The sequence below is a fragment of the Macrotis lagotis genome, chromosome 8 (genome assembly GCF_037893015.1).
Source record: "Macrotis lagotis isolate mMagLag1 chromosome 8, bilby.v1.9.chrom.fasta, whole genome shotgun sequence".
In the NCBI taxonomy this organism is placed as follows: Eukaryota; Metazoa; Chordata; class Mammalia; order Peramelemorphia; family Peramelidae; genus Macrotis; species Macrotis lagotis.
In genome coordinates, this window is record NC_133665.1 from 56,463,642 (window position 1) to 56,535,730 (window position 72,089).

The 72,089-nt window shown below is 36.6% G+C and overlaps 1 pseudogene; it reads right to left on the bottom strand.

The window, feature by feature from the left end:
* Positions 1 to 23,515: 23,515 nt before the first annotated feature.
* Positions 23,516 to 24,964, bottom strand: LOC141494816 (tubulin alpha-1C chain-like; annotated as a pseudogene).
* Positions 24,965 to 72,089: the final 47,125 nt, after the last annotated feature.

Genomic DNA, 72,089 nt, shown 5'->3' on the forward strand with positions numbered 1-72,089 from the left:
TACCCTTGAAATCAAGCATCCCTGAAGATCTATTATCATTCAAATGCAGAAACTTTACAATGTTTCTAAATGTTCATTATTCCAAAGAAGGAGGATACTTCCTTTGTCCAAAGGGTGGAAGTGCTTTTCTAATTAGAGGGGAGGGATCACTCTATTCCCAGGCTCTCATTAGCCTGAGACAATGCTGGCAGAGGCTGACTGGGAAGCAAACTTTGATTCTAAATGTTTTCAGTCCTCAAGTTTTTCTCTGTTGCTGCCATGATTTCCCACTTCCTTTGCCTTTTAATTTTTTCCCCTTTAGACTGCAACCTCTTATTCACTCATTTCATAATGGCATTTTCTTCTCTTCTGCTTTGTTTAGTTTGGGCCATTCAAACAAATTAAATGGAAGAGAAGAGACATTCATAATCTCTCTCTGGCAACAGCAGAGAACAAACCCAAGGAAACAAGCTTTGATAACAGCCTCAAAACACTGACTACTTTCCCTTCCTTCATCTGGTTAGGCTCTGGGTAAGCAGGAACTCTGGCTTAAAACATTCCTAGTCTCTGATGTTTCACAGAAGATACTGCTGAAAGGGGCTTGGTTGGTTGTCCCTGTAGGCAGTCCAGAATCCTGAGAGAGAATGCTCTTGTGAATGATGAAAATTGTTAGCCTTTGATGGACCCTTGTGATCTGCAAAAAAAAAAAAAACCCGCAAAGGTTACAAGCCTACATTTGCACCTGTTGTGAAGGGGGGACTAGAACAACTGGCTAGATTCATGGATAAGAAATACAAATGCTCAACAAACATGACAAGGTGGGAAGAGGGATTGAGTGCCACTTGTTCAATGATTTGGGGCTACTACTATTTGTCCAATGAATCTTCTTCAGTCTTTCTCAGGATGTGTTTTGGTATAGATGGAGAGTTTTCCTTTTTCCTTTGACACTAAGATGTATATCTCCATTCATTCTTTATTATAAGCTCTCAGTTTCTCCCCCTTGCCTGCAAAGGAAAAGATGTGACAGAGCTTCCCAAGAGCTTGAATCAAACATTTAGCAGCTTCTTGATACATCCTATAAACTTCATTCACAAAAAGAAACAATTGATCTGGTTATCAATGATCTAGGAGCCTATGGAGTACCTCTGATTCCCAAAGAATCACAAGGAGATGGATTGAGTTCACTTTGCTGAAACAATATTTGAACCCAAGTTTCTCAATCCCAAGAGCAGTACTCTATCTCCCATACAAAACTGCCTCTTTATCATCTCTGAACTCATCTCTGATTTCCTTTTCATCTTGTCCCCTTCAATTCCCTTGTACAGTATTGTTATACCACTACATTATATTCTTAGCAAGTTTTGTGATTCTTCCTATCTCACACTCTGTGATCCCTCTTATCTTCTACCAACTTCAGTGATTCCATGCTCTGTTCTCTCAGTCATGGTATTCTTGTTCTATGTGTACACTCTACTCTTGTCTCCACTCGAGAACAAATTATGAAATTACCAAAATTTCTTTTGAATCTCCAAACTCTCCACTCTGCTTTCTTTTTTATTCTTCCCATTCCTTTTCCTCAGTCTCAGACCTTTCTGTTGACCTGGGTTGTTCCTATAATTGAATATGTGATATTTTTGTTGAAAGCACTGGCTTAAAGTTAAACGACTTGGGTTCAATTCTTGATTGTTGCATTTTGCTGGCCATGTTATTTGTCAGATTACTGGATATTTTTGGATTTTAGCTTTCTCAGTTGTAAAAATTAAGGGATTATATTTGATGATCATTAATGTCCTTTCTTATTCTCCAACTCTATGGATCTATAACTACCTGCCCAGGAGGAAGGAATGTTGCAATTTAATAGAGAACAGAATTAGAAGAATTAGCAAGGGTTTATTACAGTTCTAATGTTAGAATTTCAGGCACTATAATAGTCTAGTTTGGGATGGAGTGAGACACTTGAAGGTCTTTTATCTGCTGGTCAACTCACACCATGTTTAGGATTGGTTATGTTGCTTATATGTAATCTTAGGGGCTAACAACCTTCCCAATCAGTTTGTCTTCATGGGAGGCAATGTATCCTGATGAACAGAGTCCTGAATTATCCAATAAATTTTATTCCAATCCTATCTCTGACAATAAGTCTCTGTGTGATCCTGGGAACATTTACATTTATCCTCTTTTAGCCTTAGTTATCCCATTAAAATGAGTGTTGAATTAAATGATCATTAAAGGTTCCTTCTAATTCTAAATTAAATGATTCAGCTATTTTTCTTACAGTACTCATTTTCTTTATCTGTGAAATAAGATGGACAGCAACAATTAGATAATCTCTCTTAAAGCCCCTTTCTAGCTCTTAAAGCTCCCTAACTCTGGGATTCTTCCTCCATCCAAATTAGACAAGAAACTCCTCATAGCTCCTCATATCTTATGGGAATGCAATAATGAATTAAACATAATAATCATTCCCAGCTTGGTATGAACCACCTCCTGGATGCCCAGCATCTATTAGGTGGAAAATAATGTTTTCCTTAAAAGATTGTCTCCATAGGGGCCTGCTATCTCTCAAGTCTTTTGAGAGGTGACATTTCATTAAAAGGTCATCAGATATAAAATACAACAAAATCAAAATGTCTAAAATACTCAGAGCAGTATTATCAGTTAGCATGCTATAGTACATATAACACTGAACTGGAGATCAGGTTAACCTAGGTTCACTGAAGCAAATTGCTTTGTGCCTCAGTTTCCTTATCTGTAAAAAGATCACTCACTTGATGAACTCTGAGGTACCATCCAGTTCTAAATCTATGCTTATCGGCGACTTGGTGTAATTAAGGTCAAGAGATTTAAAAAATGCAGATTCAATCAAGGAAGGATTATAGGCAGGTGAACCAGACTGCTTTGAGTGAGAGATGAGAGAGAGAGAGAGAGAGAGAGAGAGAGAGAGAGAGAGAGAGAGAGAGAGAGAGATTGAGAGTGCATCAGGGCTGCAAAGGGTAAGAGAGATCACCTGATCAAACTGCTTATTCAGGCTTCCTAATTTTCTGGAGGGTTTTCCATTATAACCCACTATTGAGCAATGAATTTTATGAAAGAATAGGAAGGAAATACAAATTGAAGTATGGGAGAGCAAAACAGAAGTCAGCTTCCTTTTCTGGACTTCAGTTATCTCCTCAGTAAAACTAGAACTTGAACTAGATGACCTCTATTGTCCCTATTGTGCTCAAAGATTTGCAAAGCCCTTTATTTTATTAAAGACTTTATTTATTTTGAGTTTTACAATTTTTCCCCAAATCTTAATTCCCTACCCCCACCCCCACAGAAAGCAATTTGTAAATCTTCACATTGTTTCCATGTTGTACATTGATCCAAATTGAGTGTTATGAGAGAGAAATCATATCCTTAAAGAGAAGAGAAGTCTAAGAGGTAACAAGATCAGACAATAGGCTATCTGTTTTTTCCCCCAAATCAATGGGAATAGTCCTTGGTCTTTGTTCAAACTCTACTACCTGGAGACAGATGGTATTCTCCATTGCAGACACCCTTAAATTGTTCCTGATTGTTGCACTGATGGAAGGAGTGAGTCCATCAAGGGTGATTATCACTCCCCCATGTTGCTATTAGGGTGTACAGTGTTTTTCTGGTTCTGCTCATCTCACTCAGTATCAGTTCATGCAAATCCCTCCAGGCTTCCCTGAATTCCCATCCCTCCTGGTTTCTAATAGAACAATGGTGTTCCATGACATACATATCCCATAGTTTGCTAAGCCATTCCCCAACTGAAAGACATTTCCTTGATTTCCAATTCTTTGTCACCACAAACAGGGCTGCTATGAATATTTTTGTACAAGTGATGTTTTTACTCTTTTTCATCATCTCATCAGGGTATAGACCCAGTAGTGGTATTGCTAGAACAAAGGATATGCACATTTTTGTTGCCCTTTGGGCTTAGTTCCAAATTTCTCTCCAGAAAGGTTGGATGAGTTCACAGCTCCACCAACAGTGTTATAGTGTCCCAGATTTCCCACAACCCTCCCAACAATGTTCTTTATCCTTTCTAGTCATATTGGCCAGTCTGAGAGGTGTGAGGTGGTACCTCAGAGAAGCTTTAATTTGCATTTCTCTAATAAGTAATTATTTAGAGCAATTTTTCTTATAACTATGTATTGCTTTGCTCTCCTCCTCTGTAAATTGTCTTTGTATATCCTTTGACCATTTGTCAATTGGGGAATGGATTTTTTTAAAAAAATATATATGATTCAGTTCTCTGTATATTTTAGAAATGAGTCCTTTGTCAGAAACATTAGTTGTAAAGATTGTTTCCCAGTTTACATTTCTTTTGATCTTGGTTACAGTGGTTTTATCTGTGCAAAAGCTTTTAAATTTAATGTAATTGAAATCATCTAGTTTGTTTTTAGTGATGCTCTCCATCTGTTCCTTAGTCATAAACTGCTCCCCTTTCTATAGATCTGACAGGTAAACTAGTCCTTGATCTTCTAATTTGCTTATGGTATTTTTTTATATCTAAATCCTGTAACCATTTGGATCTTATCTTGATATAGGGTATGAGGTGTTGGTCTAATCTAAATTTATTCCATACTAATTTCCAATTTTCCCAGGAGTTTTTATCAGAGAGAGAGTTTTTTATCCCAACAGCTGGACTCTTTGGGTTTATCAAACAGCAGATTAATATAATCATTTCCTGCTATTGCATCTAGTCTATTCTGCTGGTCCACCACTCTATTTCTTAACCATTACCAGATAGTTTTGATGATGGATGCAGCAAGGCACTTCATAAATATCTCATCTGATAATGACTCTAAATACCTTAATACTCTAAGAGTATTTTTTTAAATGAGAAAAACTTGAGGTTAAAGACTTGCCCAGGATCACACAGCTAGCATATATGTAGAAAAGATTCACACTTCAAGTTTTGCACTCAATGGACTGCATCCCTAGGTTTTAGTAGATGGAGAACAAGACGTGATGTATCTAAACAGGATTTGTAGCTGCTGAGAGGGATTGTTAGCATCCAGGAAGAGAAACCCACTCTAGCTCTGTGATCTGGGTAGGGTGGAAGTATTCCCCAATCAGTCAGTCATTAAGTTAATAAACATTTTATTACTAAGTACCAGACATTGTGCTAGATGCAGCAGAAATAATGAAAGGTAAAAGATAGTCCCTGTTCCTAAGAAGTTTCCAATCTAATGGAGAAGACACCTTGCAACTAACTATATTCAAACAAAACATAAATAGGATTAATTGGAGATAATCCAAGTCTCCACTATTTACTAAGCTATGTGATCTTGAACAAGTTATTCCTCATTTCAGATCCTCAGTTTCCCACTCTATAATACAGGATCAATGATGCTTGAACTCACAAAAGCAAGGTTATGAGGAAAGTGATTTGTAAACCTTAAAATACAATAGAAACCTGTTATTATTCATATCTAACTCTCAGGAGTGTTGTGAAGAAAACCCTTTGTAAAAAAATTAAACATCACATAAATATGAGCTGCAGTTATCTTTATTATTCCTTTGCAATCTTCAATTTTTTCCACTGAATGAAGTTCTAAGGGGAGTGTTGGCTAGAACTTGGAAACCTGAGCTAGGGAGACAGAAGATCCTGTTCTAATAGAACCTAGCTAGACCCACAAATGCTAATGATTCCAACCTCAAAAGAAACTGGGTAAGAGCAACTGCTACTTTCTTTAAAGATGAAGAATCAAAAACTAACAGCTTGCGTGAGACAAGAGCAGCTGCCCAGCAGGGTTGCCTAGCCAGCCCTAAGCAAATTGATATCCTAATTTTTTCTTCCAAAGTTGATCAACAAGCTTTTATTAACTACCAGCTTGTGCCAGAAATTGTGCTAGCCCTGGTGATATAAAGATAAAAATTAAACAATCTCTGCCTTCAAGGAGCTCACAGAACATTAGAGGAGGCAAAATAAATTTCAAATATTTGTACTGTATATTTTCCCAGGTGATCCTCAGGATCTCTGACCACAAGTATCCTAATGGACTTACTGGAAATACTGAAGTATTAATACAATTAAGTATTCAAGTATTAAATACTTAATTATTAATAATCTTAAATATTCAAGTAATAAGCACTTAAGAATTAATGCTATTAAGTTTTCAAGTATTAAGTACTTGAGTATTAATACTATTAAGTATTAATACTAATGCTAAGCAGTAAAGGCTAAGTGGGTTATCCACATAGCTAAGTTGTTGAGCGCCGTCCTTTGCTAGTTATTGGGTCCATACCACTACTTCTGTACTAATTCCCAGTTCTCTGTTCCCTTGATTCATAAGAATATCACTCCATGTAAGAAGGCAGGAACATATAAAAATTATTTGGAAATTAATTGTTTCTGCCCATTTGGGTGATTTGTCTTAGCAACCTCAATAGGAAATTATTCTACCTAAAGTGATTGGCCACACCTATTGATTTACTAAACATCTGAGCTGGTACATTTGATTTATTGAGTAGAAAGATCAACCTTCCTGTATCTTGATTTATTCATCTGGAAAAGGGAGGAATCAACAGTGTTCCTCATTATGTCATTGGATTAATGCAAATAAAATTAAATAAATGACATGGAAGTTTTTTGACAAGGATAGAAGGATACCAAAAAAACTCAAATAAATTTGGGTACAATAGATAAAAGATGTTATACAGTGATCTTTAAGAGGCAGCCTGTAATGGCTAGATACATAAAGTCATTTTCTTTGATTATTCCTTTGGCAATAGACATATGTATTCTAAAAATTAGCCTATCTTTCATTTTCTCCATGCAGACTACCTAGACTCATACCTCAACTCCTACTTGGAAATGACCTCTCTCCTCATCAAATCTCACATAGGAATATGGTCCTTTCTTTGGACAACTTCTATTCAGTTTTTGTTAGGATTATTCATTGCTTGAGCTTAACTTTACTCTGCTTTCCTCCAATTGTACATTAGATTGTAAACTCTAGAGGACAGAAATAGGTTGTTAATGATCCATGGAACTCTGATGATCAACAGAAGACCAGGTGCACATAGGTATAAGTGTTGATTGTATTGGATTATTCATTTCTCATTCTTCAATGTATAATTAATGTTGGCTTAAAGTAAATCAAGCTCCTTAGAGGAATCAAACACAATGCTTGGGCATGTGATAGGGGAAAGTAAAGACTTGATGTATGGTTGATTGATGAGTGAACATAACTGAGTCAGGGATTTTCTGGGTAGGTTTTCTAGAAGCAGTCTAGAAGCTCCTAAGCAGGTTTTTCTTCTCATCAGGACAAAAGTGAGAGAGACTGAGTCAGGATCTAGATTGTGAACTTAGAACTTTGTCTGAGAAGCACTCTGCTGTTGCAAATCTTTCTCTATGAGTCCCTATGAGGGTTCAGGCATCTCAAAATCATTCATACTAAAAGTCTGGAGTCTGCTCCACAGAGACACAGATGGGGCTCTTAATTGTTGTTCCTCTCTACACGTGAGGAGAAATTAAGAAAGGAAGAGGACATTTTTAATGTTCTTGGAGGAAAGCATTCATTTAACCTTGTTCTTCTCTTTGTTTCTTTGCTTCATGGAAAAGCAATAGCTCCAAATAAAAAAATCAGGGATAAAGGAGCCTGTCATGGTCAAGGATCACCCCAGATTTAGTGACCTCTCTCTTATTATTATTTACTATGTAAATCTCCAGGACTCAGGTTTCCTCATCTTTGAAATGAATTATGCTAGGAGAGCTCTAAGGTTCTCTCTAGCACCAATATTCTATGGTTCTATAACCTCTAAGACATGAGGTCTTCCTTTCCTGTGAATATGGCAAGTAGAGGGGGGAACCTTAGTCCTGAGTCCATTAAAATTCAGTTCAGTTCAAAAAACATTCTTGAAATAATTTGATTTGGAGAACACTCTGCTGGGTGTATCATGGAAAGTTCCACTGAAACTGAACTTCAAAGAATGGGCAAAAACACAATAAAAGTAGGAAGGATTTTTCATACAAAGGAAATCTGGATCAGAGATGAGAAAGTAATATATGAGAATAGACTAGTTTGTGTGACCTTGAATAAATTACTTAGATTCTTTGGAATCTGCTTGGAGAAATTTTCTAATCTTCTTATCATGAATAGGTAGATGGCCAGCTAGGTAGCAAAATAGAGCACTAAACCTGGAGTCAGGAAGATCTGAGTTCAAATCTAATCTTAGACATAATGATTCTAGGCACTTGGTGATTCAAGGAAAATCATTTAATTTCTTTCATCCATGGTTTCCTCATCTGTAAGATAGGAATAATGACCTAGGGAGGTCAGGATTAAATAAGATTATATATGTTGGTGCTATATGAATGCTAGCCAATATTATTATCATAGCTGAACTTAAAATTCCTGCCCTTCCTCTTTTTGTAAGTGTGGAGCAGGTTGGAGTGGAAAGAAAGGTTGTGAAAATAAAATAGCTTGTTCTCATATAGAGAATGAAGTGAATAGAGTACCTGACCTGGATTCAGGAAGATCTGAGTTCAAATTCAGACTCTTATTTGCTGTGTGACCCTGGGCAAGCCATTTTCCTGTTTACCACACTTTCCTCATCTGTAAAAGAAAGGGCAAGCCTTGCAGCATCTTTGCTAAAAAAATCCAAATGCGATCTTGAAGAGTTAGATAGAATTGAAATGAGTGAACAAGCTGTGTGACCACAGACAGATCATAAGATTCTGTTTGCCTCAGTTGCATCAACTATAAAATGGGGTTAATAATAACATCTATCTCACAGAGTTGTTGTGAAGATCAAATGAAAGAATATTTGCATAAGTGCTTAGCACAGTGCCTCACACACATATACACATATATTCATGCTTATTCCCTCTGTCCTCCCTCTTATATAATCTACGGAAATTTAAAAGCATTTTTAATGCCTGGTCTAATTTGGCATTTAGCAAATACTAATACTATATTCCCAATTTCATATGTATGTATTCAACAAGTCTTTGCCTTAAGACTCTTATCACTCCATTCCATTCTCCACTGAACTGTCAAACTGATCTTCCTTAAGGAGAGAACTTATTATGTCCCTCCCCAATCCCATTCAATAAAGTCCAGGGTTCCCTAACATCTCCAAGATCTAATCCTATGTTTAGCATTTAAAGTCCTTTACCATCTGGCTTCTCCTATCTTTCCATTCTTTTTAGACCTTCCATATATTTATATACAGTAACACTAAGCTCCATCTTGCCCTTTGCATAAAAGATACATCCTCTCCCTTCTCCAGACATTTTTTATGGGTGTCCCCCCATATCTGGAATTCTCTCCCTCTACTTTATCACCTCCTGATTTCCTTCAAACCCAGCTAAAATCTCATCTTTTGCAAGAAGTTTTCTTTGATCCCCCTTAATCTTCATGCTTTCCCCTCGGAGATTTTCTCCAACTTATCCAGTATGTATTTTGTTTCTAGATAGATGTTGGCATGTTGTCTCTACCATTTGACTGGGAACTTCTCTAGAATTATATCCCCAATGCTAAACATAATGGCTAGCACATTGTAGGTACATCATAAATGCTGGTTGACTGAAAAAAAACCAATATGTTGATGTATTTATCTGTGATTTTACTTTTATGTATACCCAATATAAAATATAGCTTGCAATGTCTTCAGGACCTAATTTATGAGTTGCCCAAACCTCAATAGCCATCACCTGACAGTCACTTCTCTGAAGATGGTCCCCTCCATACTTTACTATGCTGGTTCTCAGACAACAGATGCACAAGCTGTCACCAGGCCTGCTCTTAGAGACTTTACAACCTGGTAGAAGCAACTGTCAGGGCAGCCTGTTTTCCAGTCAAAAACCCAGGGTCACCTCTATACTATAATGAGATGTTAGATAAGACCTTACATTAAACTCAGTAAACCCCAATTTCCCCCCTCTAGTGTGACTACTTTATTTTGAATAGTAAAAATTGTTGCTTCAAGTTCTGATCTGTTGTCTGTGATTTTAAAATCATTTTTAAAATACATTATCTTATTGAATCCTCATAATATTCCCTACCAAATAATAAGTGCAAATATCTTTATTCCATTTTACAGAGTGGAAACAGATATCCAGAAAGGTTAAATAATTTCATCAAAGTCATACAGCTAGTATGTGATGGATCAAGAATAATGACCAACAGTATTATTAATATTAATTGGAAATCAATATTATTATAAAATTACTATTAAATTATTATAAAATAATTTTCATTAAAAATGGAAATTTATGCAGTGTTTTGAAGTTTGCCAAGCACTTTACATACATTATCTTATTTAGGTCTTACAATAACCCTGTGAGGTAAATGGGTACTATTATCCCTATTTACATATGAGGAAACTAATGCTAGAATTTCTAGACAGGATTTGAAGCCAGATATGCTTTGTTCCAGTTCTAATAGTTCATCCACGCACCCAAAGATAAACTAAAGCATAGCTCCTGGCTTTGAGGAATTCATAGTCTAGTGAGGGAGGTATAAGAAAGGAAAACCATAGCTAGCTTAACAACCATAATGAAAACTGATCTGGAATTTCCTTTTCTATTATTATTATTATCATTATCATCATTGAATAGTAATGATTTTGTTTCCAATTTGGGATAAAATAGAAATAACTGAAGTCAATAACTCAAGGTTCAATTAAATCTGAAAACATAAATTACCCAAGAAAGAAATTTTTTGTCAAGAATTATTGGAAAGAAATATGGCAGAAATTGGATTTAGACCAACATCTTATATTGCATTTTCTAAGAAACACAAAATGAATACTGACTTGAATATTAAAAACCATAACAGAAAAAATTAGATGATCACTGTATCAAATACTTTTCATAGATATGCTAGGTAGGTTAAAGTATTAATTATTAAGCAAATAAATGAGATAGGTCACTATAATATATAAATAATCCTAGTTAAATAAAATTTAAAAGTTTTCCCATTGATGCAACTAGGATAAGAAAATAAATGGTGACAAAATCTTTTTAACAAATATTTCTTAAAAGATTCTGATACAGATATATTTGTATATATATATATGTGTGTGTGTGTGTGTGTGTGTGTGTGTGTGTGTGTGTGTGTGTGTGTGTATGCTGTATTTTATGTATATATAACTATATACATGTGTTTGTGGAGAAAGGAGATGGGTGGAGAGAGATAACAAAAATCTTTCCCCAGTAGATAGGTGATCAAAAGATATAAGCAAACAATACTCAAAAGAAAAATTTCACACAACTTGCATGTAAAAGAATGCTTGAAATCATTAGTGATTAGAAGAATGAAAACCAAAGCAACTCTTAGGTTTTATCTCATACATAGCACTCTAGCAAAATTGACAAAAAAGAGAGTAATTAATTTTGGAAGGATTTTGTCAATTTGTGAAAAGATGGATGTACTATTTCATTGTTCATGTATCCATAAATTACTTTTAAAAGTCTGGAAAGTAATTCAGAATTATGGTGAGAAAGGGGTTAAAGTGTTCATATTCTTTGATCCAGTGATTTAATTGTTTGGCATATAGCCAAGGGAAGTCAGTGCCAAAACAGAAAGTTCCATATGAACCAAAATATTTATAGTAACACTTTTTGTAGTAGCAAAGAAAGAAAACAATATAGCTACCCATGACTGAGGAATGGCTAAAGAAATTATGTGCATGAATTAAGAGAATATTTCTATATACTAGAAATGAATATGAATACAGAGAAGCATGGGGAGAAATATGAACTGATGGTAAGTACAGTAATCAAAATCAAGAAAAAATATATCCAGTGACTGCAACAATGTAAATGGAGAGAACAACACAATAAATTAATCAAAACAGAATTTGATAAAATGATAATAAACAAGTTTGTATCAGAAGAATAGTTAAGAGTAGGCATTTCCCTACTTTACATGATGAATTGGGGGCTATCAGTATGGAATAAAGCATATAATGATAGATTTTTTCCAATATTTTGGTTAGTTTTTCTGAACTCCCTTCTGCCGCCCCCCATCTTTTTTATTATTAGATATTAGGTGTAAGTGTTTAACCTTTTTCATATTATGAAATCCTTCACTGATCTGATAAAACCTATGCACACCTCAGAATAATTTTTTAAAATTCATTATTTAAATGCTCAACTTTAGTTAAATGTTAGTGAAAATAAAGATGTTTGAAATCTATCAATGGAATCCTTGGAAATTCAGGGAAACCAGGTTAAAAACTCCTGTTATAAAGAATAGTTCTCCATTTAGAAAGAGATATATGTACATACAGTCATAAATTGGGAAAAAGAGATACTTTGAAAATAAAATATTAACAGAATTTATTTTAAAAATAATGAGAGGGGAATACATTAAAGATATGGGAGTCAGTATAAGTAAAAACATAGACAAAAATGGGGAACTATGAATAGTCTGTTGTTTAGTTGTTTTCAATCATGTTTAACTCTTCATGAATCCATTTCTTGGCCAAGATACTGCTTTGCCATTTCCTTCTCCATCTCATTTTATAGTTGAAGAAATTGAGGTTAAAAAGTGAAGTGGTTTATTTGCCCAGGATCACATAGCTAGTTAGAGTCTGAGGCTGAATTTGAATTGAATCTTCCTCATTGTACATTTAATTGCCCTGTGAATTTTCTAGTTGGATTTTAATCAATTGACCTCCGGGTCACTTTTCCTTCTTGTTTAAGGATTTCATTATCTAAATCATAGTCTTCATCTCAACTCCAATCCTTGGGGCTCCATAATTGGGGCCCTTAATATCCACATTGATATTCTCTCAAACATCCTGTCTTTCTAAGTTCATCAGCCTCCTTGGTTCCCCAGATTATGATCTTCACCACAGGGAATCATCCTATCTTAGATCTCACCATCATCTACCACTATGCTTTATCCATGATCTTGAACTCAGAAATTTTTCACTCTAATCCAAATTTTCTGTTTTTCACTGTCTACTTCTTCATTTCCTCCTAAAACCTAATCTTTCTCTTCTCTATAATTTCTTTTCCAGCACCTCCACTCTATTCTCACTGTCCTCTCTTCTTCCCTCTTGACCCTATAATTAATCAATTTTACTGTGTACTATTTTCTACCTTCCAGTTGCTAACATGGCTCATATCTTGTTAAACCCTGACAATAGATTACTAGTGACTCTGTTCCTCATCCCCATGTTGCTAAATAACAATGGAGGAGTCATGTAACTATGCCATTTGTTCCACTAGAAATTCATGTTATCTTAAATGAATTCTCACTACTCCATAACAGTTTTTAAATCATTCCTTTATTAATTTTCTAATATACTCCCCACAAAAATTATTATAGAACTTCTATTCTCTCCCTGTGCTCCTGATCTGTAAGTAAAGTTTCTAAATGCAGTTAATACAGCAGCAATACAAATAAAATCAATACTAAAAAAGGTCCTGAGAAGAAATTGCAAAATAGGTAGGTGAGGAATTAGGAAAAAGGTAGCAGAAAAACTCTGAAAAAAAAATAGAATTCTGAAGGAGAAAAAAACCAATCAACACTATCAAATGTTATAGAGAGGTCAAGACTTAGGAGAGTTGAAAAAAAAGGTGTCCAAATTGGGAAAAATCATGGGATTAGAAATTAGAATTCAAATAAAAAAAACTACACTTGAAACATAAAGGGTCCCACAGAATTAAAATGAGGGACTGGAGCATAATACATTAGGCTTCAGATGAATTCCTAAAAGTATGAGCAGCATTCATTTTAGATAGCATTAAAACACTGAACTAGAAAATAAAATCTAATGAAATAAAAACAATATATAATTTGAATACTTCAGATAACGTAGAAATGAAATACTTGAGGAAAAGCTAATTTAATTAGAGGACAAAATGGCAGAAGTATCTTCTTTTTATTTTTATTGGTTTTTGCAAGGCAATGTGGTTAAGTGTCTTGACTAAGATTCACAGCTAAGTAATTATTAAGTATTTGAGGTCACATTTGAACTCAGGTCCTCCTGATTCCAGGGTCAGTGCTCTATCCATTGCACCACCTAGCTGCCTCACAAAACTATCTTAGATGGAAAACCTCAAAATGTTCCTTTCCAACCTATATGAAACTAACAAGAGAGACTATAAAGGATTTAAGGAACTGAATAGAATTTTAGAAAAGTGAGATATAATATACCTGGTAATTAATTAATAGAAAAAATAATGTCTTAGTTATACATGGCAAAAACTAACAATGTACTAGGATATGCAAATTTTATGAGCAAATGTAGGAAAAATATTTAAATCATCTTTTTTGATACTGTTTAGAGTTTAGTCAGACATCAAAGATGCCAAGGTCATCCACTTTATCCTGAGTCATCACCAGTCATCCTGACTTCTGTCTTGCCACTGGACTTCAGTGATCTAGAAGACAAAGTGAGGTTTTGTTCAATTCATTCACAACTCAAGACATAATCATATGCTGTCACTGGTCCTCTTCAAAAAATAATCAAATAATCAAAATTATAATTAGCAAAGGTTCTAAGAAGAAAGAATTTAGACATAGACTAAGTAATTTCAAATTAATGGTAAAAAAACAAAACATTAAAAATTTTTCATTAAAGAAAATAAGACAGCATACCTAAAATTTTGGAATGTAGCTAAATTGGGGAATTGTGTGAATCTAAATAATTTCATTAATAAAAAGAGATAAGTAAACTAATTGGGTATGTAAATATAAAATAACATTAAAAACAACAAATCAATGATTAATTAGGAAAATGGAGGGGAAGATTTCTCTAGGGTAGGAAGGCAGCTGGTGGGAAGGAGAAGTCTAACTTGTAGAATATGCTAAGTTTACATACCCTGCTTGACTGACATAATAAATTTCCACGTGGCTATGTAAAATTCCTGTTTTTAATTGAAAAACGAGTCTGAGGAATAATGATCTTATTACCTAAACAGAACAAAGCTGAGAAAATATACAACAGACCAGGATTTTTATTGACTAAATTACTAACAATGAGATTTCACCAATAAATTAAAATTTTATACCCTATGACTTGAATTTATTATACCATAAATACTGGTCTGCTTAAACATAAAGAAATCTACAAATGTAATAGAACATGTTAATAATAATGCTATCATATATTATTGCATCAACAAATATGGGAAAGGGGGGTGGCTAGGTGGCACAGTGAATAGAGCACTGGCCCTGGAGTCAGGAGTACCTGAGTTCAAATCCAGCCTCAGACACTTAATAATTACCTAGCTGTGTGGCCTTGGGCAAGCCACTTAACCCCATTGCCCTGCAAAAACCTAAAAAATAAAAAAATAAAATAAATAAAATAAATAAATTTGGAAAAGGCCTTTTCAAAATGTAGCACCTCTTTATGTCTTAAATATTCACAAACACACTTATAATTAGATCATTCCTTACCATGGATGATGATGATGATGATGATGATGATGATAATAATAATAATAATAATAATAATAATAATAATCTGAAAGCTCTCACCTATAATGGAGAAATACCACAGGTATTTCCTATAAGAACAGAGGTAAATCAAAGATAGCTATTGCAATCACCATTATTTGGTATAATTCTAGAAATGTCAGCAATATGAAAAGAAAGAGAAATTGAAAGAGTAAGACTAGTCAAAGAGAAAATAAGATTCACTTTTTAGCAGATGAGAGGATGTACTTAGAGAATCTTAGAAACACCTATTTATTTCAATAGCATAAAAGGATATGAAATAAACTCACAAAATCATCAGAATTTAAATGAACAACAAAATAGTTGTATAAAATTGGAAGGATACCATTCAATTAAACTATGGAATGTTTAAGCCCATTCCTAGAGTCCAACTACCAAGCTTTTCCCAGAAATTATATTAGTAAAATAGCAAAACATCTTTTAGAGAAATAAATACAAATCCAAATAATTGAAGTGATATTAGCTAATCATTATTAAGTCATTCCAATATAATAAAAATAATATTATACAAGAAATTTACATATTTGGTATCATAAACCCAAACTACCAAAAGGTTACTTTATAGAGTTAGAAAAATAATAATAATAATCCATTCAAAGGAACAATAGGTCAAAATATTTAGATAAAATAGACACTTATGATTTTAAAAATTGAAAAGTTTCTTTAAAAATCATTATAGTTAGAAGGGAAAGAATTGATAAATGTACAAGAAAAAGACATTCCTCAAAAAGTAAAAGGTCAAAAGGCCCTATTGGGTAAAATGCTTTAAAACACTAATGAAAGAAATATAAATAAAAATAACCCGAGATTCCATCTTTTACCTACCATTTGCTCAATTATATATTTTTAAAAGAAAAATGCAATTTGTATACTGTTGATTGAGCTATAAATCTGCATAGCCATTCTAGAAAACTATTGGAAACTATAGTCTCAAAATCACTAAATTACATATATATATATATATATATATATATATATATATATATATATATATATACATATATGCAAACAGTTTAAAAAAACAGAGAGGGAAAGAACCTATATGTACAAAGAATTAAATGTAAAGAGGAGTCCTCATAAATTAGGAAATAACTGAAATTATGGTATATAAGCATAACAGAATAATAATATACCATGAAAATTATGAAAGATAAAATTCATAGATCCTTAGAAAGATTTGTATAAACTGAAATAAAGCAAAGTTATCAGAATATAAAACAAAGTACAGTGTGACAACAAAATTGCCAAGACTATGTTGCAAAGACTTACAAAGAAAGATCAGTGTATAACCAATCCTGATAAAGGGGCAATAATGTTACATGCTAGTCACCTCTTGCCAGAGAAATGATTGTCAAGAGTTGCAGAATGAAGCCCATGTTTCAGACATTATTAATATGGAAGAAATGGGTTTTGCTTGTCGCTACTGATCTGGTACCACAAAGGGTTTTCATTTGAGAAGTGGAAAGTTTGAGGATATTTCAGCTGGTATAATGTTCATGATGAACAAAAATTAAAAAGAAAAAGAAAAGGAATAAAACAGCACTATTTGAAAACAAAAAAAAAATACCTACAGAAAAGGATTCAGAAAGGGATATAGATAAGCAGGACAATGTTGATACTTCTACTTTACATTTAAAGATATTAAAAACAACTTTTATGTAACAGATTCAAAAAAATCTATTTTGGTAATGTTATTTAGGGTTCTCAATATTTAGTACCCCCTGATTCTTTTCCTAAAAAATGTATCCATGATACATAAACACACATGACCCTTCTACAGCTTAAAAGGCTTTGTCTTCTTTTTTAAAAAAATCTGAATCATATTTTCCAATGTAATTACTTTTATATCACTATCTCCTATGACCACCTTTGCAGTGAAATCAATGATTAATAAAATAGATGTTAACTTGTATTGGAAGATGTTATTGAATGTCATTTAGATTTTCTGTACCTTTATAATTGTATAAAATTGATGGTATGTTGAGCTGAAATTATTTTCTTGGTGGTCTTTTTTTGTTTCTGTTTTTCAGAAGCTCTGTAAAGCAAGATGATCAAGTGCCCTGTGAAAGACTGGTTCTTGTTGTCTTTGGATGCAAAATAGAACTAGCTCTACTAACTTCTCCCCCCCCCCCCCCCCCCCCCGGAGAAGAACTGAGTCATTTCACTGTAATTTCCTTGAAGCTTCTGGTTTCATTTAGAGTGAGAATGTCAATATTGATGTTATGCTATTCCTCTAGTATCATGACTTGTTAGTCATTGGACAAGGATTTTACATTTTTAGTACCAACAGATAATACATGTTTATAGAAGGATTAAAAGACCATGTGATTTTTTTTCATGCATTCTGTTGCATCACTGTAGACACATAAGGAAGGGATGAGAGCAATTTAGTTTTGTTCTTTGTTTCATACTTTACCATGACCAGAATATCCGTCACCTAGTGATGAACCTGCCTGTACTTGGTTATGCTACCCTTCAGGAAGCAGGAACAGTCTGTTGCCAGAACCAGATTTGAAGATCTTTTAGTATGATAAAACTAGCCAGTGCTTTTGTTCCATTGACATATCCATTGAGAACTCAAGTTCACCTCCATGTCACAATGAGGTGTCAGAGCATGACTTTTGTGCACAATAATATATGGCAATAAAACTTAAGTTGAATATAATGAATAGAATATAATGGATAGATAAATTTATGCTATCTTATTAAGGATTTTTAAAATTACTTTTTTATGCTGACCTTAAACACTAAAAAGGAACATTTTCACATACACAGCAGTATACAAATAAAGGATTGTATATGAGTCTGTAAACACCCTCTTCATACCATTTATTTTTTAAAAGATATAACACAGTCTATATATACGTTATTTTCAAAACTACCTTACTTGTCTGTGTTTCCTCTTGTTCTTCTACTGTACTTTGAAAAAGATGTTTCAATAGTCCTTTTTTTGGCTTCACTATTGCTATACTCTCCATCCCCCATCCATACTCTATCTACACCATTCCACCAATTTAAAAAAGAGAGGAAAAAGGAGGTGAGGGGAAATCATGTGACAAACAAGTATAGTCAAGCATAGTGAAACCCACAAAAATGATGTCTCTTTCTGCACTTTGGACCCGACACCTTTCTCTCAAGAACTGGGTATCATATTTCATCAAAGGTCACTTTAGATATAACTAGTCATTGCACTGACCCTTATGTTCTGATTTCCTTCCATATCCTCTGTAGTTTCCCCCACCCCCGTGATAGTTCTCTCCCTGATACTGTCATTATCCTCTCTCTTAACTCAATCCCTTTTTCTGTTTGTTTCTCTGTTAAATATGCTATATTCCTATCCCAAACTGCAAGTTATATTCCATTTACCCTTGTCTATGTTAGATGAATTAGATTCATCTCAATTCTGCTCTCCTACCCTTTCTTCCATGTCTTCTTATTTATTCCATTTATGAGAAGTAGGAAGATCTATCTTCCCTTTCTCTTTTTTTGATGCTAACTTGTTCCCTTTGCCCTCTCTTTTCTTTCTTCTCTTAAACTCCTCCAAACAGAAACAATCTACATCATGTCCTCCAGTTTTCTTGTTTAACTTGCTTAAGACTGTTTAGAGACATCAAGCAAACTTTCAAAGGCACATGTGCCATCTCCTCCTGATAGAATGGTGACAAATTATCATCATACTTCTAATTGCTAAAAAAATTTACATTTCTAGTTCTCTTATCAATTCTTGTGTATAGATTTCAGAGTTCAGGGTTCAAAATTCTCTTCCTCAGAAATACTTGTTAAAGTTCAAACACAAAACCTCTTGTTCTTTTAATAGAATGAGAGACACTCCAACAAAGAAACTCAGACCCATTCAGACACAGACATGCACTGGTAGAAAGCACTAGTGCTACAAAGTAGAACTCATATGGTGTAGTTATTAGTTCTCTTGTCATTATCCCACTGTCTCGGACACCTTCCTCTGGGCTGCTTTCAGTTTATCGGTCTTTCCTAAAATGAGACACCTAGAAATAAATACAATACTTTAGAGTATAGTCTAATTAGCATAGTAGGCAAGGAGGGAAAGCAAAGGGCAGAAGGATTGTCTTTCACCTTCCTCATTCTGGAAGTTATATTTCTTTTAACTATGCATCAGTTTAGAATGAACCAAGAAACTGGATTCTGATCTGGCCTCTGAAAGATAGAGGTTCAGATATTTTCTCTGACATATCCTGACTCTGAGACCTTGGGTAAGTCACCTTGACCTCTCAGTATCCTACACTTTACAGGACTAGACTACACCATCCTCCCCTCCGTCAAGCTCATTCTAATTTCAAATTCATCCTTAATATATCACATGACCAACAGTTTAGCTTATTGGTCTGTTACTGAAAAAAAATCTATTCTTTTCCCCTTTGTGAAAATTAAGACATTTGCCCATCTCTATCCTATAGCACCATTTTCTATTCCCTAGATCTTTCAAGGATGACTGCCAGTAACTCAGCAATCACATTGGCCAGGTTTTATTTTTTGTTTGGCTTTCAGTCCCCTAGGAATATAATCTGTATGAGTCAATGGTGTTGGACTCATTGATGGCATCTGGCAATTCTCTCTCTAAAAAATCTGACTTGAACTTGTTCTTAAAGTTCGCATAACTCTGCTTACACTAATAAAGAAATTTCTTTAACTCTCAACTCCCCTCTACTGAAGTAGTCATCCTGCCTCTGCCAGAAGGCTGGACATCTTACTCTGACCTCCATAGGAAACCTATTCCTCTTTGAGACAATGTTGCTTGTTGGTAGGTCTGTCACCAGTCTACATGTTCCGCTAGGATTCTCACCATGTCCAGAGAAATCCAAGTACGTTCCTAGCACATTGGGCTGTGTTAAACATCTAGGAGGGCCCCGATAGGAATTACTTGGCCTGTGCAGTCATGGATTACTTCTGCACTGCATTATTGCAGGGACCATGTGCCCTAATAAGTGCTTCTCTCAAATTTTTTATTTTTCTTGTCATCACTCTACCTCTCTAGCCTTAGCTGTTCAACCAAACAATTTTCTGTACCCCTCCAACCCCCCCCATTTCTTTACCTGCTCAATAGTTCATTACTAAAGCCTAGCTTCATAACGCTTCCTCCTAAACATTTTCCCTGATTCCCCTCAGTGTCTCAGGTTGGTAATAACTTTATCCTTTAGACCTCACAAAGAACTTTATTTCTAATTCATCGGAAAACTTCTCCTGTAATACTGTGCCTTATCTGTATCAATATCTAACCCTGCCAGACTGTATGATGTGTAAGGAAACTGTGTTTCTCTCCCAGTGCTTGTGCTAATTTCCTGCATCCAGCAGGCACTTAATAAATGTTTGTTGTTGCAATTTGTCCCTTTGTTAGAGCTGGGCTAATGCTCTGATATTAGAACACATATTTGATAAGAGCTGGAGAAGATTCAGGCAGCTCTTGTGCCATATTAAAGAAGATGACTCATTGTCACTCTCATCTGAGCCCATTTCATCTTTACACAGATTGTACAGTCCAGATTGGCTCAGTGTATAGAGCATTGGGACTGGATTCAGGAAAACTTGAGTTCAAATGTGGCCTCAGACATGTACTAGCTTTGTAACCCTGGACAAGTCATTTAACCCTGTTTGCCTCAGTTTCCTCATCTGTAAAATGAACTAGAAAAGGAAATGACAAACCACTCCAGTATCTTTGATAAGAAAACCCCACCTGTGGTCACAGAGTTGGACATGACTAAAAAATGATTCAACAATAACAGAGGCCAGTTTCTTCACAGTGGTAATGAAATCATGGGGGCCCATGCTAACATGAACAAGAAAGCTGAGTTCTAATGATAAGCCTGGATTAAGGTGATGACAATAATAGCAAGTATTTATATATTATTTTAAACTTTGCAAACCCCTTTGCACTTGCTATCTCATTTAATCTTTATAACAATCCTGTGAAGTATTATGCCCATTTGACTTTTGAGAAAACTGAGGCTGGGAGAGGCTAAGCAATTTACCCAGGGTCACCCAGTTAATAATGTCTGAGGATCTGAACTCAGGTCTTTCTGACTCCAATTCTATCACTATAACCTCTATGCCATCTAACTGCTTGATCATGGGAGTAGTTTCAAAGAGTTATGAGCTTGGAATTTTGAACAGATTGAAAGAGGAAAATAGACATGAGAAGGGGGGAGATAGAGAAAGGGAAGAGTCAAGTCAGTTTTCTAACCTGGGTCTTCAAGGTCACAGAGAGAATGTCAGTTGCTTTTCCCACTCCCAAACTTCCCTCCCCCAAAGGCTTTTCATCAATAAGGAGCTCTATCAATCTCAAGTACTGTCATTGTATGAGTAAGTTATACTGTAACAGCCTATTATTAATGTCCTTCAAATGTTGAACTTTCCCAGTACCACAAGGTTTTTGAATTTAAGGAAATAATGACAGTGAGTCTTGAAGAAAGCTCATTATTCCCTCACCAAAGGAGTTCCACAGCTGGCCACTTTCTTGCATGGATGAAAAAGCCCATTTACAGCCTCATTTGTTCTGCCCCATTCTCTAGGTCAAAGTGTGTCTGGTAAGTTAGATGTAAGGCCAGGACAGATCCTTGAATGACAAACATAGATGCCTGGATGACATGTTTCCACATTTATCTTCCTTTAACTCTTGGAATAACTTGCTTACTTCCCTTACCTAGGTCTCCCTATCTTCTTTGGAATTAATTGTCTTTATGGAGACAAATGAGAACTATGTATATTCCATCATATTTAGTGGGTTCATCATGTCCAAAGTATTTTTTACCTTTTTTAAAGTTATTTATTTTGAATTTCACAATTTTCCCCTAATCTTACTTCCCTCCCCCCCACCACCCCCCACAAAAGGCAATTTGTCAGTCTTTACATTGTTTCCATGGTATACATTGATCCAAATTGAATGTGATGAGAGAGTAATCATATCCTTAAGGAAGAAAAATGCAATATAAGAGATAACAAAATTATATAATGAGATAATGTTTTTTTTTTTAAATTAAAGGTCTTTGGTCAAAGTGTTTTTTAATCTTCCTAGCAATCTAGGACCACTGGAGAAATAACAACTAATAGTGTAGTGTGGTATAATATGTTCAATCAACAAATCTTATTAAGTGTCTATTATGTATCCAGAACTGTGATCTGTAAGTCCCAGATCAGGGAAATGACTTGCATATGACATACAATGACATACAATAATTGAAAGAACTAGGATTCCAACCTCAATCATCTAACTCTAGGTCCCTTGCCATTTCCACTGAATTATAGCTCCCTATCCCACATTTAATTGCATTTCATATTCACATGACTGTAGGAATAATAAAGGGCCTCTGAAAAATCTATAGGACTTATAAAAATCTAAGGAGCTGTGATAAGGAAGGGCCCTGATGGGATCTATGCAGCCACAGATTAGATATTGTTTCTAAGAGGTTATGTACTCCCTTTCATTTTTAGTGTGATTATGACCCAAGTTCATGGAATTCTGGGTATTGACTTTCCTTCCAAATGGAATTAAAGTGCTATCAATTTCTTTTTAATAACCAAACATTGAGCCTTTCTCAGTTCCAATCCTCCTTGATTTCTCTGTAGCTTCTTGTCCAGCTCCTGATTATTCTGTCTTTCCCTAGATTATCTGACACTAGTTTCTCTACTGATCTTTCTCTATCTAGCCTCCCTGAATGATTGTTTTTTCTCAAGCCTTAGCCCAAGGCTCTGTCATTAGACATCTTCTCTCCATATACTTTTTTCCTTTGGTGAACTGATATATTTTCAAGGTTATATTTATCATCTTCATCTAGACCTGTATCTCTAGCCTCAATATTTCTCTCCTAAGCCTCATTTTTATATTACCTTTACATGACCACATTTACATGACCTTACATTTTCCTCAGGCCTTTGGATTGTTCATTAGATTAGGCACCATATTTCTATGAGACTTGTGTTCATGAAGGTATGAACTACATGATCTTGAGCTTATTCTATAGCTTATAATTTTTATTGCCGATAAGAAACACTTTATATTGGGATGTAGGAAAAGAAGAAGATACAAAAGATTAAAAGACCAGATGAGCTTGTTTACTGGATGCCTTCTAAAATTTCTTATTTTCATCTTTGCCCTCTATGAAGTCTGTACCTACTTCCTCATAATCCTTCTTCAGGGCAGCCAAATCTTCCTAAGCTACAAAGAATTCTCTTTCCTCCATGCCTTCACCCATATACCTATATACAATACCCACTTGGCATACTTAAGGTCAAACTTGTGATTTAGAGTGACCCATGCTTTGCCAATGGCTATCATGTTACTGAGCACATTGCACACTGTACTTTAGCCAAGTCTCCACTAGGCACCACAATTGGGGGGTTGGTAATTGATACTGACCTTGAAGCAATGGGACACCAGTCTATAAACTAAATGGTTCTCTTGTTCTTGATTGTGGCAATGATACTATTGACATCTTTGAGTACCTCATCACCTTAGTACAGCATACAACAGGTTATATACTTGCCATGTTGTAGGTCATACTTTACCAGCTAGTAGAGACATCAGAGATATCTGCTACAGAAAGTTGCTCATGATAGACCTTTTCAGAAAAGATGAGTGAGTAGATGACAAGAGGTATGTGGAGTCGAGGATAAGACATCATGTCAGTCTGGAACTCTGTAAGGTCTACATTGAGAAAACCATCAAAGGGCAGGGAGGAAATGATCTGGTCAGTGAGCCAGTTGAGGTTGGTGTGTATGAGGTGCTCAATGTCCAGGTTCTGACACTAGATGTCATAGATTGTTTCATTACCCACCATAAAGGCACTATCTCACCACCAGTGTGGTCAGGAAGGAGTTATAGGACTCTACTTCAGTAGTGAATACTTGTGGGGCTATGTAGATGGATCCAGCTTGGATTTCTTGCCTGGATCAATGGAAATCCTCTCTATCAGTAGAGAGGTGAAACCTGAATCTGTGTCATCTCCAAAGCTGTGAAATATCAGAAATCCCTGTTTGCAGTTTTCAGATGCTCTCTAATACAAGATAAAGTATTTCCGGGGTGGCTAGGTGGTGCAGTAGACAGAGCATGGGCCCTGGAATCAGGAGTACCTGAGTTCAAATCCGACCTCAGACACTTAATTACCTAGCTGTGTGGCCTTGGGCAAGCCACTTAACCCCGTTGCCTTGCAAAAACCTAAAAAAGAAGATTAATTATTTCCTTCCCAACAGTAATAATGACCGGAAGCACAGTTTTTAGCAGCAACCTCTTTGCCAGAGATCAGCTTCTTAGGATGAAATAGTTGTTTTGAGATGCTAGTCTGTGTTTCATCTATTAGAGAAGGCTCCAAGTTTACTGTGACTACTTTGGGAGCATGCTTCCCAGCTCCAGTATCACTAAAGAAGGTATTAAAGGAGTCATTATCAACCCCCAAGATCCTGTCACTGAACTTGGTACTATTAGGTTAGATACCATGCTTTAAGCAACATAACTCCCAGCAGGCATTGCCCATCTGCACTCCAGCCTGGCTCACATGGACAGAGATACATTCATGCATGGTTGCTCCAGTGTGGGAAGACAGGAGGGTGCTGTTGTCTGCAGACAAGTTTCAGGTCTCTGCCAACACAGCAAATCCATTCTATAGCCTATCTTAAGGGTAGTACCTGAGTCAGAGATAAGTAAATCACAAGGGGCTATCTGGTTTGTCAATTTAATAATCTGTCACACAGTGGTAAATTGTCTTTAGAAATGTGATTGTCAGATGCTGGGCACTCAAGGGCCTATGGTTTGGGGATTGGAATATTTTATGGCTCAAGGGAGCCAACCTGATTTAATAATAGAACAAAGCATCTAGGAGACATACAAAAAAAGCCTAGAGTCATCACTATTTAGAATTTTATACACAGTTTGATTTTGATTTTGATGAGGCAAAGAGAAAGAGGTTAGATTTGGTGGTTTAAGTCCTTGTCCTTACAAGCTCTATACCTTTATCAAAGTCACTTCTTTCCAGACTTAGTTTCCCGACCAAAAATAGGGATGCCTTCGTTCAAGGACTTTCATAACAATCAAATAAAATAATGAGGGAACATATTTTGCAAATTAAAAAATTCCATGAGAAACAGCCTAGCATAGAGAGGAAGTCCCAGATTCAAGTGCTACTTTTGAACTGTGCTTATTATGTGGATGGATCAATCAGTCTTTTTATAAATAAATACCTTTCTGAGACAAATCACCAGGAATTCCAGGAGGTGCCTACACAGATAAAATCACATGTTAACCCTCATAAAAATATTCTATGTGATCAAATATAAGAAAATACCATCTTTTTATTTCTTGGTCACTATGACACATGAAACTATAAATTAAGGGAGTTTTGTGACCTGTGTCAGTAAAGGAAATATCACATTGATGAAATCATATATATTTGGGGTATTTTCTTTGAAATATAGAAGTATTATTAATATAATTTTCATATAAAATATAAATCTCTTATATTTTGTTTTGTTTTATGAAAACCTTTTTTCTCAAATTCAATCTTTCAAGACTTCAAGTCAAAAATTCTATATTCTATTCCCTAAGGTCTAACACTTATCTAATAAATGACTTTGGTAAAGTCCCTTCTGCTTTAACCTCTGTTTCCTCTACTATGTACAAGAACTGATTGGTTCATGAAAGAAGTTCATGCAGCTAGGAGGCATGATGAATAGATTATTGGACTTGGAGGTAAGATTCAAACTGATGTCTTCAATTGGAAGTCAGTTCTTCCAGACTCCAACACTTACTAGCTGTGTGACTCCGAGAAAATCACTTAACTTCTATCTGCTTCAGTTTCCCCATTTGTAAAATAAGGATGATAATAGAACTTTCCTCTCCCTTTCAGGGTTGTTGTGAGAATCAAATGAGATAATATTTGTAAAACACTTTTCAAGTCTTAAATATCAGTTCTTCTGATGATTTCATATACAATCATGGTTTCATATACAATTCCTCTATTTTTTATTATTGCTTACATATTGAAAACTTCAAGAATTTTTCAAAATGCAAACATTTAACTACTCTCCTATTCCAGGGAGGCCATGAGAATCAGAGCTTTGGATTTTTACTCACATTAGTCTAAGAGAACATTTTTCCAAAGGTCAAAATAAAAAAGCCATTTTTGCTCCCAAGTCTCACTTCTTTTCCTGATTTTGTTAGAAAGGGCTTTCAAAACCTTGAAGAATCTCAGAATTTAGAGCAAATAGAGGTCTCAGAAATCACCTCTTTTTAAGAAAAGCAGACTGTGGCCTAGAGAGTTGTTATGATTCATCCAGCAAGTATTTGGTATAACTAAGACTAGAATCAAGACTTTTGGATGCTAAGTCTTAAATATTGCCACCATCTTGCTTCTTCTACATCATGACAAAGATCAGTGAAAACTTGGATGATTGATTAGTAAATGACAGAATAGGCTTTACATATTGCTCACTATAGAGAAAAATGGCTGAAAAGATTTTACAAGCAGCTCAGATTCTAAAAATAGTGTTTGTGCAAATTACTTATTCCAGACAATTTGTGATTCTCCACAAATATATTGCAGACACACTGAAATTAAAGTGGTCTCCAGACAGAGAATATAAATGTCAGAACCTGAAGGGACTCTAATATAACTAATGTTAATGCTAGAATGAACTTTAGAAATAATCTAGTCCAACCTTTCCATTTTATAGAGAAAAAAAAGCTGAGATCCAAGTAATGAAAGTGACAAACCAAGATTACATAACCAATGTGACAAAAGGGAAAGAACGCTGATTTTATAGTAGAGGAACTGTGTTCAAATACTACTTCTGAGAATTACTGTGCTTACTAACTGTATGCACCTTAGACAAGGTACTTAGCCTCTCTATGCCTCAGTTTCCTCAACTTTAGAATGAGGAGGTTGGACTAGTTAGGTCCAAAGAATTTTCCAATCTCTAAATCTTTGATTCTGCATAATTGTATTATTGTTGTTATTTGTCCTTTATTCTCAAAGAGGACCATGACATAGTTGAGTTAGATCTACAGGTCAATGCCAGAACAAAGATAAGAACCCAGAGCTCTTGCCTTAATTCTTCAGTCTTTGTCACTCTACCATGCTTATACCAATTTTAGAACAGATAAGGTAGCATGATTTTCATAAGTAGTAGGTTCCAGAAGTGAAATCATTGATTACACACAAGTCAAATGAAAGAAGTAAGGGGTAGCCAAGATTTGGTGCAAGCACTTCCTTCTGAGAAACTTCAATTTTAAATCAAGTGAAAGGCAGCTTCCAGCTACTCTGAGTCCAAAGTTGCCATGAAAAATTGATTTTCCAAGGTCTCAGTGTAATTTAAGTCACCAAAGGTCTGTCCAATCTGATCATCTTCACCGTGAATTTTGTTTGAAATGTCATTTTGGACTGAAGGATGACAAACTTACAGAGACTATTTGGCCCCTCTTCTATTGCTCAAGAACCAACCCTTGTGACTACTGGAGAATAAGCCCTGGAAGGACTGTCCATGTCATCTGGAGGTAAATTCAACAAATTCCATTTCAGTCCAGTTACTATAATTGAATAAATATTAAGCATCCAATATGTAAAAGACCTTGTGCTAGCTGCTGGGGATGCTAAAATAGTTATGATTCAAATCCTTCTCTGAAAACTCTAATACTTTCATAGGAAGAGATGGCAGGTTAGGGTGGAAGCAAGATAACTGGTTCAAGGAAAAGAGAGATCCACCAAAAACAAACAAACAAAACCAAGCAATTAAAATTCAAGTCATTTCAATGAAAATATATTGAGGGGGGCAGCTAGGTGGCATAATGGATAGAACACTGGCCCTGGAGTCAGGAGTACCTGAGTTCAAATCCAGCCTCAGACACTTAATAATTACCTAGCTGTGTGGCCTTGGGCAAGCCACTTAACCCCATTGCCTTGCAAAAACCTAAAGAAAACATATGTTGAGCACTTGTTATAAGGCAGCTAGATGGTCCAATAAATAGAGCATTTAACTTGAAGGACAGGAGTACAAATCAAGCTTCAGAAACTTACTAACTCTGTGACCCTGGGCAAGTCACTCAACCTGTCTTTTTCCTCCCTCATCTTTAAAATGAGAATAATAACAACATCTACTTCCCAGGTGTGTTGTGAAGATCAAATGAAATATTTGTAAAGTACCCCCCAAAACGTTAAAGCACTATATAAATTATTATTTTCATTAAATTTTATTATTTTATTATTATTATTTGAAGCACGAAGTCATAGTCATGTTCAAAGTGTTATGCCAGGTGCTGGGTCTAAAAAGACAAAAAATGAAAGTATTGTCTATTGGGATGGTACAGCATGCTCATAGGCAATTCTCTAAACTGAAGAGAGCTTGAAGAGAGAATATTAACAAGCCATTGATGTATCAATGAAAAATTTCACCTAGGGAGGACATTCATTGTAAAGTATTGTTTTACCTAATATCTGTTTGTTTTCACTTATCTGTAAATAAAATTGCTCATTCTTTGAGTCTTATGAACCATGATCTTACATGGGCATGAAGATAGTACCATTAAAGATGTCAGACTTGAAGTTCCCAAAGTGTCTGAGTTGGGGACAATTAATCAGAGATCTCATAATTTCTTCAAGTCCTACCTTTCATGTTTTATTAAGGCTTCTAATCTGAGGGTTACATGAACATGGAGATGGGTAGGGAAAATGAGAATGGGGAATGAAAGTACTGCAGTTTTGATAAAACATACAATGCAAGAGAAATCATAAATATAGGTAGGAATTAGATCCTAGAGGATGTTGAATATCAGGATCATAAACTGATACTTTATTTGGGAGATAATGAGGAACCCTAAAAGTTTTTAAATACAGAAGTGAGATGATCAAAAAGATACATAAGGAAGATACTTTGTCAGCATTGGAAAGATAGATTAGTGAGACTGTGATCAGGAAGACAAGTGAAGAAGCTATTACAATAGTATAGTCAGGTGATCAGTAAACCTGAAGTAGGATAGCAATCAATAGGAAAAGAGAGAGGAGGGGTATACTAGTGATACTGAAGAGAGATTCATGAAGGCAACTGATTAGATATGTGAGGTGGGGGGAACGAAGGGGCCAAAATTATTATGATACTGACACAATGATGGAAAAGTCCAAATTTTTTTTTCTCTTCTCACTGTCTGTTTGTCTCTCTGTCTCTGTCTCCATCTCTGTCTTTATTTCTATCTCTGTCTCTCTGTCTCTGTCTCTATCTATCTATCTATCTATCTATCTATCTATCTATCTATCTATCTATCTATCTATCTCTATCTCTCTCTCTCCCCCTCTCTTTATAAGAAAAAGTATGGTCATCCACAGGATCAGCAGCAAAGTCACCCAGGCAGAAGGAGGATGGATCTCAAACTTGGCTCAGATCCCCTGTCAGTCTGAATGGTTCCTTACTTCTAGGGAAAAGAAAGTGGGGTAATTTTTCCACTGCTTTTTTATTTACATGAAACTTTGTTCTTATAAGGCCTGGTCCACTGACTCTTTCTTATCTTTCTTTTCATTTTTATAGTCTCTTTGGTATCCAAAATGGCACCCACACCCAGATTTGTCCACCAAATCCAAGGCCTGGAATAGGTAAATGCAGACTAGAACACTTGGGAAAGAGAGCTTCCCACACACCCTCCTCAGCCCTAAGGATAGGAAGAGCACAGACATGATCCTGTGCCTGGCTAAATCTCAGGAGTTCAGCAGTTGCAGAAAAACTTCCTGTGCCTCCAACTCAGAAAAACAAAAACAAAATATTTTCCCTTTGAAACTGACCTCTTGGAACTTTTAGATTTACTTTCCACCAACAATACTCTTCTTGTTGTCAGAAGTCCTGGGTTTGAATCCTGAATCTAATATTTTCCTACCTATGTCAGCCTGGACACATCTCTTTTGCTCTTTCCTTTTGCTCTATCTTCCTTCATCTATAAAATGACAATAATCATATTTTAAGATATGCCCTGCAGACATAATTGCCAAGCACTTATGTAAATAGCATTTACCTTATTACTCTTGGTATTGCCAAATTGTTAAATTGTACAGTACATCATGATATAACACTATAAACCATACATTCTATCTTATTCTTCCTCTTCCCCTTCTCCACCAAATTCTCCATCTTCTTTCTCTCTACCTATACAAGTCCTACTATCCTTCAAGCCCCAGCTCAAATCCTACATTCTTAGGAAATCTTTCCAGACAAGCCTCATCCAAACCAGGCTCTCTCTCATCTCAATCTTACAATGCATACACACCTAAATCAGAGATATAGAGCTCCTAACATCATCACATAGTCAAATCATGTGTAAAGAGACAGTTAATTGGTCACCTCCTCTGGAAATTTCTAACCTGTCACTGTCAACCAACCCAGAGAGGGAGGAAGAAGTAGGGTAAGTTCCATACTGGATCCTCAAGTCTCCAATCTCTCCAAAAGGCTATGAGTTTCCAAGGATAAAACTTGGGACTGTTTCTTCTCTGTTTTCCTCCCAGATTGTGAAATTTCTCAGGGCAGAACTCCTGCCTTTCCCTCCCATGTCTTCCCTGTAGTTACTTCTTAGTCTCTCCACCCAAAGTTAAGGTTACCCTATTGTTGTTCACCCTGAGAAAAATTCAGTTTATCCCATCAGTTTCTGACTTACCACAGTTTTCATTTGTCTTCAGGTTGCATTGTTGAGTCATCTCCACATAACTTTCTCAACCATACCACAGAAACCTCTTTACTCCAGAAGCTCATTCTACCATTAGACTATTTTGTACATTGAAAGTATCTTCCACCTCTGTGGCCTCTCCTTCTAAATGGTAGGTTCCTCCTAGAACCTCCATTTTAAAGATGGAAGCCCAGGTCAACTATATCTTCATACCTCTCCAGGCTACACTGCTAACTCATGCTTCAGCACTGGGTATTTTCATTCCATACTCCTTTTTAACTCCCTTGTATGTTTTCCCCTATTACAATGTAAGCTTATTGTGAGCAAGGACTGTCTTCTGTTTACATTTGCATACCCAACATTAGAACAACATCTGCACAGAAAACATTTAATATGTGCTCATTGACTTGTTGACTTGAAATACTTTGGCTTTTCCTAGAACATAGACTGGTGAAGGAGAGTCTGGTTTGATATATATATATATATATATATATATATATATATATATATATATATATATATATATGTATGTATATATATGTATATATATGTATATACATATGTATATATACATATATATATATATTAATATAATCTTTTCCCCTGACAGTCAATAACTCTCCAAGGGAATATGCCCAAACACAACTTAGCAAACATATATTAAGCACACCTTCTAGGTGCTGGACATTGGAGATGCAAAGATGTCCTGTCCTTAATGAGTTTATAATCTAAGAAAAGAGTGGTAGGCTGATATAGCAATAATGAAGTTAAGAGTCACATAAATTGAGGAAGGAGATAGCCCTAGCAACTGGAAATAAGGCAATATTATGAAATATTTCATGTAGAAGGTAGAATCTCAACTCAGCCTTTAAAGAAGGTTATGATTTTGAAAGATAAATAAGAAGGTAATATATTGTGGATATGTAGGTTGCCTTGTACAAATACCTGGAGGATAGAGATGGAATGCTAGATTCTGGGAACTGGCCAGTAGGCTAGTCTGGCTAGAATTTAGTCAAGTATAAAGAGTGCCTGAAGAAGGATCATGTGGCATAAAACTGGAGAGGTAGGTTGGAACCAGATGGTACAAGGTCTTAATTGTATTTTATCCTAGATGCTACAGGAAATCACTGAGGATTAAGGAATCATACCTGGGTCATAAGAACAGAGCTATGAGGTTGTTGTTGTTGTTTGTCCTTCATTCCCAAAGAGGACTGGACCATTCCATCAGGGAGGTGATGATATGACATCCAAGTGATTTGGATTTAAGTGAGGGAGGGCTGTGTTAAGATGGCACCATAATACACCTTAGAACCAGAAAGACTCATCTTCTGGAGTTCAGATTTAGCCTCAGACATATACTAGCTGTGAGGCCCTGGGCAAGTCACTTAGCCCTATTTTCCTCAACCATAAAATGAGTCAGAGAAGGGAATTGCAAATCATTCCAGTAACTTTGCCAAGAAAACCCCAAATAGATCATGAAGAGTCAGACATGATAGAATAACAACAAATATTGTGTAGCAGTTGTGTAAAGGATGCATTGGATGGGGTACATCAGTAGCAAAGAGGTTCATGAATGCCAAGAGGTGAGAGACTGAGTTAGGTAATTAGAGAGCAGAGAATGGATACAAGAGATGGTGGGGAGACCAAATCAACAAAGTCGAGCAGCTAGTTGCATGTGGGGGCTGAGAAAGAAGACAAAATCAAGGAGGACTACAAGGTTAGACTATGAGGACTGTGGTATCTTTAGCACAAATAAGGAAATCTGGGAAAGGGAAAGGTTTATAAGGAAAAAATGATGAGTTTCACTGTAGCATTGCTGATTTCCAAAATATTTACTGATATATTTCTTGCCTCTGAATGTCATAGTAGCAAAAATTCTTATTCATTCAATCAAACCTCTGATTTGACAATGGAAGAAACAAACCCCAGAATACAGAAGTGAGCTAGAATTCAAACCCAGAACACATCACTCATTCTCAGATACAGAACCAAAAGGGTTCTAGTCCAACTCCTTTATACAGATGAGGAATCTGAGATCCTGTGAATTGAAATGACTTGTTTAAAGTCATTTCAGTAATAAATAACAGATCAAATTTGATCTCAGGTCCTTAAACTCTAACTCAATTGTTCTTTTTTTATTAAAACTCCAACTTAAAAGTCTAGGAGAATGCAATTTCAAGAACATCAGAAAGGTTTCTTTGTTCAAAAGGAAAGCCCAAGTTAAGCATAACCTCTCCTAGGAACAGGGAACACATTTGCCAATACTTTAGTGGAAATAAGTTTACCAGAGAATTGATATTCTTGGCAGGAAGATTCTGATTCTCTGATTGATTGGAGAGGGCACAGTCTTGATCCTCACCCAATATAGAGATGGGATACATTAGAGCAAAAAAGACTAGACTAGGTCCTAGGGTCAAAACCCACCTCTCCTGCTTCTTAACTGTGTGACCTTGAACAAATCATTTAATTATATCAGAAGACATTTATATGACCCTTCATAAAACACTTTGCTCACAATAGCTCCATAGTACAGATGAGGAAACTGAGGCTTACAGAAGTTGCCATGACTGACCATGGTCATGCAGTTAGCAAGTATCCTTAAACTCTAACTCTAAACTCAGGTCCTTAAACTCCTGACAACTCCTGAGAACACTGGATGTTGGATTAAAAGGGATCATTGAAGGGGACTAGGTAAGCAGTAATTATCAATAACAATAATAATAATATCATGATCACGCTGAGTGCTTTAAGGTTTATGGAGAATTTTCCTCAAAGCATCCATTATCACTAATACCCCCATTTTGTTTTTAGGTTTTTGCAAGGCAAATGGGGTTAAGTGGCTTGCCCAAGGCTACACAGCTAGGTAATTATTAAATGTCTGACACCAGATTTGAACCCAGGTACTCCTGACTCCAGGGCTGGTGCTTTATCCACTATGCCACCTAGCCACCCCTAATACCCCTATTTTAATAATACTAATAACAACTTTAGGTTTGCAAAGTTATTTACAACCTACAACCATGAGAAGTAGGGACAATTATTATACCTATTTTATAAATGAATAAACTAAAGCAGACAGAAGATAAATACCCAGGCTTAGATAGCTAGTAAGTATTTGATGTAGATTTAAATGGGTCTTCCTCGATTCAAGTTTAGCACTGTATTCACTGTATACTTAGCTACCTCAATAATGAGGAAAGAGGCACAAAGTATTTGTAACTTGTCCAATTCACACAGCTCTTAAGGATCAGGAATAGGTTCTGAAGCCAGGTGTCCTGATCCCAAACCTAGTGCTCTTTCTAGTATATCTAGAGAGGATTTGTTGGGCTGAATATGTAGACTTAAAACAAACTTCCCCTTTAGTACCATTTTGGTAGTTACTGGCTAGCCCTGTTAGAGGTATAATAAAAAACGAAAAAAAGCCAAAACCTTATCTTACTAACCCTCTTACTTATTAAAAACCGCTCCTCCATTTCCACAAACATATTCATAGCTCTCCTTTCCTGCTGCATGACTGATGGGTATGGGTTAACAGGAACAGTATGTAGGAATTAGATTTCTGGTTCCAATGACCCCTGAGGCTCACTCACCCCAGTATTTGTATCTGGTTCTTCTATTCCCCTGATTCTTGACTTCCAGTTCCCTGATCCATTTGAACAGAGTACCATGTGAAAGGGTATAGCAGTTACTTCCTTCCAGGTGGTTAAATTGATGTTTTATCTCATAACTCACATAAGACAGACAGGGTGTAAATTGAGTCATCTCTTCTGGACAGGTTTTGACAACCAGGGAGCCCAGGTAGGCAGTCTAGAAGAAAAAGTCAATTCTATTTTACCTGGTATCAATTTGTCTATAACTTTCTAGTGGAGGGGGGGGGGGGAGGAGAAGGGAGGAAATTGTTGAAAGGAATTAGCATCTAGACTTTTCTCATAGACTTTAGGATTGAAAACAATTTAAGAAATGATCTAATTTAAGACTCTCACTTTAAAGAGAAAAAATAAACTGATACTAAAAGAGCTGTGCTCCAAAAGTGTTGGTTTCAGAATCATAAAAACTAGGTTCAAATCCCACTTTTTCCAACACGTGCTAACTGCATGACCATTGTCAGCCATGGCAATTCCTGTAAGCCTCAGCTTCCTCATCTGTACTATGGAGCTATTGTGAGCAAAGTGTTTTATGAAGGGTCATATTAATGTCATCTGATATAATTAAATGATTTGTTCAAGATCACACAGTTAAGAAGTAGGAGAGGTGGGTTTTGACCCCAGGACCTAGTCTAGTCTTTTTGTTCTAATATATCCTATCTCTGTATTGGGTGAGGATCAAGACTCTGCCCTCTCCAAGTAAAGTCTCCTATCACAAAAAAACTTCAAGAATGTATCTCCTCCAAGAAAACTTCCTGGATTGTTCCCCTTATGAAGCTCATAGTAGTACTAGTATATCATTTAAAACAAAAGTCTGATAGTACAGAGGCACTTTTTAAGATGTTCTTTATAGAACGTCCCATTATGGTTGTTCATGGCCACCCAATCAGCTCCCCTCATTCACTGTGCAGATCATATCCTATCTTTAAGAGAAAGAATACCCTGGATCAATCATTGAGGCAGATATTGTTCATCCTCCCCCCTCCAGAATAAGCTCAGCCATAGCCCTCCCTTTTCATTATGTACATTATGCAGAATTCTCCTCTATATTTTAAACACTCTCCTTTATCCAAGAGTTCTCTTTTTTTCTCATATCCCATCCATTATATGCCAAAGTTTATTAATACTAGAATAATATGATTGCAGATTTGGAACTAGAAGGAACCCAGAGGTCATCAAACCCATCTTCCTTTTTCAGATGAAAAAAGTCAGACTTAGAGAGGTTAAAAGACTTACCCAAGTTCATACATCTAGTAAGTACCTGATGTAATTTCCAGGATCAGGAGGAAGTGCTGGTATCTTTTTAGTTCCTTATAGCCATTTTCAGATTCTCCATCTGCCAGCATCAGTCAGAAACCTAATTCATTCCATCTTATCAGTGCTCCTTATTGTTATTTAGATACCCTTTTGTCATCCTTCTTTCTCCTTCTCTCAAGCTCAAATGAATTTGCCTCAGGTGCCAAAATTACTAGCTCTGTACAGGTATTTGGCAATGAGTAGATGTACAAGTTCAGTTGTTTTTCAGTAATGTCTGACACTTCATGACCCCATTTAGGGTTTTCCTTGGCAAAGCTACTGGAGTGGTGTACCTTTTCCTTCTCCAGCTCGCTCATTTTACTGATAAGAAAGCTGAGACAAACAGGGTCAAGAGACTTATCCAGGATCTCACAGTTAAAAATCATCTGGGGGCGGCTAGGTGGCCCAGTGGATAGAACACCACCCCTGGAGTCAGGAGTACAAATCCGGCCTCAGACACTTAATAATCACCTAGCAGTGTGGCCCTGGGCAAGCCACTTAACCCCATTGCCTTGGAAAAAACCTAAAAAAATCATCTGAGACCATGTTTGAAGTCAGAAAAAAGAGTCTTCCTGAGACTAGGTCCAGTGCTCTATCCATTATGCCACCTAGCTATCTAAGGACATATACCAGTTGGTGTACAAGGTTACTCAGCAGAGCTGGGCCCCTGCATAACATTGAGACTCCTGAAGGAAATCACAAGTAGAAGAAAAGGGCCACAGGCTTGGGTGGAAGCTGCAGAGCAATAAGGAAGATGAGGCATACTGACAGTCTCAACCAGAAGCAAAGTTAGTAGAAGAAGCTCCAATAATACATCTCCACATCTAGGAAGGATTTTATGAAAACTCATTAATGATAAAGATAATGTGATAAAACCAAATTCTGGGAGTGGAAAGGCAACTCAGAATGCATATAATCCACCCCAGACATGGATAAGAATCTCCTCTACTAAAACTGCTCATGAATTGTCATCAGGCCTTATTACTTCCCAAACCAGCTTTTAAATGGTTATTTATTGGCAAGTTGTTCTTTATGTCTTTATGTGAACTTAGCATAAAGCTTAGCAAATAATAGATGCTTGATAAATGTTTACTGAATGAATGAATTGAACTCTTCCTCTCTGTAATTTTCAACCATTGGTACTAGTTCTTCCCTTTGGGACCTAGAAGAACAACTCTTACTACTTGCTTCCATGAAATAGCTTCCCAAAGACTTTAAAGATGGTGACTGACTTCCAAAGAAGTCTACTCTTTCCCCAAGCTAAATATATTTCTCAGTGGAACATCATGGGACTGGTTTTGCATTTTTTCACTATCCTGGCTTCCCCCCAAAACTGGATGGAACATTACAGGCCACCCAGTCAAACTGCTGCCACAATTTACCCAGCAAGTGGTCAAGCGATTGTTAAAAGGAAAATTCTTTGTTTGAGTGTTTGTCCTGATTAATGAGGCAAAATTCAGGACAAAGGGAATTTAAAAGAGTTTAATAAAATATTTTAAGACAGCAACATGCTGACAGACTAAGCACTTGAAATGATGGTTACAAGTTGGTGCCAGGTTTTATTGATAAAGGCAATTTGGATTGGTCTATATCAAAAGGGGATGGGTCATTGCATCTCAGTTCCTCCTCAAAGTTGCAAGTATATTTATGACAATTTTCCAGATACAAACAATGATTTGCTGCATGATGAATTTTTTTTAGGTTTTTGCAAGGCAAATGGGGTTAAGTGGCTTGCCCAAGGCCACACAGCTAGGTGATTATTAAGTGTCTGACACCGGATTTGAACCCAGGTACTCCTGACTCCAGGGCTGGTGCTTTATCCACTATGCCACCTAGCCGCCAGGCTACATGATGAATATTAAATAACACAAAGTTGCAGACTTTATGATGCCTCTCCTCAGCAGTGATTGACAAGGAGGTTTTAGAGCAATGTGCCACTGAATCAGCATCACTATCTATGTGGCATTTACTTGAGGCTGATTTTAAATCCAATTCACATGCAAATCATCACCTTCATGGAGTCATTGATACTCTTCAAGAAGAAAGGATAAGGGCGGAGCCAAGATGGTGACATGAAGGGATCCAGTCTTAGGAGCTCTCTGATAAAAACTCATAAACTAAGGACTCTAACTAAACTTTCGAGAGACAGAACCCACAAAGGGACCCAGTGAGGCAGTTCTCCTACTCAAGATAACCTGGAAAAGAGCAGAAAGGCCCTGCTCCCTGGGGCCGGAGGGGCAGCCCACCAGAGGGGTGGCCCGCCAGAGCCAAAGAACATCAGCCTCCCGGAGGCAACCCCAGGGCACTGGGAGCCTCAGCTCACAGCAGCGGGGGAGTCTCCTGAGCTGCACCCCGGGGAGCACCAGCACAAATTGGGGGAACAGCTGGGGACCTCTGCCAGAGCAAGCACGTGGAGCCCAGCCCTCAGGACACACAGCTAGCAGCCTGGTCTTTTGGCAGCCTAGAACCAGAAACAGAGGCAGGTGGAGCCTGTAAGCAGGAGCCCCCAGGGCATGAGCCCATTGAGCTGAGGGAGGGGAGTGAAGAGAGAATGCAGAGCTCTGTCCTCTGCCCCTGGAACAGGACTCTGGAGCTCTGACCACATTCAGATCCTGATCGCAGTCTAGGGCCCCCCATGGAACAGCAGGGCCCCCCCCACCTCAGCCCCATGGCAGAGGGGGGCGCGTATGGTCATTCACAGACCACAAGGGAGGACAGAACCTCACACACTGAGACCCTTGTGGGAGTGTCCCAAAAGCTCAGGAAACACCCCCAAAAAACAGGCTTAGGCTGGGAAAATGAACAAAGAAACAAGAGGAAGACCAAGTGAGAAATATTTTGCAAATGAGCCCAAGAAGGATCAAAATACTCAGTCTGAAGATGAGGAAGCACAAGCTCCTACATCTAAAGACTCCAAGAAAAACAGAAATTGGGCTCAGGCTATGAAAGAGCTCAAAAAAGACTTTGAAAATCAAATGAGGGAGTTAGAAGAAAACTTGGGAAAAGAAAGGAGCGAGATGCAGGAAAAACATGAAAATGAAGTCAGCAGCTTAGTCAAGGAAATCCAAAAAAATGCTGAAGAAAATAGCATGCTAAAAAACAGCTTAGGTCAAATGGATAAAACAGTTCAAAAAGTTATTGAGGAGAAGAATGCCTTAAAAAGCAAAATTGGCCAGATGGAAAAAAGAGATAAGAAAACTCTCTGAGGAGAACAAATCCTTCAGACAAAGAATAGAATTCAGGGAGATTGATGAATTTACCAGAAATCAGGAATCAATACTAAAAAACCAAAAAAATGAAAAATTAGAAGAAAATGTGAAATATCTCATTGAAAAAACAACTGATATGGAAAACAGACTTAGGAAAGATAATTTGAAAATTATTGGAATACCTGAAAGTCATGATCAGGAAAAGAGCCTTGACATCATTTTCAAAGAATTACTACAGGAAAATTGCCCTGATATTCCAGAAGCAGAGGGCAAAATAGAAATGGAGAGAATCCACCAATCCCCCCGAGAAAGAGATCCCAAAAAACCAACCCCCAGGAATATTATAGCCAAGTTCCAGAACTCCCAAGTCAAAGAGAAAATATTACAAGCAGCCAGAAGGACACAGTTCAAATATCATGGAGCTGCAGTCAGAATCACACAGGACTTAGCAGCAGCTACATTGGAAGCTCGTAGGGCTTGGAATATAATATACCGGAAGGCAAAAGAGCTTAGAATGCAGCCAAGAATGAACTACCCAGCAAGGCTGAATGTACTCTTCCAGGGAAAAAGATGGACTTTCAATGAACCAGGGGAATTTCAAAGGTTCCTTTTGGAATGGCCAGAGCTGAACAGAAGGTTTGATCTTCAGATACAGGACTCAGGTGAAGCATGGAGATTGGAAGAGAGGGGGGTAAATATGACAAACTTAATGAGGATGAACAGCATGTATAGAAAAATGATACTGATAATATTCATATGAACCATCTCAGTTAATAGAGCAGGTAGAGGAAGCTTTTATAGTTGAAGCACAGGAGAAAGATGAATTCGAAGATAAAATATGGTGTAAAAATGGAGTCAATAAGAAAAAAAGGGAAATGGAATGGGAGAAAGAAAAAGGAGAGGGGGGAATAGTCCAAGATATTTCACATAATAAGATTTTTTTTATTACAATGAGCTATTGCAATGATATGGAAGGGGGGGAGGCAAGGGGGGAATGAGGGAACCTTTGCTCTCATCAGAGATGGCTAGGAGAGGAAACAGCAAATATACTAAATGGGGTATAGACAACTGGAGTAAGAAGGAGGGGGGAGCAGGGGGAAGGGGTGGGGATATGAATAAAGGAGGAGAGGATGGACCATGGGGGGAGAGTGGTCAGATATAACACATTTTCTTTTTTACTTCTTGCAAGGGGCTGGGATTGGATGCCTTGCCCAGGACCATGGGCCAGGTGGATTCTGGGCCTAAGGGGTGGTATGGGGGCTCAGGGCTTCTTGGCCCCAGGACCAGGGATCTGTCTGCTGAGCCACTCAGCAACCCTACAGCAGAGTCAGAGTGAACAGAGAGAGAAAATATAGTACATGGTAGTGGAGAAGTAAGAAAGGAGGGAGTTGCGATCAGCAATGGCAATGTTGGAAAAATATGGAATTAACTTTTGTGATGGACTTATCATAAAGAATGTGATCCACTCATGACAGAGTTGATGGTGTTGGAACAAAGACTGAAACACATTTTTTGTTATTATTATTTGGGGGAGGGTGCAGGGCAAGTGGGGCTGGTTGGCCTGCCTGGGGCCACATAGCAGGGTGATCATTGGGTGTCTGGGGCCAGATTCAGACTCAGGTGCTCCTGGCTCAAGGGCCAATGCTCTGTCTGCCACCCAGCCACCCCTACTATTATTACTATTTTATTTCATTTTGGGTCTTTTTTTTTCTTCTTTTTGGTTTTTGCAGGGCAGTGGGGATTGGGTGGCTTGCATGTCACATGGCTGGGTGATTATTGGGTTTACAAGGCTCGATATGGACTCGGGTGCTCGTGGCTCCAGGGCTGGTGCTTTGTCCATTGCACCACCTGGCCATACCTACAATTATTACTATTATTTTTTTTAATTTTAATTTTTTTCTCCCTCCTTTACTTTTTTGCCCAAGCAAGTCTATCTATATTCATGGGGGAGGGGTATTTTGTTTACTTGTAAACAAGTATATTTTATTAATGTAAAGAAACACATTTGTACAAAATGAGAATAAAAAATAAATTTAAAAAAAATTTTAAAAAAAGAAGAAAGGATAAATACAACAGCTTAAAGGACTCTGTGGAGGGGGTAACATGCTATGTTGAGGCTGTCCATTCTCCTTTAAGACAGTTCCAATTTACTCATCCATTTAATCTCGAATTAGGTGGGAGATACTATGTATATGGAAGGGGGGGCTTATGAAAGAGGTCCAGAGCTATGATTTCATGACTGTAAGGAAATCTCAGTGAGGAAGATTCCTACTAACAATGCAACTGAGAACTTCCTAAGACACTGAGGATTTAAGTGGTTTATCCAGGATCTCACAGTCAGGATGTATTAGAAGCAGAGTGAAAAGATAGGTATTTAGTCTACCTCAACAGGCTACTTTATTCAAGACTACAGATGTGAAGACACAGACCATCACCTCAAGGAACTTTTATCCCACTGTGAAGAGGGTACAGCATGCACCTACAGAAAAATAAGTAACAAACTAAACTAAAAGGAATTTAGGGGGAGTGGAGGGATCAGATTAGTTATCCTGGAGAGGGTAGTATTTGAGCTAAGCTTTGAAGGAAACCAAGGATTCAGTAAGATAGAGGTGAAGAGAGTGTATTGTGTTGAGTTGTTGATGTTCAGTAACTTTTCAGTTGTTTCTGACTCTTCATGACCCTACTTGGGGATTTCTTGGCAAAGATATCGGAGTGGTTTGCCATTTCCTTATCCAGATTATTTTGCAGGTGAGGAAACTGAGGTAAACAGGGTAAAGTGACTTGCCCAGGGTCATACAACTAAAAAGTATCTAGGGCCAGCCTTGAACTCAGAAGGATGAGTCTTCTTGACTCCAGGTTCGCCTCTCTATCCACTATGCCACCTAACTGCTCTATTGTGTCCAGGGCAATCTCCAATTTATATCATATGCATCTTGTTTGCATATATTTGTTTTTATTTTATTCTCACCATTAGACTGGGAACATATTGAAAACAGGGACTGCCTTTTACCTTTATTTTTAACTCTAGGGTTTAGCGTTATTGCCTGGCAAAAACAATGTTCTTAATAAATATTTTTAATTGACTGACAAAGACACAGAAACAGAAACAGACATATTATAAGCAGGAGCTAATAAGCATGCTATTTTTCTACTCAAGAGCATAAACTGAAAATTCTTTGTAGTAAACCTAGAAAGACTGAAGCCAGGTTAGAAATTTTTTTGGAAGCCAAACAGGATTATATCTCTTTTATATTATAGAGCTCCTGCAATTGGAGTATGGCACAGACAGACTGGTACTGTAGACCTCTCACTTTAGCAGCTGAGGATGGTGGAGGATAGCTTGGAGTAGGAGAGACAGTCAGAAAGACCAATTAGGAGGCTATCATAGTAGCCCAGATAAGAGGTGATAGTGGCCTGAATCAGAGTAATGGCTTCCTGAATGGAGAGAAGTAGACAGATAAAAGATATGTTGTGAAAATAGAATTAACCATTTTTAACAGTTGATTGGATATGATGGCTTTAAGATAAGAAAGAGTCCTTGAAACTTAGGTGATAGAAGGGTAGACACTTTGGCAAAAATATAGGTTAGGACAAAGTGATGGTATGTGAGTGGAACTCACACTCAGGGAGAGAGTGACAAGGAAATCACACATTCAGGTGGAACTGGATCTCAGGGTAAGACTAGAACTGAAAGTAGAGATCTAGGAATCATATGGCATAGAGATTGTAATTGAACCCATGCTAACTGATGAGATGATCAAGCTGGAAAATGTGGAAATAGAAGAGAAGAGGACCAGGTTTGAGCATAGATGATCTGATAAGGGAGACTGGGATGGAACTGCCAGTCAGGGAGAAGAATCAGGAAAGAGTGCCATGAAACCCCCAGGGTGGAGAGAGTATTTAGGAGGAGAAAACAGTTTATAATGTCAAATAAATAGAGTTTAAGAAGGATGACTGAGAAAAGACCATAGGATTTGGCAATTAAGAGATAATTGGTAACCTTGGAGACAGCAATTTCAGTTGAGTTATGAGGTCAGAAGCCAGATTGCAAAGGGTTGAGAAATGAGTAGGAGGTGATAAAGTAGAGGCAAAGAGTGTTGACAGATTTTTTCCTAAGAATTTGGCTGTGAAAGGGCCAAATAATAAATGAAGATAACTGGAGGGAGTGATAGGATCAATTAAAGGCATTTTTAAAGGAATGGAAAAATCTGGGAATATCTATAGGCAGCAAGAAAGGAGACAGTGAAGCAAAAAAGACTGATACTTATGAAGAAATGGGATGATGGAAGAAAGGACAAATTTCTGATAAGAGATGATCAGAAAAGAGTATATGTAGAGGGAGAGACCAGCAGGGACAAGAAGAATCACTTCTTTCAACATAGAGCAAAAGTGAAGGATGATTGTGATGTGGGGTGAAATGAAAATAACTCATTATATGTGATCTCAGTTTTTACAGGTCATCCATTTTCAGGATGTAAAAGGTAAGTAGAGGAAATTTCAAACTGATGCTGTGAGAGGTAAGAGAGTTTAGGAAACAGTTAAAGGATTGACTTGCTGTAACAAGGGTCCATTTGAATCTTATAAGTCACATTTCTCCAGATGGTTGCCAGTTTGTTATAGCTCATCCAACATGACTCTTGGAACTTGACACAGATGGGGTCTGGCCAGGATTGGCAACAGTAGGATTCTCTTCCCTTTTATTGTCCAATGGTGTGATCAGTAGGCAAAAAGTTAAATGATACATATCCCTAGACCTAACTTTATTTGATAGGATCCATGAAGGGTAGGAATAAAAATTAAATCTTTATTTTCACTAACTTCTAATTGAAGTAGCATTTCCTTCCATTATTCCTTATTCTAAGAAGGGTTTCATGGGCTTCATCAGTCTACCTAAGGGATCCACAGCACAAAAATGTTAAGAATCCCTGAACTTGATGATCCATCTCAAAATCACCAAGTCTGGACACAAATATTAATTTATTTCTTAGAGTTTTCAATAGTAAGCAAGTCACTCTGGATGCCATAGCATTTATGAATTGAATTCTATGACCTCCTGTATAGAGAACCCTGGAGAACTCTCACTCAGACATTCATTTATCCATATCCATCTTTTTATCCATTCATTCATTCAACTATTCAAACATTCACTTAGTTACTGCCAAGTGCTGAGAAAAATGAGGTAATGAGACTCAGTTCTTGCCTTGATTTGGAGAGATGAGATATGAATGGATTGTGTTACATTTATATATTTATCTTTTACTTTATAAAAATTATTCTTGTGATCTTTAGTCCTCACCATTGATCTTCATGGAATAAAGTACCAAGGGGATACATAAAAGGAAGAAATCCCTACCTTGTCAAGAAATTGGGGAAAGTTTCCTGGAGACAGAGACATTGAGCTAAGCATTAGAGGATAAAGTAGAGTTCAGATAGTCAGAACCCAGATGGGGGTGTTTCAAAAGAAGGAAACGACTTAAGCAATAATCAAAATATTTTACCCTTTTTCAATTGAGCTTTAGATTTGGAGAAATCATTAATATGTTCAAGGACTGTAGGAGATAGGAAGTAGGGGAGGGGGTTTCCTGGTATAAGGGAAAGAACAGTAGGCTTAGGATAAGGAAACCAGAGTCTGAGTCATGCCCATGGACAAATCATTCTACTTGCTAGGTCAGTGTTTTTTCATTTGTAAAATAGGGGTTATTAACACTCATGTCTAAGTACCTCACAAGGTTTTTGTCAGGAAGGTAGTCTATAAATTTTAATCTATTATAAAAATGTAAAGTATGATTATTATTTTTTTACAGTTGTTGCAGACATCCCTCTCCTTGTAGGGGCTCCTCATCAATCATCTCTATGGCCAAATTCAGTTGCAGAGGAAGAAAAGCCACTCGTTCCTTCTGAGGTCTTAGTCCGTGGTCAGCCACTGCGACAGTCCTGGCAGAGCAGCTAAGAAGATGGACTGAGCCAAAGACCTCTCCTTAGGTTGTCCAGGGAAAGACCTAGAGAAGGGCAGAGGAGGGAGGGAGTAGGAGCCTCGGGAGGTGATGACTTTATGCAATTGGACAAGGTATATGACAGAAGAGACTGCAGCTGGGGCAGGTTTTGGCATCCTGCCTGGGGAGCAGGGCATGGGGCCTCGTGCTGACTCTCCTCTCTTGGCAGACCCAGGCATACTGAAGGACTTTCATCTCAAACTTGGAGAAGGAGGTTCTAATTTTGTTCACCTCCCATACCCCGCTATATTCAGCATCATTTATCATCATAGCCATTCTCCTAGGCAGGTGGCCAAAGGGACTTTGGAAAGACAGGACGACGGGATAGAAAGAAGGCTGACCTTGGCATTAGGAGCACTGAGTTAGAATTCTAGTACTGCTGCTGAGCCATTTGACCCTGGTCAAGTCATTTGATTACACTCAATCTCAGTTTCCTGCTATATAAAATGAGAGATTTGACTATTAAATTTCTAAGATTTTTTTAAAGGAAGCTGCTAAGTTAGCACTGGACCTAGAATAAAGAAGACCTTCAAATCCAGCTTCAGATAATTACTAACTCTGTGACCCTGGATAAGTCTTTCAACACCTGTCTGCCTCAGTTTTCTCAACTATAAGATGAAGTTAAAATGAGACACTAGGGTTGTGGTAAGAATCAAACAGAATCATTTGTTAAGTGCTTATCACAGTGTCTGGAACATGTTTGTTCCCTTCTCTTCCCTCTCTCTTTCTTCTCAAGTTCCTTCTAGTCCTAAATTCTATGATTCTATGATCTTGGCTGCTCTGGTTTCAAGATATATAAAGGAATGGCAACTACAAAGAGATAGTCCCCCATCAGCTTCCCCTTACAATAACTTTATTTATGTCTAGGACAAAGTCTCCAGAAAAACAATTATACAACTTTCCCAAGGATCATTCTTATCTATTCCCATTTCTACGAACCTTCTTCTTCAATGGAATCTTATAATCAATTGCTTCTGTTAGTTGCTCTTCAATCCTAGTCAAGTCACTTTTTTCCTATGAGACTGTTTAATAATACCTAGAGTTGTTGTGGATATTGCTGTCAGGCTCAGAGTTTAATTTTTGGAACAAATTTTTTTTTAAATTTCTAGGTAGAAGCTTCTTCTGCCAATGCAAATCACTTGACACCTTCTCCATATATTAAAATCATTTATGATTGAAAAAGTTAAGTGATTTGTCTCCTCAGAAACCTTACATGGAAGTACAGTATTGTTGTGATGGAAGATTAACATATATAAATATTTGTTGACCCTTTCTGCCAAAAGCAGAATAGCTTATAAGCATTGTGTCATGTCTTAATTACAAATCCATCCTTTAACAAGTGGAAAAAACATTAAGAACTATTATTCTAGACCTGATGCTGATTCTCAAGGAAGGATTTGTTGTTGAAGTCAAAATGAAAGTCCTTTGGAATCAAAGAACTTTTCCATCAAAAGGAAATGCCAATCATAGTCTCATCTTCCCATTTGATTTTGAAAGAAGAGATTTAAAAGTGTTCAAAAAAATTAGGAGGGTTTTCATGACCTAATAATTTACATGTAAAATAAGCCAAAGGCAAATGAAAAGTTTTCTAGAATTAAATTAAATTCTAAAGACAAAGTCTTTTTAAAAATCTCTCTCTCTCTCTCTCTCTCTCTCTCTCTCTCTCTCTCTCTCTCTCTCTCTCTCTCTCTCTCCCTCCCTCCCTCCCTCCCTCCCTCCTTCCCTCCCCTTTCTCTACCTATGTAGCTGTCTATCAAAACTGGATCTCCCTATTTTTCCAAGGCTAGAAGTGTACTGGTCCCTCATAATCCTGTAGTTTGGCTCTCTTTAGCATTTTGGTGACCCCCACTCTTGGAGATTCACCATATTGGTGCTGTTTTAATGTGGAAACTCAATGAACTTTAACCCTAATACAGGGATTAGAAGCATTTGCCATCACAAAGTTATTGATATGATTTGTCTTTTTATCACCTACAATTACTCAACATCTTTCTACTCCCTTTTTTAGAGATTTACCTTTGATAATAAAGAAAAAGAATTCTTTGGGGGCGGGGGACTGCAGCAAAACTAACCAATGCATCAAAAAAGGCAAGCATAAATTATTTTCACAAAGTGAAAAGCAATAATGTAAAAACCTGGGAACTCCTTAACAAACTCAAATTTTTAAAAGAAGTGTATGGAAAATGGGAGTGAAGGCAAATAACTAAAGAGGAATATTGAACTATGGGATGGTATGTAGTGATTGTGTCAGGAATGCTTTAAGTCAGAATGCACTAAGGCTAGTATTCAATGCTAATGTCTTCTGTATCCAAATAGAAAATAGGAATGGGAAGGAGTAGACAAGAGAAGACTGAACTATACTGCTGCTCTGGGTTAATATCTTGATGAAAATTGACAAGGATAAGAAGGGTAAATTATTCTAAATTCACTTTGCTTCTTTTTGCCCTTTCAAAAAGAACTACTCTCTGAACTGGGAAGGATAAAACAAAAATATTCAGCAGGGAGTTGATACCCAGGATCAATTAGGAAATAATGAGGTAGCATCTAGCTGCCTTTAAGGGGCATAAACCATCAGACTCAGAGTAGCATCCTCAAATCTGGAAAAAAAACTTGCAGATATAATGGTACAACTCTTGTAAAAAAACATTTTCCTTTGAAAGATTGTAGAAAATTAGGAGGGGGTATTGTTTTAGAGAAAAGACATTGTTGTTCCAATGTTCATATAATGAAAGATGGTAAAGTCTTAAAACACTAGACTAGTGAGCTCAATTTTTGTTACAGGTAAAATTCTAGAGCACATTATTAAGAGGATGGTTTGGGAGGAAAAGCATGATTGCTAAAAGGCTTCATCTAGAATAGATCGTGTAAGAACCATTTCCTGTTTGACTGGATAACAACACTAGGAGATTAGAGGAATGCTTCAAACATAACTTTAATCCCAGTGAAGCATTTCAAAAAGTCATTCTTTTCATCATGGTAGCTGAGATGGAAAACAGCCTAGAAAACTATACAGGCAGGTAAATTCGGAACAGTTTAAATGATCATATCCCCCACTCTCCCCTCTCCCCCCCCCCCCACAACCCTGAGCCAAATAATCCAATTCAAAAAGAATTTCTTAAGCATCTACTCTGTGTAAAATTCTACGTTAGATATTTTGGTTATAAGACCAAAATAATAAGCAAATGAATCACTGAATGTATAAGAAAAAAAATGTTTCCTGTCTTCAGGAAGCTTATGCATGTTCTACAGGTGTAGACATAAATGATTCAATACTAAGATCCTCAGCATGACATAGTTGACCTGGAAGTCAGAATTGTTGTTGTGGTTGAACATCCTTCCTTCTTGAAGAGGACAAATGACTCCAGGAAAGTGATGTCTTGATTTGCAAGTATATTGGATTTAAGTGAGGCAGAGTTGTGCAAAGTCATAAACCTCATTCTCTCCTCCAAAGTCACGTCTTCACCTATATCTAGGGCCACTGTCAGTTATCCTGACCTGTGTCCTGCCACTGGACTCCAATAGAAGACAGGAAGACCTGAGTTAAAAGTCTACTTGTACAACATACTATGTAACCTTGGACAAGTCACTAAACTTTTTAGTAACCCTTTAAGGCTATGAATTTCAGAGCAGTTTGTAATCTATATAATCTATATTAGTAGAGGGTATTTCTTCACTGGGATATCTTTATATCAGTAAAATAAAACTCTAGTCCAAAGAAAGAAGGAGATCTCTAGTGAATGCTGGGAAGGAGTTCATGAAAGAGTCAGAATCTTCAAAGATCTTGAGAGGCTTGAGCAAAGAGTTGAATTAATTTAGGTAAAATTTAATGGAAACAGAGAAGTTTCACATTTGGCTTCTTAAAAATCTGCCTCACAAACACAAGATGGTGGAGGTGCAAATAAAAATCGTTTCCAGTGAAAAATTATCTGTGAGGGAAGCTAGGTGATGCAGTGAATAGAGCACTAGCCCTGGATTTGGGAGGACCTGAGTTCAAATCCAGTCTCAGATACTTAATACTTACTTAGCTATGTGACCTTGGCTTTGTCACCTAACCCCGTTGCCTTGCAAAAAAACCCCAAAGAACAAAAAGAAAAGAAAAAGAAAGAAAGACAAATTGTCTGGAGTGTGATACAATAGTTCACCTCGTCCCCCCACACACACACACTCACATACAAATAACTAATACTGCCATTTTGTTGTTACTCAGGCATTTTAGACTCTCTGTGATCCCACTTGAAATTTTCTTGGCAAAGATACTGGAGTGATTTGCTAATTCCTTCTCCAGCTCATTTTATAGTTGAGGAAATTGAGTCAAACAAGGTTATGTGACTTGCCCATGGTCATATAGCTAGTAAGTATCATATTTTAACTCAGGTCTTACTGACTCCAGGCCTGGCATTCTAACCACTGAAGTATCTAGCTACCCAATGCAATCATTTGCTGAATTAAGAGGGACAATGGTTGGAATGTGGGTGGTAATTATTTTATCTACTCATACTGGGGAGAGGTCACATCTAGACAGGTAGATTCATTTCTGAACACATTTTAAGAATGATCTACAACTTCCAGCCAAGATGGTGGAGAAAAGACAGGCACAGTTCTAAAATCTCCTGATTTTTCCCCATATATGATATGAAACAAACCTCTTAACGGAAATCCAATCAACAAAACCCACAAAGAAAAACCAGGAGAAGAACATCTACCTCGGAATTTATTTTCCACAGTCGTGGGTGAGTCCAGGCTCAGAGGGTGGATCAGCCCTGGATCAGCCTTATTACGGGGTGGGGTTGGAGCCCAGGAGCCTGAGGGCCAGAAAACCAGACCTGCTGGATCAGTGGCAGGGGTACAGCCTGGTCAAAAGCTGGGTCAATGAGGAAGCAGAGGCATTGGTGGTGGCACTGACACTCAGGAGCTTGCTGACAGGGCTTGGGGGAGAGTTCCAGTGCAGGAGAGCTGCGGACACCAACCCTGGGCTCCTCTGGTCCAGAGGAACTCCAAGCCCATGTCTCCATTTTGGTTGAAGCCTCTTCCCAGAACAAACACAATTATAGACCTTCTGCCCCAAGTACAGGTGTGTGAGCTGGTGAACCAGCCCAGAAGACAATAGGGAGAGTGATGACTTCACCCCAGGGTATAACCCACCATTGACTAAAGGAAAAAGTATTTAACAGCTTCAATCACTCCCTTCAAGCCAAGGGAAAAGGCCTCAATCAAGGTCACAGACACTCTAGAGAAAGCAACCAGAATCCCCTACTGACCATCTGGAGATATTACACTCAGTGAGTAAAGCCTCTAAGGATACCAACACCAAACCTCTGTGAACCAGCCCCTTACTAACTCAAGGTCTTAGTAAAAATGAAGAAGGGTCAGCGGAAAGGTGGATCCATAGAAAACTTCTTGGCAGTAAAAGACCCTAACTCAGAGAGACCTAGAACCTCTGAGGAGAATATGATCTGGTCTCCAAAACAGAAAGACTTCCTTGAAGAAATAAGTAAGGAGTTTAAAAATCAGTTGAAAAATTTGGGAAAAGAAACCCAAGAGAAGATTAACACCTATCAACAAGAAAACAAATCATTGGAAAATACAATTGAACAAATACAAAATGAGAATAATTCTCTGAGATCCTCAATTGGGCAAATGAAAAAAGGAAATAATTCCCTCAAAATGTCAATTGATCAAATGGAAAGCTCTTTTAAAAAATAGAATTGACCAATTGGAAAAGGAATTGCAAAAGGTAAATGAGGAAAACTGCTCTCCAAAAAAAATGAATAGAGTCTGTGGAAACTAATGACTTCATGAGACAGCAAGAGCCTGTTAAGTAAAACCAAAAATAGAAAAAATAGAAGAAAATGTAAAATATCTCGTCAGCAAAGCCACTGACCTTGATAATAGATCAAGGAGGGGCAATGTGAGAATTTTTGGTCTTTCTGAAAACATTGAAGAGAAAAAAAGCCTGGACTTTATATTACAGGATCTAGTGATGGAAAATTGCCCTGATATCATGAAACCAGAGGGAAAATAGTTTTTTAAAGAATATATCAATTCCCTACAGAAAGAGATCCTAAAATGAAAACACCAAGGAATGTTGTAGCCAAATTCCAGGACTATCAGATAAAAGAGAAAATCCTGCAAGCAGCCAGAAAGAAACAATTTAAATACCAAGGAGCCAAAGTAAGGATTACTGAAGGACCTGGCTGCATCAACATTAAGGGATCAAAGGGCCTGGAATGAGATATTCCGAAGAACAAGGGAACTTAGAATGCAGCCAAGAATCCACTATCCGGCAAAGCTGAGCCTTCTTTTTCAGGGCAAAAGATTGACATTGAATGAAATGGAAGAATTCCAAAATTCCTGATGAAAAGGCCAGAGCTAAATAGAAAATTTGGACATCAAAGAGGAGGTTCAAGACACACATGAAAAGGTAAAAAAAAGGGGGGATAAAGAAAAAAAACTTCTATCCAATAAGATGAAACTGGCTATATCCCAGAATGAGAAAAAGATTCTCATAACTCTTGAGAATTGTAACTCTAACAGAGAGAATATACCTAGCCAGAAGTGATGGACACTCATGACTTATCTATGAGACTGCTATCCAATGGGATGAAACTGGCTATAACCCTACTTGGGAGAAAGATTCTAGTAACTCTCAAGAATTGTAACTCTATTAGATAGAATATACTTAGTTAGAAGTAATGGTTACTCAGAATTTTCTATGACTCATATAGAATGTTTTTAAAACACCTCCTCCTTAAAAAGGGGGACAGGAATGAGATGGGAGGAGGGAGGGGATTGAATGGGGTAAATCTCATTAAACTAAGAGGTACAAAAGACCTATGGTAATAGAGGAGAAGAAGGGAGTAGATGAGAAACACCTGAATCTTCTTCTCATCAGACTTGGCTTAAAGTTAACTTACACTTACTTAGTTAACTTAGAAAATATCTTACCTTTCATGTATTAAAATGGGAAAAGGAGAGGGGGGATAGAGACAAGAAGGGGGAGAAAAGGGGGAACTAATTGAAGGAAGGCAAGGGTAAAGGGAAAAAGGGAAATGGGAGGGGAGTGGATATAGGAGGGCAAACACACTGAAGGGGGGTGGTATTCAGAAACAAAATACTGGGGCATATGGGTAAAGGAAAAAAAGAGGGAAAAATACAAAGAGAGGGAAGATAGCATGGAGGACAATAAAGAGTTAGTAATTATAACTTTGAATGTGAATGGGATGAACTCTTCCTTAAAACGTAAGTGAAATAGCAGAGTGGATTAAAAACCAGAATCCTACAATATGCTGCTTACAAGAAACTCATTTGAAGCAAAGAGATACATATAGAGTAAAGGTTGGAACAAAATATTTTTTGCTTCTGCTGAAGTGAATAAAGAGGGGGGTAACAATCCTTATCTCAGACAAAATAGCTTCAAAAATAGTGTTAAAGGAGATAAGGAAGGAAACTATATCCTCCTAAAAGGTACCATAGACAATAAAGTAATTTCAGTACTAAACATGTGTGCACCCAATGGGACAACATGCAAATTCCTAGAGAAGTTGAAAGAGCTTCAGGAAGACATAGACAGCAAAACTCTACTAGAGACTTCAACCTCCCTCGTTCAGATCTAGATAAATCAAATCATAAAATAAACAAGAAAGAAGTTAAGGAGGCAAATAGATTGTTGGAAAAACTAGATATGATAGACTTATGGAGGAAATTGAATGGGGATAGAAAGGAATATACCTTTTTCTCTGCAGTACATGGAACTTATACAAAAATTGACCATGTACTAGGGCATAAAAATCTAATGATCAACTGCAGAAAGGCAGAAATAGTGAATAAATCTTTCTCAGATCACAATGCAATAAAAATCATGTGCAATATTGGGCTATGGAGATAGAGACCCAGAAATAATTGGAAACTGCACAACCTCATTTAAAAGAATGAGTGGATTAAACAACAAATTACAGGAAGAATTAATTTTTTATCCAAGAAAATGACAATAATGAAACAACATACCCAAACCTATGGGATTGACTCAAAGTGGCTGTCAGGGGATATATTATATCTTTAAATGCTTATAAGAATAAATTAGAGAAAGAAGAACTCAATGAACTAAATATGCAACTAAAAAAATTAGAGAAAGAAAAATTCCCAATTAAATACCAAATTCAAAATTTGAGAAATTAATAAAATTGAAAGCAAAAAAACTATTGAGTTAATAAATAAGACCAAGTGTTGGTTTATGAAAAAACCAATGAAATTGATAAAACTCTGGTCAATTTGATTAACAAAAAAGAAAGAAGAAAACCAAACTGCTAGTATCATAAATGAAAAAGGTGAACTCACTACCAATGAGGAGGCAATTAAAGCAATAATTTGGAATTATTTTGCTCAACTCTAAGCCAACAAATTTGACAATCTAAGTGAAATGGAAGAATATTAACAAAAATATAAGTTGCCCAGGTTAAATGAAGAGGAGATTAAATATCTAAACAGACCTATTTCAGAAAAAGAAATTCAAGAAGCCATCATTGAACTTCCTAAGAAAAAATTTTCAGGCCCTGATGGATGTACAAGTGAATTCTACCAAACATTTAAGGAACAATTGGTTCCAATTCTATATAAACTCTTTGGAAAAATAGGGGAAGACGGAACTCTGCTTAACTCTTTCTATTTCACCAATATGGTGTTAATACCTAAACCAGGAAGAGTTAAAACAGAGAAAGAAAATTATAGACCTATCTCCCTGATGAATATAGATGCAAAAATCTTAAATAAAATCTTAGCAAAGATAAGGATAATACTAGGATAATACATTTTGACCAGGTAAGATTCACCCTAGGAATGCAGGGTTGGTTCAATAAAACTGCTAGTATAATTAATTATATCAACAACAAACCTATCAGAAATTATATGATTATATTGATAGATACTGAAAAAGCTTTTGACAAAATACAGCATGCATTCTTACTAAAAACACTAGAGAGTGTAGGAATAAATGGACTGTTCCTTAGAATAATTAGCAGTATCTATCTGAAACCATCAACAAGCATTATATTCAATGGGGATTGGCTAGAGACATTCCCAATAAGATCAGGGGTGAAACAAGGATGCCCATTATTGCCACTACTATTCAATATCGTATTAGAAATGTTACCTTCAGCAATTAAAGAAGAAAAAGAAAATGAAGTATTTAGAATTGGGAAGGAAGAGACAAAACTCTCACTCTTTGCAGATGACATGATGGTATACCTAGAGAATCCCAAGAAATCATCCAAAAAACTACTGGAAACAATTAGGAAACAATTAACAATTTTAGTAAAGTTGCAGGATATAAAATAATCGCTCATAAATCCTCAACTTTTATATATATATATATATATATATATATATATATATATATATACACACACACACACACATACATATATATATATATATATATATGACTAGCAAGATACAGCAGGAAGAACTAGAAAGAGAAATTCTATTCAAAGTAACCTCAGACAATATAAAACACCTGGGAGTCTATTTGCCAAGGCAGATTCAGAAACTTTTTGGAAACAATTATAAAACACTTATCACTAAAATTAAATCAGATTTAAATAACTGGGCAAACATCAACTGCTCATGGATAGGTCGAGCTAATATAATGAAAATGACAATTCTACCAAAATTAAACTATTTGTTTAGTGCCCTACCAATAAAAATTCCAAAAAATTACTTCAATAAGTTAGAAAAAGTTGTAAGTAAATTCATATGGAGAAATAAAAGGTCAAGAATTTCCAGGGATTTAATGAAAAAAGGTGCAAAAGAAGGTGACTTAACCCTACCTGATTTAAAATTATATTATAAAGCATTAGTCATGCAAACTGTCTGGTATTGGCTAAGAAACAGAGTGGTGGACCAGTAGAATAGACTAGGTGTAATAGCAGGAAATGATTATAGTAATCTGCTGTTTGATAAACCCAGAGTCCAGCTATTGGGATAAAAACTCTCTCTTCAATAAAAACTGCTGGGAAAATTGAAAGTTAGTATGGAAGAAACTTGGATTAGACCAACACCTCATAGCCTATACCAAGATAAAATCCAAATGGATACAGGATTTAGACATAAAAAACAATACTGTAGGGGAGGCTAGGTGGTACAGTGGATAAAGCACCAGCCCTGGAGTCAGGAGTGCTGGGTTCAAATCCAGTCTTAGACATTTAATAATTACCTAGCTGTATGGCCTTGGGTGACCCACTTAACCCCATTGGCCTTGTAAAAAAAAAAAAAACTAAAAAAAACCCCAATACTGTAAGCAAATTGGAAGATCAAGGACCAGTTTACCTGTCAGCTCTATGGAAAGGGCAGCAGTTTATGACTAAGGAAGAGATGGAGAACATCACTAAAAACAAACTAGATGATTTTAATTACCTTAAATTAAAAAGCTTTTGTACAGAAAAAACCACTGTAACCAAGATCAAAAGAAATGTAGTAAATTGGGAAACAATCTTTACAACTAATGTTTCTGACAAAGGAATCATTTCTAAAATATACAGAGAACTGAATCAATTTTTTTTAAAAAAGTCATTCCCCATTTGACAAATGATGAAAGGATATGCAAAGGCAATTTACATATGACATCAAAGCAATCTATAGTCATATGAAAAATTGCTCTAAATCATTACTTATTAGAGAAATGCAAATTAAAGCTTCTCTGAGGTACCACCTCACACCTCTCAGACTGGCGAATATGACCAGAAAGGATAATGATCATTGTTGGAAGGGATGTGGGAAATCTGGAACACTATTACATTATTGGTGGAGCTGTGAACTCATCCAACCTTTCTGGAGAGAAATTTGCAACTTTGCCCAAAGAGCAACAAAAATGTACAGACCCTTTGCTCCAGCATACCACTACTTGGGTCTATACCCTGAAGGGATTATGAAAAAGAGTAAAAATATCACCTGTACAAAAATATTCATAGCAGCCCTGTTTGTGGTGGAAAAGAATTGGAAATCAAGGAAATGTCCTTCAATTGGGGAATGGCTTAGCAAACTGTGGGATATGTATGTCATGGAACACTATTGTTCTATTAGAAACCAGGAAGTTTGGGAATTCAGGGAAGCCTGGAGCGATTTGCATGAACTGATGCTGAGTGAGATGAACAGAACCAGAAAAACACTGTACACCCTAATACTGGGGTGATGGACCTTGATGGACTTGCTCATTCCATCAGTGCAACAATCAGGGACATTTTGGGGCTGTCTGCAATGGAGAATACCATCTGTATCCAGAAAAAGAATTGCGAAATTTGAACAAAAACCAAAGACTATTATCTTCAATTTAGAAAAAAAAAACCTGTTATCTTATTATGTAATTTTGTGATCTCTTATACTTTATGTTTCTTCCTTAAAGATATGATTTCTCTCTCATCACATTCATTTTGGATCAACGTATACCATGGAAAAAATGTAAAGACTGTCAAATTGCCTTCTGTGGGAGGTAGGAGATGAGAATTAAGATTAGCAGAAAAACTGTAAAACTCAAAATAAATAAAACCTTTTAAAAAGAGACAGAAAAAATCATACAGAAAAAAAAAGAATGATCTACATCTGGTGCAGAGGACAGAACCCAGAACTTTTTAGTTCAAATCTTGTTTCAATCACTTCCTAGCTATGTGACCCCAGGCAAGTTACAACTTTTCTCAGTTTCTGTTTGTCATCTGTAAATAAAAATGATAATAACCCCTACCTCAAAGGTTATTGTAAGGATAAAATGAGATAACCTAAGTTAAGTGTTTTGTAAATCTTAAAGCTCCATAGAAATGTGCTATTTTTATTTATTTAAGTGGGAAGCTTTGTGAATGTAGACTATCCTTAAGAGGGGAAAAAAAGTTTTGCTAAACAAGTACTCATAGAATCATAACATAGAGGAGCTACAGGGAATCTCATTTTTAAAAAATTTTTATTTATTTTATTCTGAATTTTTAAAAATCAGGCATTTTCATTAAAAAATAGAACAGAAAAAATATGAATCACAAAAAATTGAGAATCTATTGTATACAGCTATTTATGATATTTAAATATATGATAAAGTTAACATATCATTTTCCCCTTTTTTTCTTTTCTTTACCCTAGCCCCAACCCTAGAGATGGCTAACATTAGTCACACATACATATATGTATGAATATATATGTGTATATATATATATATATTTTTTTTTTCTTTATCCCCATTAAATTTCCTCTAACTCAATTTGGCCCTTTGCTCAAGTCTCTCAAGACCTCTGAAGACTATGGCTATTTCATCTTGCCCTTGAACTCTCCTTCCCAGCATTCACTAGAGACCTCCTTCAGGTTATTCATTTTCTGGATAGGATCTGAAATTTTACTGATATAAAGCTCTCTGAGGAAAGAACATATATATATATATATATATATATATATATATATATATATACACATATATATGTATATATATACATATATGTGTGTGTGTGTCTGTGTCCATGTGTGTATATACACGAGCATGTATTCATACATATGTATATAATTATATAATGTATATACACATGTATGTATGTATGTATGTATATAATGTATTATATATTATATATATGTACACAGGTATATAACCATGTAAAATCACTCTATGAAAATTTCTACTTTTCAGGTCTTTTTTTCAATGCAGATAGCATCTTCCTTCATATATCCTTTAAGGTTAATTTGGATACTAGTTCAAACCAAAAATGATTAGTATTCCCTGCAATACTCTCTCTTTTTTGTTGTTGTTTTTTAGGTTTTTGCAAGGCAAATAGGGTTAAGTGGCTTGCCCAAGGCCACATAGCTAGGTAATTATTAAGTGTCTGAGGTCAAATTTGAACTCAGGTACTCCTGACTCCAGGGCTGGTGCTCTATCCACTTCGCCACCTAGCTGCCCCCTTGCAATACTCTCTTAACAAATTAGCATCTTGCCTCTATTTCAAGTTCCTGAATGGAGACCCAACACACTAGTGATGTGTTGTTTCCCCAAGCATTAAGCCTAAATCTGCCTATCTGCAATTTCCTACTGCTCTTACATCTATGCTCCACTCTTTCAAATTGAAAGGGAATGCAATGATAATCTAAATAGGGACTCATCTTCTTTTTTCTATTCTGAACCCCTTTGACAGTTTGGTAAAGCCTATGGATGGACCCTTTCTCAGAATAATGCTTAAAATAAAATGTGTCACTGCAAAGGACAAATATATTAAAATATAGTAATCAAAAATAAAAACACACACATGCAAGGTCATGGACCCTAGCATAAGGAGCCCCTAATCTGCTCCAGTCCCTATTTTACATAAGGGGATTTGAGACCCAGAGAACGAAAGAAGCTTTTGGCAATAAGTTACATTGTCATCAGAATCAGTTTAAAATTTAAAGGTGGTTTAAAGGTGAACAGAGGATCTTGGTCAGGCAAGAAAAGTTTCCAGTGTGGGCAGAGATGACAATGGACCTGAACAATCATCCTCCCCTATTGCTTTACTTGAGGAAATGTCCCCAGGGGCATTGTTTCAGCCTGTGCCCTCAACCCCTCCAAATAGAATGTGACTCCCTGGAAATAATCAAGAACAGTTATTTCATTTCTTTTCATCCTCCACTATAAAATAAGGTCTCCCTTCCAAAGAGCACTGTTCTTGGGGAGATCCATAGGAGCTGGCAGTTACATTACTGCATCTCTGGGGAAATTTCTGCAAATGTGTTTGAATGGCGCATTGGCAAACAGCTCCTATTTGTTGTAAAAATATTTTCACTACATTTGTTCACTGACGGCTGAAGGCGATTCTTTCCCTTTTACTGCAGTCATTATGGGGTGAATATAAAGCCAAAGGAAGAGGCTTGTAATGTGTCATCCAGGGATGGTTCCCAGCTGTGTCAGAGCCTATATCCTGGAGAAGAGCAGGGAGGAGGTGAGGGAGGGAGGCAGGAAGAAGGCTCCAGGTTAATATGGGGCTGGCATAGCATTAACCAGTGTTGCTATAAAGCATATACTTACAGCTGTGCTGGCATTAGTGGCCCACAGAGCAGGAGCCATAGGAACTCCAGACTTGAAGTATGCACTACAGTTCTCATGTCCAATATCCCACATGGTTTGGGAATCTTCAGAACATTATGCATTTTATTGTTGTAATAAGATTATAGAACATATATTGAGAACTAAAAGTGAGCTTAAAGATTCTCAAGTCCGCATTCCACATTTTATAGATGAAGGTTCTGGGACCTTGGCCAGTAAAGTGATTTACCCAAGATGATACAAGTGGCAAGTGACAAAATCAGGCTTTTAATCCAGGTGATGTGGATCCAGGTAATCCAGGTAAAGCAAATCTGTGACAATCTTTATGGTGCCACCCTCATTTGCCCACTTGGCAAACATTTATCTCGTGCTTAATATGTGTGAAGCAAGAATGCCAACTGACCTTGGAGAGAGATAAAACTAGGTTCAAATCTTTTTACTAACATATACCATTAATATAACCATGGATGATTCATTTAATATCTCAGGATCCTAGGGAACTCCCTAACACCATGAAGTTACATATGCATTATTGATCTGTATTAGTGTATAATTTTCACTTTAGGAATTTGCTATATGGGAAAAAATCAAAGGTCCAGAACAAGGGCAACAAGAGAAGTTCAAAGCATTACATCTATTGGGGATGTAAAGAAGACTAGGATAATTCTGTGTAGCTTCAATAAAATATGATCCAGATTAATATAATATAGACTAATAATATGGGGTATAAGAAGATATGAATAAAAAACATTAAGAATTTACCATGAGTTAAATCCTAGACATGACTATAAAGGGAAGAGAGACAACCCTTGCCCCCAAGAAGTTGGGTAGTAAAACAAAGGGGAAATCCATTGACTTGTCCTTTTCTTTGTTTTAGTGTCGATTTGATTATAGTTCTCTGAGATCTAAGTAGAAAAGGGTGGGTATAGGAAGGCAAAGAACACAGAAAACGGCCTTGCTAAGGATGTGGACCCATCATCCTGGGGAGTAAAGATTTAAATGGTTCTGAAAAGAAAAAGAATCATCTCATTTAACAAAAGAGAAAATTTAGACTTAAAGAGAGAAAATGACTTAGTTAAGATAACACAGTGAGATAAAAGCAGATCCAAGCCTAAAGTCCAGGACTCCTTCCCAGATCAGGTTTTTTTTCCTTTCTAACCCAGACTTTTCCGCAGTCTAAATTTCTCTAAGTAAGCACTGACTCAATAATTTTCAACTTTCATGTGCACATGTGTATATTGACTTGAAAAAAACACTCATAATGATAAAAAAAATCAACTGCTAAGCAATGATTGACAATAAAATCTCTGCTCTTTAAGATTTTGAAGGAGTTTGCAGTGGAATCTTCTCTGGAGACTCATGCTTTCTTATTGCTCTCTCTCTCTCCCCACCCCCACCCCCCAGACACTGTCCAGCCACATTCATTCATTCTACATGTTATGGCTTTTACATACTTGAAGGGCAGCCAAGATTGTTCACCCGAAGCTGGCTTGCCTGAAATCCAGTCTTCGGAACCTTCTGGCTTCCAGGATTCTCTGTGATGGAAAACCAAGTCCTGGCATTCTTAAATAAGAAATGTCTTTTAAGTTTATCCTTGCAGTATTGAGCCAGGCCAAAAACAGGCTGTTATGACATAAGGGGTAATCACCCCAGTCAACCCATGGCTCACTTACATGGATCTGAATGGCTTCCATTGCTTTGTTCACATGCAGAAAACAAGTTAAACCTCAGGTGCCCCAGATATGCCATATTTTCTGGGCAATGGGGAATTCATGAAAGACAAGGTTTAATGCTTTCCTGACCATGTGCTATCTCAGATCCTTTGAAAAATGTGTGATTTCACACCCATAGTGATGTGGCATCTCTACAATCCACCTTTGAGCAGACATCTTTTCATAAGTTGCTGATGCCAAAATACTTCTTCATGAGGGTCCACACCCTCTGGTGGAGAGTCTCACTACTTTTGGCTTAACTAGTCCTTGGATAAAAGACACAGAAAAAAAATCACTGGATCCATACTTAGAAGTCATTTCAACTTAATCAAAACCTGCCTAGGTTTATACTCCACCAGTTTTGTCTATGAGAAACTCAGGGTTTCCAAGGAACTCTGATTATGGAGTATCATGGACACATATATCTCTGGGCAAAATAAGGCAAAAATTCATCTGTCAGCTCCTGGAGATCCAGAGGTAAGCTTGTCCAATGTGATAGAGGGTTTTATTGACCTCTGTTTTTATTTTATTATTATTTAATCGATCAATAAGCATCTATTAAAGATTTATAATGTTCCAGACACTGTCAAAGGATACCTCTCTGAAGAAAGAGTCATTGGGAAATACAAATGATGTAAAGAATAAAGCATCAATAAAATCAATTAATCAATAATATCAATAAAAAAAATTTTAAAAGGATGTAATTTTTTTAAAAAATTAGTCAAAGGGACTTAGAAAAAGAAGAGGGAAAAATAATCTGGTCATTGAGCTAAGGCAATATGAATTTATAAATCACTTACTCTGGGCTAAGCATTTTGCTAAGCATTGTATATCATAGAGTCAAATCCTATAGAGAATAGTTATAATGTATGAAGAATAGCAATAGAGATGCCTAGAAGTTCATAAGATACAAAAAAAAATAGAAAAATAAAGCAAGTTGTATTTAAAAATCCATGGCCTAATGTCTTTAAAAATGCATAAGATAATGCTAACAAGGAAGATAAAACAAGAAGTCAATTTTGACTTGATGTGTATCATGGAAATTTGGAAAGATGAGTTCCATTTCTGGAATATTTCTATGGAGAAGTATACTTATTCAAAAAGAAATAGAATAGTTCAAAGGGGGTGGGAGTTGGAAGAAGTGAAATAGCATTGTATATTTTGAAAATTTACTTCTATGAAGAAATCCAGACACCAGAGATGGGAAATATTGTAGGGAAACACTGGGGTAAAAATTAACTGAGGCAGAAATAGAAGAATTTGTCATCAGATTATACCATAGACCACCTGGACAGAGAGAGGAACTGTCTGAAGAGTTTGGGAAACAGATCATAGACTTGGCACATTATATGGTATTCCTGGGGGACTTAATTTATCCATATATCTGCTAGGGGATTCTTTCTTACAAAAAGCAGAGCAGGTAAAAAATATCTTGATTTGCTTCAATAAATTCATCCTTCAAAGGGAAAAAGATACAACAAAAATATTACACCCTGAATCTGATTCTCACTGACAAGGAGAAATTTGTTCCTGGGGTGGAAATCTTAGGAATTTTGGAGGGGGGGGAATGACTGCTCCAGCTTAGAGTTTGACATAAAAAAGGAAAAAAACTGGAAATATTGTGATAGATTTTTGGAGAATGGATTTCAAAGGCTTCAGAGAAAGTACAGGTAGGGTTCCATGGTACAAAGTTTTACAGTAAAAATCATACCAAGAGAGAGGGAAAAGAATATGAAGACCTAAGGAAACATAAATAATAAAAGATCAGCATGGTAAAGCATTCTGGACTCCAAGAACCTGGATTTAAATCTTTCTCTTGACATGTACAATTTAATAACTTGGGTAAATTGTCTAATTTCACTGAGCTTTAGTTTCCTCATTTGGAAAATGAGTAAGTTGTACTATTTGGCTTCTGAATACCTTTATACCCCTATTTCCCAAGACAAAACAATGATTTGCTTAAAGAAATTAAGATGAATGCAGTGGGGGGGGATTTGTCAATCAAATTTATTAAAGATATGTGTGGGAGATGAAAGCAGAGAGGGGGGGAAGGAGGGAGGGAGGGAGGGAGGGAGGGGGAAGGAGGGAGGGGGAGAGAGAGAGAGAGAGAGAGATATCAAAGATGGGCTAAAAAACATTCTTTGGAATGTTGCAAGATTATCATGAAGGAGAGAAAGAACTGTGTGATTGTGTTTTACTTCTGCTTCTGCTTCCAAGGGGAATGAGCTCTGGACTAGACAGAACAGAACAAAAATCACTAACAGGGATAGGGAATTGATCACCAAGATAAGTAAGACGATAAGTTCTTCATGAGTTCAAAGCACTTACTCCAAGTGCACTGTCCATCAGAGCACTGAGAGGACTAGCAGACATGATGACTGAATCAGTCATTAGTCTTTGAAGGATCATGAAAAATGGGAGAAGTATTAGAGAAGAATAATGTCCCAATTTCTAAAAAAGGTAAGCAAATGGAGTTTCATAGAGAGAGAGAAAAATATAGATATACAGACATATATATGTGGATGGTGAGCTTGCTAATGTTCCAGACAAAATGCTAGGACACCCCCTAAAGTAGATTATTAGTGAACACCTAGAAATTGAAGGCAGTAGTCCCCAAGAGCTAATATGGATTTATTAAGAACAGATAATGCCAGAAGAAATTTATATCTTATTTGAAAGGTTCACAAAATTGAAATTTCAGTAAATGCTATAAATAAGAGTTTATGTAGTGTTTGACAAAATCTTCCACACTCTTTCTTTTTATGGAAAATATGTAAGGATGTGAGCTAAATGATGAAGGATATTTGGTGACTTCTGAACCAGCTATGATTCAGATGATGTATTAGACTATATAGTATGGAACCTGGAGTCAGAAAGTCCAGAGTTCAAAAACAGGCTCAACATTTGCTAGCTGTGAAGTCATTAATGATAAGTTCTCTAATGGAAGGTTTAGGTATTGTTTAAAATGTTCATCAATCTAGATAAAAGCATTAAAGATATAGTTATTAAATTTGCACATGACACAAATATAGATAACATCCCAGAACTAAAGATTCAGAAAGATCTTGATAGACAAGAACATAGTGTGGAATTTCTTAAGAGAAAATTTTTATAAGGGTGAATGTAAGTTTTGACCATTGGTTCAAAAATATCAGCTTCACAAGTTCAAGATGGAGGAGGTTTAAATAGAAAGAAGCTCATCTGAAAAACATCTAGGTGTTTAAATGGTAACATGAATTTGGCAGTGATTTGGCAAAGAAAGAATTTTGATAATTCTCCTGATGTTGTTTGAACTCTCTGTGATCCCATTTTGGGATTTTCTTGGTAAAGAAAGAGTGGTTTGCCATTTTCTTCTCTAGCTTTTTTTATATGTGAGGAACTGAGGTAAAGAGGGTCAAACAGAGTAATAAGAGTCAAACAGGTAATAAGTGTTTGAGGCAGATTTGAAATTATGAGAGTCTTCCTGATTCCAAGTCCAGTGTTCTGACCAATGTACCACTTAGCTGCTCATTTATAATCTTAGGCTTGATTAAAGGTATAGCCCCCAGGATCGAGGCAGTCAGTGAAAATCTCAATGGACTCAAAGGCCCCATTCATGAAGGACAGTGATAAAATGTAGAGCATTAAGATTCAGGAAACCAAGATAGTGAAAAGCAATTGAATTCATGCAATATGAGGATCAGTAGTAGGAAGTAAGTATGCTTTATATGGAAAAGGGAAGATAAGGTTAGGGCATGATACCTGTCTCCAAATATTTGAATGATTGTCCTGTTGAAAAGGGATTACACTTATTCTATTTGGCCTCAAAAGGAGGAATGAAAAAAAATGTATAACAATTAGACTTATTCAAAAATAGAATGGGATATATTAAGAAACAGTCCTTTGTCTTTCACTTAAAGTCATGAAACTAAGGTTACTATTTGGGGGGGAGGAAAGGGGGCATAGAAAGAATTATTTTCCAGACACTATTGTCTCTAGATTTTTCTATGTTGACTCTTTTTAAATTAAATGTTATTTTACTTTATTTTTTTTTCTTTTTTGCAAGGTAAGAAGATTTGTGACTTGTGTAAGGTCACACAGCTAGTAAGCTTACAGTATCTGAGACCAAATTTGAACTCAGGTCCTCCTGACTCTAATGCCAGTGTCCTATCTACTGTACCACCTAGTTGCCCCCAAATTTTAATTTACTTTTAGATCAGTGTTTTCTCTTTCCCTCCTACCCAATGCAAATAATTGAGAAAACAAGAAAAACAAAGTCCCTGTTACAAACATGTATAGTCAAGCAAAACCAGTTTGCACATTGGCCATATTCAAAGCAAATTAGATGTCTTAGACTGTACTCTGAATCTACTAGCTCTCTCTCAAGAGATTGGTAACAAGTTTCTTCTTGAGACCTCTGGAATTATGATTGGTTACTATGTTAATCAGAGTTCTAACATCTTTCAAGTTAATTATCTTTAAAATACTGCTAATTTTGTATAAATTGTTTTCTTGGGTCTGTCCAATTTGCTCTGAATCAATTCATTCAAATTTTCTCATGTTCCTCTGAAGCCAACTCCTTCCTTTTTCTATAGCTCATAAATATTTCATAACCTTTACATACCATAGCTTTTTTAACACCCCCAAATTATGGGCATCCCTTCAAATTCCAATTCTTTGTAACCATAATAAAGAGTTAATATAAAGATTTTTAATATGGTTTCTTTCCCTTTCTTTCATCTCTTTGAGATGTAATTCTATTGGAAATAACAATAACTCAAAGAATATGCACAATTTAATAGCTTTGGGGGCAGGGTTGGAATTTATTTCCAGAATAGGTCAGACTACCTTACAACTCCATCAATCATGCATTAATTCACCTGCTTTCTCAAAGTCCCTACAGCATTTGTCATTTTTCCCTTTTTTGTCAATATTACCAATTTGATGAGTGTAGGTGACTTGTTACCTTTCTGGAAGCTTCTTATCAGTCTTCTTCACTTGCTTTTTAATCATCCATCATAACCAGTAACTGGGGGTACACCCCCAAGACTTTATTCTGGATGGTCTTGTCTTTTAATTTTATGCTTTCTCTTTGGATAACCTCACTAGTTGCCAAGGTTTAATTTTTATCCCTATGCAAATGACTCCTAGATGAATCTAGCATTAGCAACTAACCTAGCCTTTCCAACCTCACTATATATTTCTACCCTTCTCATGTTCTATAGTCAAGACAAACAGGACATCTCTATGTTTTTTTTAAGTTTTTTGCAGGGCAAATGGGGTGAAGTAGCTTGCCCAAGGCCACACAGCTAGGTAATTATTAAGTGTCTGAGACCGTATTTGAACCCAGGTACTACTGAATCCAGGGCTGGTGTTTTATCCACTGCACCACCTAGCCACCCCTATCTCTATGTTTTTCACATTTGGTATTTCAACTCCAATTTCTATGCCTTTCCTTTGGCCACCCTCCATATCTAAAATGCATTTCCTTCTCACCTCTAATTCAGAGAATTCCTTACTTCCATCAAGACTCAATTCAATACCACTTCAATATGAAGTTTTTCCTGATACCCTTAACTACTAGTACTCCCTTATCCAAATGTATTTATTTATGTGTGAATGAGTATGTATATATATATGCATATGCATATATAATACACAAATACATCTATCTATTTATCTATGCATATGTATATAAGCACTGGGGGTCAGGTATGAAGTTCAATGGACTCCAGCATGGCATCTAGGAAAACAAGTCCTGGGGCAGCTAGGTGAAACAGTAGGTAAAGCACTGACTCTGGGGTCAGGAGGATTTGAGTTCAAATCCAGCCTCAGACACTTAATAATGATCTAGCTGTCTGACCCTGGGCAAGTTACTTTTGTTTGCCCCATTTTCCTCATCTATAAAATGAAGATTATAATAACCCCTACCTCTCAAGGCTGTTGTAAGGATAAAATGAGATAATATTTATAAAAAGTATTTAGCACAATGTGTGGTATATAGAAATTCTATATAACTGCCCTTAATTTTATCTTTGTTGTTAGCTATGTGACGCTGGGCAAGTCACAACTTCTATTTGCCTCAGTTTCTTCCTTATCTTCCAGGGTTCCTATGAGGGTAAAATGAGATGAAATTTGTAAAATGCTTTGAGAATCTCAAAAAGTTGTGGTGCTAACTCTTTATTATATACACTTTCTGCTGTTTCCATATCTTCACTTTTGCTCATAGTATTCCCCTCCCCAACCTTCTCCCCATTTCTTCCTCAATGAATTCTGGCCATTTTTTGAGATCCAGTTCAAGTGCAAATCTCCTCCAGGAAGTATTCCCTTGATTAATCAGCATTTTCTCCTCCCTTTCACCTTTTAAAATCTTGCATTTCCCTCAAGGTTCAGTTCAATCACCACTTTTTTGATTTTCCCTAGTTACTACTACTAACTACTAATTTATATTGATTATATTTTGTATATAGTTATTCTTTTATAGAGTGGAAACTTCCTGAGGGCAGGAGATATTTCACCTTTGTCTTTGTAACCTCAATTGCCATCACCATGTAGGACATAATAAATGTCTCCCTCTCTCTCTCTCTCTCTCTCTCTCTCTCTCTGACACACACACACACACACACACACACACACACACACACACACACACACACAGACAAACAGTAGACACAAAAATACCTGTACTAATTTGATCATTTTTTATGCTTTAAGCTTCAGTTTCTCATTTTGTTAAAAGTGAGGGTTGTATGATCATAGAATTTAAGAGATGGATATGTGTATATATAGTTAAATGATATAGATATAGATATAGATATATATTGGAAGAGTTCAAAAGACCTGAAATCAAACATTACTCCTGACCTCAACTGGCTATGTTTATATATGCAAGGGAAAAAGGGAATAAACATGTCTATAGAGCCTACTAAGTGACAGGCACTATAATGCTAAGTCCATTTTAAATATCTCATTCGATCCTCAAAATATTTCTGTGAAGTGGGTACTTTTATCTTCATTTTACAGTAGAGAAAGCTAAGGCAAACAAATTAAATGACATACATAGGGTCACACAACTAGAAAGTGTCTGAAGCTGAATTTGAACTCACATTTTCCTGATTCCAGGTCTAGACTCAATCTACCACACTACCTAGCTGATTCTATATAACACAAAGAGTCATTTCCCATAGATAAATGGTAAGAGGATTTGAAATAATATTTTTAAAAGAACTATTTGAAATTATAAACGATTGTACAAAAGGACACTTCAAATCACCAACAATAAGAGAAAATCAAATTCAAACAACTCTGAGACTTCAACCTATTTGATACAGATTCTCAAATGATGAAAAATATTCCATCCCAGAAGGAATAAGAAGATGGATACACTGATGCACTGGTAGAGCTATGAAGTGGTCCAACTATTTTTGATGTTAAAGTGGAACTATTCAAGAAAAGTGAATAAATTATTTCTATCCTTTGACCCTTTGATTACATAATTGCAGAAATGCCCTCTACCCTCTGGGAAGTCCAAAAAACAACAAAGGTCCAATATATATCCAAATATTCATCATAAAATTCATTATGTTGGCAAAAGACTGGGGAAAAAAAGTGAGTGTCCATTGATTGGGGAATGACTAGAGTAAATATAAACACAATATGTGAGTATAATGAAGTAGTATTAGGACAAGAGAGACATGGGAAGATCTATGAGCTGATGTGAAGCAAAATAAATAAGAGAACAATATAAACAATCCAGGTAAAGTGAAAAGAATATCAAAAGTAAAATGTAAAAAAAAAAAACAATAAAAGTTTTATAGAAGATCCTTCACCCTTCATAGCAGAATGGATAAAGAACCTGAAGATGGTAGAGTTTATAGTTTGTCAAATGAAGTCACTATGTCAGATTATTTTGCTTCATTGTTTTTATCACAACTTAATCGATAAAGAAATTGAGTCTCAGAGAGGTTGCCTGACTACTAATATAGAGACAGGCAGTGCAAGAGAAACCTAAGTGGTTCAAAGGATAGAACACTGGCCCTGGAGTCAGAAAGGTGTGAAGTCAAATCCAACTTCAGACATTTACTATGTAACTACTAAGCTGTGTGATCTTGGTTAAGTCATTTAACCCCTGTTTGCACCAATTTCCTCATCTATAAAATGAGGATGAACTGGCACCTACCTCCCAGGGTTGTTGTGAGGAACAAATGAGGAAAAATTTTAAGGTTCTTAGCCTGGGGTTATGTTATATTGATGCTCAGTTGTTTCAGTCGAATCTGACTCTTCATGATCCTTTTTAGGATTTTCTTGGCAAAGATACTGAAGAGATCATTTCCTTTTTCAGCTCATTTTACAAGTGGGGAAACTGAGTCAAGGAGGGTATAATGACTTGCCCAGGATCACACAACTGGCAAATGTCTGAAGCTAGTTTTGAACTCAGGAAAATGAACCTTCCTGACTCCAAGCCTAGCACTTAATCTACTGCACCTAACTGCCTATTATATAATAACAGCTATATAAAAATTAGCAATTATTATTAATGGCTAGAAACTCTGAGTAGTAGAAACTATAATGTTATAGAGTACAGATGTCAGGTGAGATCACTGAATCAGATTGTTTTACCTATTTTTGTAACAATAAAGGGCATGGTCTGGGCAGGGAGGCTGTTGCAATGACTGTAATACAAAGGTATAAGGTATCAACTATATACAGAGGAATGGAATGTGATCTGGTCTAGAGGATGCCCAGGTTAGAGAACCCCCCCTACCAAAACAGACTGACATCTTAGAGGGCTATCAAGAATACTGAAAATTTAAGTAACTTTCCTAGGATTAGATCACCAGCTGGTATATGTCAGAGGCAAGGTCTTCTTGGCTTCAAAACCAGGTCTTTGCTACTTCATGTTTGCTCTGTGTTTGACTGTGTGTGTGTGTTTGTGTGTGTGTGTGTGTGTGTGTGTGTGTGTGTGTGTGTGTGTGAGTGTGTGTGTGTGTGAGAGAGAGAGAGAGAGAGAGAGAGAGAAGGATTCATATGGATATAAAATACTTTTCTTACCACTCACACTGTAGCCATTGTAACACTAACTTTCTCTCCTTTTTAGTTTAATAGATATCCTTCTAGATAGACTCTAACTTCATCATCTTTCTAATACATTTCTCTGAGCATGCCACTCCCCAAAATTCCAGACAACTCCACCACCTTCCCCAAAAAGTGCATATTCCTAATCCAGATATTTAAGACCCCCATATAATCTTATTCCAACCAATTTTGTTTTAGGTTTTTTTTCTTCTTCTCATAAAATGTATTTTAATATACTCTGTGTTCCAACCAAAGTGGATTACTCCATACATTTCTGTTTTTCTCCCTATTGCCTCCATACCTTTGTTCATGCTTCCATTTCCTTCTGTTGAAAATCTACCCTTTATTCAATGCCCAATACAGTTGCTATTTCTTCCTCCCAGAGCCTTCCCTAACTCCCCTTCCCTCCACTTCACCCCATGAAAGGGATCTCTCCTTTCTCAGAAATCTCCCAGCACTTTGTCTGAACCCTTGTATTTATTATACTTTCATATCAAAGTTTCTGTGTATATGTCTCACCCCTAGCTCCAGCTCCCAAAACAGGGCAGTAGTATACACAAGAGAGGTGACTAATGAATGTTAAATGGAATAGAACTGAACTGAAATCTGAACTCCATGAGACATGATCCCAGAAAACAGAGATATCTTTAATATCTAATCTGCACCCATCTCTAAGGGCAGTTAGTTGATTCTCCTCCCTTTTAGTTAGGAGAGTGTTGCTCTTCATGGACTGCAGAAAGACCTCCCACATGGAATCCTTAAAGGTCACCATCTCTCTGCCTATAATGCTTTCTCCAGATACTTTTTGATCAGCACTTCCCAGGTTTCTGATATACCAAAGAAGGTTTGGGCTTTGACGGTGAGGTCTTTCTTAATAATAGTTCATTTTTATAGGAAGCTTTAAAGTTTGCATAACACTTTACATGTTTTTATCTTATTCTCACAATAGAAAGTGAAATAAAAGTTTGTTATTGTTATCATTCATTATTATTATATAATACTTGGTATTATAATATAGATAAGGAATAATAATAGAAGTTCAATGACTTACCTAGGGTTACCTAGCTAGGAAGCTTTCGAGGTAAGATTTGTGATCAAGTCTTCTTAATATTAAATCCATCACTCTATCCATTATCCCATTTCAGGTACTTTCATTCTTGACAACTGGATTGACATGGATACTATATAGAAGCATGGAGAACCAGCATCTTCTTCTGAACTTTAATTTCTGCAGGTAAGAATTGAAAAACCATCACATTATGTCATGAACCTATAATCTTAAGTGGTGCAAAGAATATCATGAAAAGGGTTTCATACCTAGTGGTCTAGAATCAAAATTCAATTCCAGCTCTACTGATTACTGCCTCTGTGATCTGAAGCAAATCTTTTAGTTCTCTGAACCTCAGGTTTCTTCTCCATAAAAGAGTTCAGAATATAAACATTTTAGAAAACAATTCAAAACTCTTTCAACTATTCAATTTCTTTGATACAGTAATCCTACTACTAGGAATATAGCCCAATGAGGTCAAGTGACTGATAGCAAGGAGCTTTAGAAAACAAAATATTTATAGAAACACTTTCCATCAACAAAAAGTTGACAGCAAAATGGACCCACATCAACTGGGAAATGGCAAATTGTGGCATTTTAATGTAATAGAATCTTTTTTAGGTTTTTTTTTTTTTTTGTAAGGCAAACGGGCTTAAGTGGCTTGCCCAAGGCCACACAGCTAGGTGATTATTAAGTGTCTGAGACTGGATTTGAACCAAGGTACTCCTCACTCCGGTGCTTTATCCACTGCGCCACCTAGCTGCCCAATAGAATTTTTTTAATGCAATAGAGTATCTTTGCATTGTAAGAATGAAAAGGGGGAGGAATTGAAAGAAACTTGGGAAACCTTGTATTAAGTAATATAGAATGAAGAAAACAGAACCAGGAGAATAATAAAATCATAATAATATCAAAAATATCAAAAGGCAGAAAAATTCTGATGAATAATAATGAATATACATAGTCCTAGAAAACTCACCCATATACACACATGCTCCTTTCCCCTTTCAGTAGAAGAGGGAAG